General features: G+C 50.1%; 5 non-coding genes across 5 annotated transcripts; 3 read left to right on the top strand and 2 right to left on the bottom strand.

The window, feature by feature from the left end:
* Positions 1–13,475: 13,475 nt before the first annotated feature.
* TRNAM-CAU (transfer RNA methionine (anticodon CAU)) lies at positions 13,476–13,547 on the bottom strand. The gene has a single exon. It is a non-coding gene; the product is annotated as a tRNA-Met (tRNA).
* A 3,280-nt stretch (positions 13,548–16,827) lies between these two features.
* On the bottom strand, positions 16,828–16,909 carry TRNAS-AGA (transfer RNA serine (anticodon AGA)). Its single transcript has one exon. It is a non-coding gene; the product is annotated as a tRNA-Ser (tRNA).
* Positions 16,910–44,219: 27,310 nt separating this feature from the next.
* On the top strand, positions 44,220–44,301 carry TRNAS-AGA (transfer RNA serine (anticodon AGA)). Its single transcript has one exon. It is a non-coding gene; the product is annotated as a tRNA-Ser (tRNA).
* Positions 44,302–46,998: 2,697 nt separating this feature from the next.
* TRNAM-CAU (transfer RNA methionine (anticodon CAU)) lies at positions 46,999–47,070 on the top strand. Its single transcript has one exon. It is a non-coding gene; the product is annotated as a tRNA-Met (tRNA).
* Positions 47,071–50,492: 3,422 nt separating this feature from the next.
* TRNAG-UCC (transfer RNA glycine (anticodon UCC)) lies at positions 50,493–50,564 on the top strand. Its single transcript has one exon. It is a non-coding gene; the product is annotated as a tRNA-Gly (tRNA).
* The last annotated feature ends 20,860 nt before the right edge of the window (positions 50,565–71,424 follow it).

Genomic DNA, 71,424 nt, shown 5'->3' with positions numbered 1-71,424 from the left:
GATGCCTTTTGGGCCTGTCCAGTGGCAGAAGAATGCCGTGATTATTTTGCCTTTGAATGGGAAGATATAGAGACAGGCCGCAGACAGCAATAAAGATGGACCGTGCTCCCCCAGGGGTTCACTGAGTCCCCTAATTTATTTGGACAGGCCCTGGAAGAAGTCTTAAAAGAATACCAGGTACAAGAGGGAAATGTACTTTTACCATACGTGGATGATCTGCTTATAGCAGGAAATAATCAGGAGAATTTAAGAAAAGAAACCATTCGACTTCTAAATTTTCTTGCCCAAAAAGGACTATGGGTATCACAAGAAAAGTTATAAGAAAAAGTGAAATACTTGGGACGTAATTTGTTTAACGGCAAGAAGATATTAGATCCAGAGCGCATTAAAGCAATTCAGGAATTACCTATGCCTGTCACTAAAAAACAAATTCGGCAGGTATTAGGGCTATTTGGGTATTGTAGGCAATGGATAGAAAACTATAGTTTTAAAGTTAAATTTTTATATGAACAACTGTCTAAAGACAAAATACCCAAATGGACCTCGCAAGATCGAGAGCAATTTGTCAGTCTCAAAAAAAAAAAAAAAAAAAGAGCTAAGCCAAGCACCGGTATTAAGTCTACCAGATTTAAAGCGACCATTCCAGATATTTGTTAATATACATGAAGGAACGGCATTCGGAGTATTAACTCAGGAATGGGCCGGACAAAAGAAACCGGTAGCATATTTATCAAAGCTGTTGGACCCTGTAAGCAGAGGTTGGCCAAGTTGTTTACAAATAATCGTTGCTGCAGCCTTATTACTCGAGGAAACAAATCGCATTATTTTTAATGGAGATGTTGTCTTATATGCACCTCATAATATCAGGGGAGTGTTACAACAAAAAGCAGAAAAATGGCTTTTTATAGAATCCCCTAAATTATCTTTAAAAACTATTGGAGCAATTAACACAGCTGAATTTTTGTACCCAGGAGAAGGTACTGAACTATTCACACATACAAGTGGATTTTACTGACCTACCCAGGGTAGGGCGTCACAAATATTGATTAGTGATGGTGGATCATTTAACACATTATGTTGAGGCTTTTCCTACCTCCAAGGCGACGGCTGACCAAGTTACTAAAGTGTTGCTTGAAATCATTATACCTCGAGATGGAGTACCTGAAGTAATTGACTCGGACAGAGGAAAACACTTTGTGTCAAAATTGTTAAAGATCTAACAGGATACTTAGGTATTAAGTGGGAATACCATACACCATGGCATCCACAGAGTTCGGGAAACTAAACCCCGAACGGATGTGGGAATTTCAGCATTCGAAATGGTGTATAGAATGCCCTATCGGATTGAAAGCCCACAAACAAACATTTTAATTCGGGACCGTGCGATTAATGACTATGTTTTACAATTAGCAGAACATCGTAACAAGCTTTGGTAACGTGGACTGATTGTACAACGACCGCCGTTGGACTTAAAAATTCATAATCTTAAACCTGGGGATTGGGTATTAATTAAAACGTGGAAAGAAGAAACCCTAAAACCCAACTGGGAGGGACCCTATCTTGTTTTACTTACAACAAAAACAGCTGTCCGGACTGCTGAGCGTGGATGGACTCATGCCAGTCGCATTAAAGGCCCAGTAACAGGACCCCACTGGAAGGTGGTCAGTGCACCCGGTGACATCAAGATTATATTAATGATACACGCTTGGTTTGATTATTTTGAAGCCTTGCCCTTTGGTGTAAAGTGTGTGATTTGTTTTGTAATTGCATTCATAGGATCTCTAGTGGTGTATTATAGAATATAGGGATCCTACGGAAATAAGGAACAATTATATACAAAACCTACGATTAAGGTGTAGCAACCCACCGTGTGATTGTTATCCATTTGTATGTTTTAAATGTAAGGTATGCCAGGACAAATGGTGGGTGCACTGTTATGAGGGGTACCCTCCGAACGGAGTCTGTGAACAGTGCTATAAATCTGAAAGATCATTAACTGATTGGAGATTAAAACAATTTGAACAAAGATCCCCCCAATGGTGGGATATTTTTGTTAAGGGAATACACCCCCAATATTCAACCAGTCCCCTTTGTGACTGAGATCATAACTGTCCGGTGTCGGAGGGAAGTACTAACCGTGCCTTGCCTGACCCCATTAGTTAAAGCTGCGAAGTGGGAGGCCTATGTACACAGGCAGAAAACCCGAAACAGCTATTCTCCTGAAGAATTCCCTTGCTGCCGAGAAGATGGTACACCCCGTGGCTCGAAGCAACCGAGTCGACGGGCGAGGCAGAAGAGAAACCAACTGTGGAGAAACGAATCAGAAAAATGGGATGCAAAGGCAATCATGGCTAAACTTCCCCAGGACTGGTAAGAATTTACTAAAATTAATTAAAAGATTAACGAACACCCTTTTTCCTGGTATACCGTTAATTGTGCTATTGATAATAACCCAAGCAGAAGGAGGAAAAAGGACCTCCATTTTATATATGCCCGGCCTCTGGACAGCCTTACTGTAATTATCCCGGGCACTATTATTGTGGTTATTGAGGATGTGAGACAATAGCCTCGGGCTGGACAGTAAAGACTCCTGATAAATATATAAAAGCAGCCTGGACCCCTAATGGATGTGTACCCGAAAATACAGGTATAGATCTTACAGGTCTGCGTGAAAAAAAAAAAAAAAAAAAAAAAAAAAAAAAAAAAAAAAAAAAAATTGTTAACAACTAATAACACGGTGCAGGAGTGTCAACAAAACAGGAGAGGACTAGACTTGTTGTTATTAGAAAAAGGAGGGTTGTGTGTAGCCCTCAACGAAGAATGCTGCTCCTTTGCTGATCATACAGGAGTAGTCCTGGACGCAATGGCTGAACTTCGGAAAAAAAAAAAAATTAGAACAACGCAGAAAGAATTTTGAAACAGGTAGACCATGGTATGAAAACTGGTTTAATGCTTTACCTTGGCTAACCACTTTGTTGTCTATTTTAGCAGGACCGCTTATTATGTTAATCCTAGGACTTATATTTGGGCCTTGTATATTACGCTATGTTTTACATTTTATTAAGAAACGACTTGATATGACCAAACTACTTATCTTAACCACGAAGTTGGAGAAAGAAAATAAGAAGATATCGACTAATGAAGATGAAGATTATTGTGAGTGTACCATGCCACGAGAATGCTATGAATGTAACTGTGAGATATTACCTTGTGAATGTTATGATAAATGTTGGGGTTGTGGAAAAAGGTTGGCTTATAGTGTTGAGAATGAAAGTAGTGTCTAATAAACAATAATAGGATAAAAAGAAAAAGGGGGGATTGTGAGAAACTAGAGACTAAAGTATTGTTTATTAAGATTTATGCTAAGCCAATATAAAGATTAAATAAGCCATTGCTTACATAAGCCTAGTCAGATACCGCTTGTATAAGTTGAAACTATTTTGTGAGATTACTAAGATAAGGACTGCTTAAAGAAACCGCAAGGCGGGAAATAGTTATTGCTTTGCTTGGAAGTGTTTGTTACAGTTCTGAGAATTACCACACAGCAAGTTGAAAACCATATATGGAAAAGGTTGTCTGAAGGTAACCGAGGAAGACTTCAGCCTTCAGCCTCAACGACCACCAGGAGGCAGAAAAAGACCCCCTAACAACAACCGAGACATGCGCAGATTACTCCACGAATGCGGAACTGAAGGACTGATAAAAAGAGGGTGTTTCAAATGAGAGGCGCGGCAGTTGGCGGAACATAGACTCCCCTGCCGCCCAGCGCTGTCTTTGCTCATATTCTACTTGCTACAATTAATAAATTTTTTATTGGATTATGATCCAGTGTGGTCTCAATTTATAACAAAGGCAACATACTTCACTCGCCCTTGCTGTAGATGGGAGAGGATTCTCACCGGCTGCAGCTGCAACAGGGAGGAAGGAGCGCCTTGCAGGCGCTTTCTATCCCGCCGCAAAGGGTGATGTCCTCTTGCCCTGTGGAGCCCTGGACTTCTCATGCTCAGCGCTCTTCCCCCTCCCCTCAGAAGGCACACACGCTTTCTGTTCTCATTAAAGAAATGCCACATCCCAGCCCGAGTCTCCTCGTGGTCCTTTCTCCTGAAATTGCACCTTTCTCCTGGGCAACGCGTGCTGTGGGGCTGGTGGTTTTCTCTACAGGCCGATGCACAGACTCCTGCTCAGCCGTTCCACGCGGCTCTTGCCTCATCCCTGGCCACGGGCAGGCCGGTCGCTTTGAAATGGACTTTGGCTTGGTCTCCCACCACGCGTCCGTGCTGCGCGGAAGAGGACAGAAGTGACGAGGCCCGGTGGGGAAAGGCAGAGAGGTGCGTTTGGAGGCATGCTGATGGAGAGGGGGCACCTCTTCCTCCTGCCACCCGCCCTGTGCCCAGCTCTGTGTTCACCAGGCACAGAACCGGTGCAGGCAGTTTTGGTTGAGCCAGCAAAGGGACAGCTGGGGCTGTGAAAGAGCCCGTCTAAGTGGTGCCACTGTGACCGTTTGAGGAAGGTGATGCTCACTCACAGGTGTCACTGTCAGTGATCTGTCACAAGAGTATCATGCGGGCTATGGGGAAGAGGTGAGCTGAATGACAAGTGGCGGTTTTGTGCACCGAGAAGTCCTGCCACAGCAAAGCATGACCTGAAGAGATTATCGGGGCAGTTTCCTATGCAGGCTGATCTTGTTTTTAACAGAGTGAAAGGGTTGGGGGAACCCCCAGGGCAAGCCCCTGCTTTGCCCAGGCATGGCCATGCAGTCGCCAGCCTGGAAGACTGTTGCACGTGGAGTCAGTGATCACACCATGGCCAATCCGTACCACGAACACTGTGTGACCACTACTTGCTCCTCATAGATGTAGATTTAGTCAGTGTCATGTATGTACTGTTTTCTTCTGCCCGCTTGAAATATTATGGGGCTGTTCTGTACCAGGTGGGTGGGGGAGGGACGTGAAGAGAAAGAAATGGTGCAGGCTCCTTTTCTGGATCTCGGGAAGAAAGGCCCAACAACAAGTGGCTTAATAAAAAGCTGGTTTAATAAGATAGGGTAGGAAGAGGAATATAGATAGCAAGTAAATCCTGCGTCCCTTCGGATGCTGGGCACCCTGCTGCCATGCAGCACTGGACAGAACCCCGGAGGATTTTCCCACAGTATGCTGTGTGGATGCCACCTGCGGAGAGGTTCCTCCTGCCTACCATGCCGTGGGGCCTTTTATTTTGTGTAACAAACAGAATCATGTGTCTTCTCCTGACAGGTTGGAATGTTATCTCTGTCATAACATCCACCAGCGCACAGCACGGGCCGGCACGGGGCGCTCCAGCTGGTTCCCTTACAGCAGCTGCTTATGCTAAGACATTGGGCTTTAAGTACAAGGCCTGATCGAGCAGACGTGGCCTGTTCAAGGTCACAAACGCCACGAATACAATGTCTACTGCAAGACTCCCCGTACAAAGTCTTCTTGCACCAACTGTGCGCGCTGTTCCCAGGAACACTCTAGCTTTGTTAATATGTTAAGAATATTAGGATCTGTCACCCAAGGGAGCCTTCAAGGCTAAGTCCACATTCCAGGCCTGACTGCTATCAGTGACGGATAACATACGGAAGGTGTATTGTAATCAAGGCTCTGCAAGAGTGCAAGTGAACGCAGAGCTGGTGAACATCACCACGGGCGGCACCTGCGCAGCGTGCCATGCCCTGACCAATGGCTGCACCACCTTAGGGTTCCCAGCATCAGACGGGATGAAGGATTCTACGATTTGCTCTCACCATTGCTATGTCAGTAATAAAATAATTATCTCCCTTGAAAGTGTTCGTGCCTTTCTCACTGGGTTCCCGAAAGAGCCAGCACTCTGTGCTTCAATACAGGCCCACCCACCTGTCTCCTGTGGGACACCCTACAGCCACAGAGCAAAGGGTTCTGCAGTCTGTCGGGGTCCAGCTGAACGGCAGCGCAACAAGCATCTGGTCTATCAGCCCCTCCTCCCAGTTTTGTATCATCTGCAAACTTGCTGAGGGTGCACTCTGCTCCACGGTCGAGGTCGCTCCTGCAGTTGTTAAACAGCACTGGACCCGGTATCAATCCCTGCGCCGCATGGCTACCTCCACCACAGTCAAGGTTGTGATCCTGTAAGAGACTTGAGAGAGGACTGTGGCCTGCTCAGTATTCTCCAAAGTCACAGAATCATGGAATCATAAAATAGTTTGGGTTGGAAGGGACCTTTAAAGGTCACCTAGTCCAACCCCTCCTGCAATGAGCAGGGACATCTTCAACTAGATCAGGTTGCTCAGAGCCACGTCCAGCCTGACCTTGAATGTTTCCAGGGGTGGGGCATCTACCACCTCTCTGGGCAACCTGTTCCAGTGTTTCACCACCCTCATTGCAAAAAATTTCTTCTTTATTTCTAGCCTGAATCTACCTTCTTTTAGCTTAAAACCGTTACCCCTCGTCCTATTGCCACAGGCCCTACTAAAAAGTTTGTCCCCATCTTTCTTATAGGGGGCGCTTCTTATAAGCCCCCTTGAAGTATTGAAAGGCCACAATAAGGTCTCCCCGGAGCCTTCCCTTCTCCAGGCCGAACAACCTCAACTCTTTCACTGTCCTCATGGGAGAGGGGTTCCATCCCTCTGATCATTTTCGTGGCCCTCCTCTTGGCCCGCTCCAACAGGTCCGCGTCTTTGCCGTGCTGAGGACTCCAGATCTGGACGCATACTCCAGGCGGGGTCTCCCGACTGTGGAGTAGAGGGGCAGAATCACCTCCCTCGACCTGCTGGCCATGCTTCTTTTGATGCAGCCCAGCATACCGTTGGCTTTCTGGGCTGCGAGTGAACATTGCCAGCTCATGTCCAAGCCTTTCATCCACCAGTACCCCCAAGCCCTTCTCTGCAGGGCTGCACTCAACCCCTTCATCCCCCAGCCTGTATTGATACCGGGGGTCGCCCCGACCCAGGTGCAGGACCTTGCATTTGGCCTTGTTGAACTTCACGAGGTTCGCACGGGCCCACTTCTCAAGCTTGGCCAGGTCCCTCTGGATGGCATCCTGTCCCTCCGGCATGTCAGCCACACCACTCAGCTTGGTGTCGTCTGCAAACTTGCTGAGGGTGCACTCGATCCCACTGTCTATGCTGCTGATGAAGATATTAAACAGTACTGCTCCCAATATGGACCCCTGAGGGGCACCACTTGTCACCGATCTCCATCTGGACATTGAGCCGTTGACCACTACCCTCTGGGTGTGACCATCCAAACAATTTCTTTTCCAGCATGCCAGCCAGCATGCCCAGCTCTTGCCCACTCCTCTCCTTCCAGGAGACCTGCTGTCTATCAGCCTGTCCCTCCCACACACACAGCCCAATGGTGTCAGGGTCCCGGAAATCCCCTCAGACATGCCCCAGCTACCTCACAAGCCTCATGTTCATCCCAGCATGATGCAACTGGTGCTGCAGCTGCTAGCATCATCTATCTGTAGTTTGACCTGTGTGATCCCCTCCTCTAAGATTTGTATCATTTCTAAACTTATGAGGCTTCACTCTGCCCCACTGTCCAGGCCATTAATGGAAAATGTTAAACAGTATAGAATCCAGTATCAATCACCATTAGTGTACAGCTTGAGTGCCTGGCCTCCAACTGAAGTTTGTGCCACTGATCAGAACCCCCTGGGCCTGGCACTTCAGCCAGTTTTCAATCATCTCTCTGTCCACTTATCTGGTTCACATTTCATTAACTCTTCTGTGAGTCTGTCATGGGAGTGAGCTGTGAAAGTCTTGTTCAAGTGAAGAAAATCAATATCGCTTGCTCTCCTCTTGTCCCCAAGGTAGTCATCTCTTCATTGAAGGCTTAGGTATACATATCAGAGATTATTTCCCCATCATAAATCCATGATGACTACTCCAAATCACTTTTCTATGCTTCATATGATGGAAATGGTTTTCAGTATCATATGCTCCATCACCTTCCGAGTGACTATGTGAAGCTACCTCAAGTTCCCTGAGTCCTCCTTCTAGCCCTTCTTCAAGACAGGAGTAATGTCTGCTCTCCTCCAGCACTCAGGAACCTCTCCTGATTACTATCATTGTTCAAAGACTGTTGAGAGTGGCCTGGCATTGACACTGGCGAGCTCCCTCAGCATTCACGGATGCACCCCACCAGAGTTGGGTATATCCAGTATTTTATATGTTCCCTAACCTGATTGTCTTCTACCAAGGGTAAGTCTTCATTGCTCCACACTTTCCCACTGTGCTTAGGAGCTTGTATTTCCCTAAAGCAAAACTTACCAGTGAAGACTGAAGTGAAGCAGGCATCGAGTTCCTTGGTTTTTCCTATGTCCTCTGTTACCAGCCCCGCCCCCCTGCCCCTCACATTCAGCACTGGGCCCACACCTTCTTTAGGCTTCCTTTTGCAGCAGATGTACTTGTAGAAACCTTTCTTATTGCCCCTCATGGTCCTTGCCAGATTCAGCTCAAGGTGGGAGGTCAAGTTGAGAAATGGGCCCTGAAGTTGAAGGCCACTGGCGACATGCATGGGGAGCACGAACCTTGCGGTGAGCAATGACAGAAATGAGGTAGTTTCTGATTGTCACATGAACAGCTCTTTCATGTGTGTTTCAGCATGGTGAGAGTTCAGGGGTTTCAGGACCTCTGGATCGATCAGCCCCTGGTGACTCAAAGCATTCCTGCTTCTGCCAATTGCTCTAGCCTGTCCCAGAACCACTGTGTCCACTCAGGAGAGTGGATTACCATGTGTCCCATCTGTCCCAAGTGCTTCATCCTCACCTCCTATGGTGAAACGAATACCAGGTTCACCAGCCCCTTCACGTACTACCTCCCCAGGCCACAGTCCACTACACAGGGTTGCAGAGCCCAAATGCTCAGCCAGGGCTCATTCTGGGACACCAATGCCTTGATCACAGATATCCACTGGGCACTGAGGAAGGAGAGAGCAGCAGCCAAAATTTCATCTGTTCCCAGGGAAGGTAAAACTTACCCTGTGCATGCACTAGTCACCAGAAAGCAGACAGGAAGTGTCAGGGGTGCAGGAACTTTGAATGAGGAGAGCCAGGGTGTGAGAAAAAACTCTGCCAGAACCTAGAATACAGCAACTCCCAGGGAAGGAGGAGATCAGCACAGGCCCCAGGCATCATCCTGCCTGGAGAGCAATAGGAGATTCCCTATGTAGCAGCCATGGGCAGCTCAGACTCTTGCAACTTTATTGCTGACTGTCAGGACTCTAAGACTGTTTCTATGGGCACAGGTGGCAAACAGACCGAAGCCCACTCTCCAAGGATGTTTGTTTGCATTGGGGTTTCTTGGCATGGCACAAAGCCCCTCCAGGCTCCAGCAGGAGCACAAACAGTACTGGACATGCACACTCTCACAGCACATCCTGCCCACTGGGAGATTCAGAATGGCCAGTGGGCAGACACAAACATGTCATTAATCTGGCATACTTTGGAAATGCACTTGAGTCAATCCTCCTTTCCCTACCCATTCTCTTCCTCCCCCCCTCCTCCCTCTTCCCTCTTCCCTCCCCTTCCCTGCAATCCACTGCAGCGCCTTCCTTTAGTGAACATGAAATGGTACTTCATGAGAGACACAGGCATTCCCTGCAACCTTCTGGGATGTGATGCAGCAAGGAGCCAGCAGAATTACTTGGCTTGGGCTTTCTTGTTCAGTTGTTGCAGGCTGAAATGAGAGTACCCAAAATGTCCATGGGATGGCAGCAAGAGAACACCCAGAGAGTTTTCAGTTTATTCTAGGTCAGATGTTCACTTTCCAGATGCTCTTCCACTCACTGCTCAGCCTGACAAATGGAACCCTCCTCTCCAAAAGAGAAAGCAACCTTAATCCATGCCTTCCGAGGCTTGCTAAACCTGCACAGGAAAAGGGGGAAAATACAGAAGAAATAGAAGGTGTAGGTGGTCAGAATGGAAAAAGATTTTGCATGGGTGGAACTGTGCTGTATAGGGCATTTTCTCATCACTGGCAAAGGAGCTCTAATTCCTGAGTGGGTAGAAAAAAAACCCGACCCTGCAAACAAAGGATTTGTAGCACTGTATGAAAACTCCCCTCAATTCCCTTTTGAGTATGAAACAACTAAAACACCTTCATTTCTCTTGCAGGTTGGCCTGTGGGCCAAGGGAAACACAAGGAGCCTCTCACTAACTAGATTCATTAACTCAAGGGGATGAAACTTCTCCAGTGTCTGATTCCAGGGTTGCATAAAGAAAATTGTTCTTCACTGTGCTGACAGACAAAACACCAATCTGGGCAGTGGGGTCATATACAGGGTTTGAGTTAGTGCAGAATTTACAGGCTTCCTCTCTGTCATTGGCTATGCTACAAGTGGAGGTACAAAGAGGGGGATCACGATTGCGCATGCTCTTTTCCTTACCGAAATGCCCAGCCTAACCCCACCTTGCAGTTACACTGCCCATGTCCAGACCTGAAAACAAGCGCTTTCCTCCTTTCCACTCCATACCCATCCCCTGGACTTTATTCCCATAACTTCTCTGAAAGAGAGAAGTGCCATGACTGTTTTTCATATGAAGTTTGCGAATAACAGTTAAGAGACTACGTTAACTCAAAAGGTCTATATTAACATTCACATCCGAACAGCTGCTATCATCCTCAGTGCCTTTCCACCCCATCCACCACTTGTAAAGCATAAAAGGCCCATGGCTCCACACTTAACCACAGAACACCTTCTTCTGAATGGTGTCATGCAACACTATGGGAAGCGGCAGTCTTTTTAGGGCTCCTCGGTAAAATGTTGTTAGAATCAAACATGTGTCATCCCAACTCTCCTGGGTGCACGGGAACCCTTCAAAGGAGAAGGGGGTACATGACTGTCATGGCTTAAGCCCAGCTGGTAACAAAGCACCACGAAGCCGCTCGCTCACTCCTCCCCCTCTGCGCCAGTGGGATGAGGAGAAAATATAAAAAAAAGCTTGTGCGTTGAGACAAGGACAGGGAGGGATCACTCACCACTTATGGTCATGGGCAAAAGACAAACGCAATTTGGGGAAAAAGCAAAATCAATTTAATTTACTACAAATCTAATCAAAACAAGGATAATGAGAAGTAAAACCAAACCTTAAAACATCTTTCCCCCACACCTCCCTCCTTCCCGGCTCAAATCCACTCCCAGTTTTCTCTGCCTCCTCCCCGCAGTGGCTCAGGGGGATGGGGAATGGGGGTTGGGGTCAGTTTGCCACACATTGTCTCTGCCACTCCTTCCTCCTCAGGGGGAGAACTCCTCACTCTTCCCCTGCTCCAGCATGGTGTCCCTCCCACAGGAGACATTCCTTCACAAACTTCTCCAATGTGAGTCCTTCCCACGGGCTGCAGCCCTTCATGAACTTCCCTGGCATGGGTCTTTTCCGCAGGCCGAACTTCAGTGATGACTTCACCAACATGGGCTTTCCCGTGGAGTTACAGCTATCTTCGGGGGCGTCCAACTGCTCCAGCGTGGGGTCCTTCACATGCTGCAAGTGGGCATCTCCTCCACTGTTCACATCCATGGGCTGCGGGGGGACAGCCTGCCATCTCACCATGGGCTGCAGGGGTATCACCTCCTCTGGCGCACCTCCTCTCCCTCCTTCTTCACTGGCCTTGGTATCTGCATAGCGGTTTCTCTCACATTCCAATCTCCTCACCCACTGTCATTCCCGCATGTTCTCAGATCTCCCTCTCAGGGACTGTCTGCTTCCTTTGGACCAAGAAGTGTGTGGATATAAAAAGATATACCATGCAGTGGTATCCACTCTGGAATGAAGACGAGCACTTAGCACAAGCGATATTCCTGTGGATGGCCCATTGCCTGCAGAGCCAGAGGCGACCTCACAGTCAACATGCAAGCGATCTTCTGGCTTCTGGCCAGTCAGGTACTCAGGTAGCAGGGAGCTCACCTGCAGATCCCCGTGCTATCTTTCTGCTGCCAGCTCGTGAAGCACTTCCAGGAAGAAAGACCCATAGAAGAGGCCACTCTCCATTATCTTTGAAAGGTTGTGACAACTGGGAGAGGTTCCTGAGTCCTGGAAGAAAGTCATTGTCACTCCTATCTTCCCAAAAGGCACAAAGGAGAATGGGGGCAACAGCAGGCTGGTCCGCCTCACCTCGATCCCTGGGAAGGGGAAGGAGCAACTCATCCTGGAAACCTTTTGCACACCCATGAAGAACAAGAATGCGATTGGTCTTGTTTTCATTTCGTTCTACTCCTAGCTCATTTCTGTCAGACTGTGCTTTTCTGGTTTTGGGGGGGCTTGGGGGGGTGTTTGTGTGTGTGTGTGTGTGTGTGTGCGCGCGAGAGGGGTATTTGCTAGGAGATCTCAAGCTGCACTAGCCAGTGAGGAGAGTGGATTGGCATCAGGGACTGCCCAGGGTTGGAGCAGGACACTGGACAAACCAGGCCTGGGCTCCAGGCATGGATTCTGCACAGACCTGTGGTACAGTCTAGGGTTCAGAGCACCTGCTGACGTGCACATGGGAGTGAGGGGGTGGGTGTCCAGCACTGAATTCCAGTCCTGAGCAGCCAGAAGAGAGGGAAAGACTCGGGCTATGTGTGAGTTTTGTCTTGTAGTGAGCAAGAGAAGACAAAGAAAACACCGCCATGCCTCCCAATTTTTCCAGGCTCAGCTGCACTCCTTCACTGCAGACTACTCCAGCATGGGTTCTCCCCATGCTGCGCTTCTGAACAGGAAAATCTCTTTCAGCGTGGGCTCTTCCACAGGCTTCAGGCCCGTCAGGGAAGTCTTCACTGGCGTGCCTTCTCCGCAGGTTGCAGTTCCTTCAGGAGTATCCACCTGCTCCAGCCAGCATGGGTGCCCTGGGTGCCACAAGCTTTGCAGATGGCTCAGTGTGGTGGAGGCCCCTGGAACCAGCTGTGTGTGTGTGTGTGGTGCAGGGCAGCCCCTTAGCTCTTCCCCACAGAGGCCACCCTGCAGCAGCCCCTCTCCCCACCACTGCCAACACCTAGCCACGTATGGCCAATACAGTGCCCACGGGGAATACCTACTCAGCCCTGCTCCTGGCTGGAGCTGCGAGTGAGCACGGCAGCAAACAGACTAGGATGGAGAACCCCCCCAGATGGTCAAGCTGATTGCATTGGTGTTTGCCAAAGTAGCAGCAGCCTTGTCCTCCTCCTCCCCACCTGCAGATTCCTGGAGGTCCCTGCTTGCGGCTGGGAAGTTGGGATTGAGCTGCCGGATGGGAAGGGAGAAACGCCTGTGTCCCCAGGCCCCCCACTTCCTTGTGGGGGGAGCTCTGCCTGCTGCTCCACAGCCACCCGTCTGCCTTGGCGAGGGGCACTATGGGAGTGCTGGCTCCTAAGAAGGCAAAGGAGAAAGAAGGTGGCAGTGGCAGAGAGAAGGGCTGAGGGAACAGGAGGGCCGTGGCCATGGGTGCCCAGAGAGCTAGAGCAGTGCAGGTTAAAAGTTGCTGGGAGAGGCAGCAGCTGTCAGGAGGAGGGAAAAAAAGGGCCAGTTAGCAGAGGATGGTTTCGATCCATCGACCTCTGGGTTATGGGCCCAGCACGCTTCCGCTGCGCCACTCTGCTCCCCCCAGCACCTCTGCCAGCACCTCCCACGGCCCTGTCTGATGCTCCCTGGCACTGCCAGCCCTCATGCCTCCTTCCCTTCCTCTGTCCTGTGCCCTCACGCGGGCCAGGAAATGGGCTCTCTGGAAAGTTCACCTCCTTTGGGCCTGGGGTGGCAGCTCAAGGGCCTTGCCTTGCCCTTCTCCCCACATCTCCTGCCCATAACCCTGCATGGGGACTTTCTTCTTGGCCACCCAAGCTGGCTCTGCAGGCACTGGAGGAAACCCCGGAGCGAGGGGGCAGCCTTGTTGCTTTGCAGGGCAGAGGGGAGCTGCTCTCCAGCGAGCTCAGGACGGCTGCCACCCTGCCCAGGAATCCAGCTCCCAGGGGGCTGTGGGACTGTGCCCAGCGTCAACGTCCGTTCTTTTTCCGGCCGAGGAGGGAGACAAGGACGCTTAGCATTACCAAGCATAGAATTACCAAGGGAATTAATCCTCCTAATTTGGCTGGACACGTAGTGGAGCCCCAGCCTAATGCATGGAGGACCCCGAGATAGAGGAAAGCAGGTTTGGTATATGTTTACAATACAGTTGTGTTGACCAATCAAATTACTCATGTTAAGGGGTGGGCTAATCAGTTACTATTGCTCCCAAGATCAGTATACTGAGCCCTGGTGAACACCACCTGTGACCTGCCACCAGCTGGATTTCACCCCATTCACCACAACCCTCTGGGATCGGCCATCCAGCCAGTTTTTCACCCAGTGAAGAGTACACCCATCCAGGCCACGAGATGCCAGTTTCTCAAGGAGTATGCCATGAGAGACAGTGTCAAAGGCCTTGGTGAAGTCAAGGAAGATAACATCCACAGCCTTTCCCTCATCCACTAGGCAGGTCACCCGGTCATAGAAGGAGATCAGGTTGATCCCAAGATCACCTGCTTCTCCCGGGCAGGTGGTGTGGACAGATGCTCAGTGGGGTGTTAATCTTCATTGTTCTAAACCAATGTCCCTTGCAGGTGGAGGGGCTTTATACTCGATTTAGGCTGGTTGCTGTTCTGGCCCTGGCTGTATACCTGGGTTTTTTTTGAAAGACCAATCTCCCATTGGTTTATCATCTGCATGGGGTGTTCTCAGCCAGTGAGAGCCAGTCTAGGTTGGGTCTTCAGGTGACGTTGATGCTGAGGTAAAAGCCCTTAGTCCTAAGCAGTGTTCGTTCTTCTAAGCAAGTTGTCTAGCAGTTAGCACCTTGCCTTTCACATCAGCGGTGAGGGCCTTACCCTGCCAGTGCTGTGCTGTGCTGTGCTCCCCCATTCTGTAGCTCATAGTTGACGCTGGCCCCTTCTCTTCCCCCCACCCCCACCCTTTGCCTGCTCTCCACACCAGTCTGCCTTTGTGAGACCTAAAGTGAGGGGCACTTTGTGAGTGCTGGCAAGATCTCAGATCCAGGAGGTGCCTCCCCTTCATTTTAGCAATGAGGGTCATGCTGTGCAGGCTGTCTTTGGAGGTGAGCTGTTTTAGGTTCAGGCCTAGGGAGGACAGACAGCTGGTAGGGTTGTTCTGCATGGGGTGTGATGTGAGATCAGGCTCTTAAGTTCTGCTCAAGAGCCAACAACGTTGGCCCTCTTGTCATGGCTGGTACTCAGCACTGGTCCATTCTCCCATTTACAAGAAGGTTCAGATGGAGGATCTGGGGAACTACAGGCCTGTCAGCCTGACCTCGGTACCGGGGAAGATTATAGAATGGTTTGTCTTGAGAGCACTCACATGGCAAGTCCAGGAGAAGAAGGGGATCAAGCCCAGTCAGCATGGGTTTATGAAAGGCAGGTCCTGCTTGACCAACCTGATCTCCTTCTATGACCGGGTGACCCGCCTAGTGGATGAGGGAAAGGCTGTGGATGTTATCTTCCTTGACTTCACCAAGGCCTTTGACACTGTCTCTCATGGCATACTCCTTGAGAAACTGGCATCTCGTGGCCTGGATGGGTGTACTCTTCACTGGGTGAAAAACTGGCTGGATGGCTGATCCCAGAGGGTTGTGGTGAATGGGGTGAAATCCAGCTGGTGGCAGGTCACAGGTGGTGTTCCCCAGGGCTCAGTATTGGGCCCTGTTCTGTTTAATATCTTTATCGATGATTTGGATGAGGGGATTGAGTGCACCCTCAGCAAGTTTGCAGATGACACCAAGTTGGGAGGCAGGGTCGATCTGCTTGAGGGTAGGGAGGCTCTACAAAGAGATCTGGACAGGCTGGATTGATGGGCTGAGGCCAATCGTATGAAATTCAACAAGGCCAAGTGCCGGGTCCTGCACTTTGGTCACAGCAACGCCATGCAGCGCTACAGGCTTGCGGAAGAGTGGCTAGAAAGCTGCCCGGCAGAGAAAGATGTGGGTGTGCTGATTGACAGCCGGCTGAATATGAGCCAGCAGTGTGCCCAGGTGGCCAAGGTGGCCAACGGCATCCTAGCCTGTATCAGAAATAGTGTGGCCAGCAGGAGCAGGGAGGTGGTTTTTCCCCTGTACTCAGCACTGGTGAGGCTGCACCTTGAGTACTGTGTTCAGTTTTAGGCCCCTCACTACAAGAAAGACATTGAGTTGCTGGAGCATGTTCAGAGAAGGGCAACCAAGTTGGTGAGGGGCCTGGAGCACAAGTCTTATGAGGAGCAGCTGAGGGAACTGAGGCTGTTTAGCCTAGAAAAGAGGAGGCTGAGGGGAGACCTTATTGCTCTCTACAACTACCTGAAGGGGGGTTGTAGTGAGGTGGGTGCTGCTCTCTTCTGTCAGGTGGCTGGAGATAGGACGAGAGGAAACGGCCTCAAGTTGTGGCAAGGGAGATTAAGGTTAGATAAGGGAGATTAAGGTTAGATATTAGGAAAAATTCATTAGTAAGAGGGTTGTCAAACATTGGAACAGGCTGGCCAGGGAACTGGTTGAGTCACCATCCCTGGAGGTATTCAAAAAGCGAGTGGACGGGGTACTTCAGGACATGGTTTAGTGGGCATGGTTGATGGTTGGACCCAATGATCTTGAAGGTCTTTTCCAACCTAAATGATTCTATGATTCTAACATTGGACCTTTCATCTCAGCACTGGTCCATTCTCTTCCCCCAACATGCCTACCTTGTCAATGGGAGCAGGGTTTCCCTTTCATCCAGGAATTTCGGGGGCAATGGGGATTAGCGAGGACAAGTGCTGTAGGCAAGGGGCTTTCACTGTCTCCCTGGGCACCAGGCACAGTGTGCAGCTGAGTCCCACTGCTGGCTGCAGCGTGGTCAATTGCAGGGAGCCCAAAAGGGGACTGCGCCCCGTAGTTGGCAGGATTCGAACCTGCGCGGGGAAACCCCAATGGATTTCTAGTCCATCGCCTTCACCACTCGACCACAACTACCTGCTCCAGCCCTCTCTGCCCTGCTGATCACGTGCCCTGTGCAATGACACCCGGCTCCCTGGGAGTTTCAGGGCTAGGCTCCACTCGAAGATTTGCAGTTGGGACCTGCACTGAGCATGACGGGCACCTGCTGCCAGCCTTGCAGAGGCCTTGAGAGGCGTAACCCCAGGGGCTACAGCTGAAGCTCCCAGCGCCTTGTCCTCAGCCGGGCACCTGGGATATCCTGCCACGGGAGGGGGGATGGTTTCACCCTCAGCTGGTGTCTCTGCTGCTTCCAGGGAAGAAGAGAAGGCAGCTGTGTGGAGACAACCAGTGTGAGGTGAGATATTAGACCCCACTTTGCTTCTCAGATTTATCTGAGGGGGCCTCCAAGCCTGCTGTGAGCACTACGGTGGGGACACTGCTGCAGGGCAGGTGGTGATCTGCCGGCAGCACTTCCAGCCTCTTGGGGACGTAGGGCAGCGTCAGCCCTTCAACAAAGACCATGACCGCCGTGCAGGTTGTTGGCGTCTAGGGGCAATGGTTTGCGAGAGTGGGAGAGATCCATGGAAAAGGCGAGGTAGAGACTGGCTGAGCTAAAGCGTGGGCGGGCAAAGGGAGAATAAACGGGGGGTGTGGGTGACTTAGAGGGAGACTGGGGAGAGCTTGATTTGGTGGAATAGGTATGTGCAGAGCTTTTTTCCACCACTGCAAGCATTGTCCAGTTCCTGAGCAAGGACCAAAATATCAAACGATCCACAAAAGCGGTAATTTACACCACCAGATGAAAGTGGCTCCCCTTCTGTCTTGGCTCTGGAGCAGGAAAATGGCGTTAAGGAGGCAGTGTGGAGGGGGTGCACCTGGCAGTGTCTGACTGCATGCAGAACAAGGGTGGGAGGTGGTTGCAGTCGAGAGGCTGAGCATGAGGAGTGGCTTGAGGAAGTGTGTGTGCGGGGGGCTGGAGGGAGGAGGCCGGCCAGGCTCTGAGCTGGAGGCGCAGGAGGCAGCACTGCCCACAGGTGCATTGCTGGAATATTAGCGAGCACAGCTGCTTTCCAAGCCGTTGACCCAGCTTTGATTCCTGGCCAAGGCAGAGAGACGTCTCTTCAGGCTGGCTCCAGGGTGGGTGCCTTACATCTTCTGCAGGCAGGCTCTTCTGCTCAGAAAATGCCCAGCTTTCCCCTGGGGTTTCAAGCCAGTCCCTTTGCCTCCTTGCAGCCTTGAGACCGACTGAGGCCAGCGCTTTCTGCCTGTTGGGAGGGCTCCAGGCTGGGCTCCTCACTGTAGTGCTGGTACAGGAGCCAGGAGGGAGGCTTTTTTTGGCCTGGCACAGAACTGCACCTGCTGCTGCTGCTGCTGCTGCTGCTGCTGGTGGTTGCACCTGGCAAGAAAAGCATGCTGCCATGGCAGGGTACAGATGAAGATCAATAATGCTGTCCTGGTTTCAGCTGGGATAGAGTTAACTCTCTTCCTAGTAGCTGGTACGGTGCTATGTTCTGAGTTCAGTATGCAAAGAATGTTGATAACGCTGATGTTTTCAGTTGTTGCTAAGTAGTGTTTAGACCAAAGCCAAGGATTTTTCAGCTTCTCAAGCCCAGCCAGCGAGAAAGCTGGAGGGGCACAAGAAGCTGGCCCAGGACACTGCCAGGGCAGCTGGCCCAAACTGGCCAACGGGGTATTCCATACCATGTGACGTCCCATCTAGTATAGGAACTGGGGGGTGGGGGCAGGGAATGGCCGCTCAGGGACTAGCTGGGTGTCGGTCGGCGGGTGGTGAGCAATTGCACTGCGCATCATTTGTACATTCCAATCCTTTTATTATTGCTGTTTTCATTTTATTAGTGTTATCATTATCATTATTAGTTTCTTCTTTCCTGTTCTATTAAACCGTTCTTCTCTCAACCCACGAGTTTTACTTCTTTTCCCAATTCTCTCTCCCATCCCACTGGGTGGGGGGGAGTGAGTGAGTGAGCGGCTGCGTGGTGCTTAGTTGCTGGCTGGGGTTAAACCATGACAATTGCCTAGGTGGTGGTCAAGGGACAGGCTGTGCTTCATGAGGCCAGCAATGCAATTGGGCTGTGTGGTGGCAGGAGGCCTGCTCCTTATGTAGTGGCTCAGAGGCCTGTCTGTCAGATCTGAAGTCACCCTGGAGAGGCTGACCTAACCTGTCCAGGCTCCGGCATTGCAGAGGCATCCTGAAGTTTACTGGAACTGGATGTAACGATGTTCCTGGTAAGTAAGAACTGAGACACTCTCATTTCTCTTGCAGCTTGCAGCTTACAGCCTGTGGGCCAAGGGAACCACAAGGAGCCCCTCACAGCTAGACTCTCTACCTAAAGGGGACAAAGCTTCTCAAGTCTCTGATTCCAGGGCTTGCTTAGAGCAAAAAGCATGGTTTTGCTGTGCTGACAGTCAAAACCCAGTCTGGACAGTGGGGTTGTATGTGGGGTGTGTGTTAGCACAGTATTTGCAGACTCCCGCTCTGCCAATAGCAGTTCTACAAGTAGGTGGAGTTACGAAGAGCGGGATCATGATTGTGCATGCTCAGTTCCCTAGTGAAATGCCCAGCCTAACCCCATCTTGCAGTCACACAGCCTACGTCCAGCCATGAAAAGAAGGGCATTTCTCCTTTCCACTCCATACCTATCCCCTGGAGTTTCTTTCCACAACACCAATGAAAGAGAGAAGTGCCATGACTGTTTTTCATATGATTTTGTGAACAACAATTGAGAGGACTGAAAAGTTAATTCAAAAGGTCTCTATTAACTTTCAAAATGAACAATTTGGCAACTGGCCCCACAGGGCCGTGATCACCAGGTGACAGACTCATGCTCAAAGACTCTGAGGCTTTTTGGTGCTCTGCTGTAAGTTCAGGGAGCTCCACCCACAACTGCTGGTAAGATCGGGACAGAAGCCAGTGCTCCTCCTTGCAGAGCGTGTAGCCAACGGAGGGAGGAGGAGAACAAACCACCACGAGACTCCAGCTGTGCTGCACAAAGTCTTTAATGAGAAGGAGGAATTGCAGTGGCACGGAACAGAGACCGAGAAACACGTCTGCTGGGTTCAGGGAGGCACAGAGAATGGCCCATAGCCCAAGGACAAGCTCCAGGCAAAGCGCTTGCCTTTCCCCATTTCGATCCAGCCGGTGGCAATGCCAGCCCACCAAGAGCAGGCCCTAACTCCGGCACGCTCCCTCCGTCAGCAGGAGGTTCAGCAAAGCAGAAGAGAATGAGCCCTTTCCCGAGGAGCTCAGAGCAAAGCAGAGCCAGAGGAGACACGGCGAGGCCTGCAGTGCAGCGAGGAGCAGCAGGCACAGGTCCCTTCTGCGCGGCGGGATGAGGACACTCAGCCCACCTGCAAGCCGTGGCTACGCTCCTGCTGCTGCAGGATCCCTGTCTTCCTTGGTGCTCCAAAGGGGATGATCTGCTGGCTTCAGCAGTTCAGACCGCAGCGGGTGGGAGGCAGACACAGCCCTGACCCCCCCAGACCGAGGGAGCCCCCAGAAGAGATGGGAACCCCCCCGGCGCTGAGGGAGCTCCCAACAGCAGCTGACAGCGAGGATCCCACGGCTGTGCTCTGAGGGAAAGAGGTGAGGATGGGGCCCGGCAGGGTCACCACCACCGGGGAGGCCTGGATGGCCACCGTCGAGTCAGCGCAGCGGGCGACACAGGGCTCACTGCAGCTGCTTGCAAGTGGGGTTGGGCCGGAGGCGCCGCAGGGCGTTGGGAGACAGGGTCTGAAGCAAGACATCTCTCGGCGAGGGAGGCAAAGCTGAAACACAGAGCAGGCAGGGAGCACAAACCTCAATATCAGTCTGTCTGTCTTTTCCTCAGCTCTCTCCGTGGAGACTCTTTGTTTTCAAAACACCCAGTGTGCCGACATTTGCCATGGCCCTCCGAGTTGCACGGCACAGGAAGGCTGACCCACTTTTGGAATAGGCCCCAGCGCAGTGGCTTTAAAGCGCCTGTGGAAAGACTGATCATACCCCATCTCCATTGTTGCTTTGAAGATGGCACTGGACGCCCTTGGCCATTTGGTTAGAGACGGCCTCCTGCAGGTGCACATTCTGGTCGGCAGACCCCCCTGCACCTGAGCCCCATGGATCCCCTTCTGCTTGAAAGAGCCCTCCTCTTCCCAGCTCTCCCCAGCCACCTCCCCCAAAAGGCAAAGAGATTGCAGCCCTTCAACAGTTGTATGGCAGGGCAAAGCTGAGGCAGCCCAAGTATCAGCCTCAGTAGCCACCAAGACAGCAGTTCAGCTCACAGAGAGAGATGGAGCGGACTCAGGCTTACCTTGCTCCTCGAGGAAAGGGAGGCAAGAGAGGAGGATGCAGAGCCTGGAGCAGCGCAGGCTTTTATGCTGTGTCCCAGAGCCCTGGGGGGGCCACAAACATTCCTTGCTCATGAAGCATCTCAACACCTAGTAGTTGCAGCTTGCTGAGGCCTCTCTGGTGATTAAGCCCTTGCCTCTTTCACCTGAAATGTTTTGCTCCCACTTCATACCACCTAGAGTCATAGAATGAATCATAGAGTCGTTTTATGTGGAATGGAACTTAAAGATCATGTTGTTGGAACTCCACCTGCCATGGGCAGGGATACCTTGCACTAGATTATGTTCCACTAGATCAGGCACTCCAACCTGGCCTTGAACACTTCAGGGATGGGGCATCCACAACTTCTCTGGATGACCTGTTCCAGTGTCTCACCAGCCTCACAGGAAATAATTTCTTCCTAATACCTAATCTAAATCTACCCTCTTCCACTTTAAACCATCACACCTCGTCCTATCACTGCACTCCCTGACCAAGAGTCCCTCCCACTTTTCCTGAAGGTCTCTCAGGAGCCTTCTCTTCTCTAGGCTAATCAACCCCAATGCTCTCAGACTCTCCTCATAGGAGACGTGCTCCAGCCCCCCGATCACCTTTGTGGCCTTCCTCTGGAACCGCTCGAGCAGGTCCATGTCTTTCTAATGCTTTGGGCCGTAGAGCTGAACACAGTGCTCCAGGTACTGTGGAGTAGGGGGGGAAAATCACCTCCCTCGACCTGCTAGCCACATTGCTTTTGATGCAGCCCAGGATACAAATGCTTTTCTGGGCTGCAAGTGTGCATTGCTGGCTCATATTCATCCACCAATAGCCCCAAGTCCTTCTCCACAGGGCTGCCCTCAATCCACTCATTGCCCAGCCTGTATCCATGTTTGGGATTGCCCCAGCCCAGCTGCAGGACCTTGCACTTGGCCCTTTTGAACTTCTTGAGGTTTGCATGGGCCCATGTCTCTAGCCTGTCAAGGTCCCTCTGAATGTCATTCCTTCTCTCTAGAGTATCGACCACATCACCCAGCTTGGTGTCATCCACAATCTTGCTGAGCGTGTGCTCAGTCCAACTGTCCATGTCCTGGGCACAGATGTTAAATAATACTGGTCCCAGTACAGACCTGTGAGGGACACCACTCGTCACTGGTCTCCACCAGGACATCCATCTGTTGACCGCAGCTCTTTGAGTGCGACCATCCAGCCAATCCTTATCCACCAAGTGGTCCACCTGCCAAATCCATGTCTCTCCATTTTAGAGACAAGGATGTTGTGCAGGACAGTACCAAACGCTTTGCACAAGGAGATGACGTCAGTCGCTCTTCCCTTATCTACCAATGTTGTAACCTCATCGTAGAGGGACACTAAGTTTGTCAGGCACGATTTACCCTTAGTGAAGCCATGTTGGCTGCCGTCAATCACCTCTCTCTTTTCCATGTGCCTTAGCGTAGTTTCCAGGAGGAGCTGCTCCATGGTCTTGCTGGGCACAGGGGTGAGACTGACTCGCCTGCCAATCCATAGGTCTTCCTTTTTTCCCCTTTTAAAAATGTTTCCCCTTTTCCAGTCACTGGGGACTTCACCAGTCTGCCGCGACTTTTCAAATTTGATGGAGAGTGGCTTAGCAACTTCATCTGCTAGTTGCTTCAGGACCCTCGGATGCATCTCACCGGGTCCTGTGGACTTGTGCACATCCTTAGGTGGTCTCAAACCTGATCTTCTCGTACGATGGGTGGTACTTCATTCTCCCAGTCCCTGCCTTTGGATCTGTGAATTGGGTGGCATGGCTAGAACACTTGCTGGTGAAGACCGAGGCAAAAAAGTTGTTGAGTACCTCAGCCTTCTCCATGTCGGTTGTAGCCAGGTCTCCCATTCTGCTCATCATGGGAGGTGTACAGTTTCTTTCATCTTCCTTTGTTGTCTTATGTACCTGAAGAAACCCTTCTTGTTATTTTTCATGTCCCTAGCCAAGTTCAGCTCCAGCTGTACCTTGCACTCCACAAGTGGGCCACCAGGAGAGTGTAGTGAGGGGGCCTGCACTGGTGAGCAGATCCTAGGGTTATGGGGTGAGGTCTGGAGATGGACTTGAAGTCGATACCAGGATTAGGAGTGAAGGCTCCCTCTGGGATTTACAGTGAAAGCTGTGCTGGGACAGACTTTCCCTCCTCTTTCCAGCCCTTCTGCCTGGAAGGGGTTTCCAGTAACTGCCATGAAAGGGAAACTGATTTTTCAGTTGTTACTGATATCTGTTACTAAAACAGTATTACTAAAAGAGTAATACTGTTACGCATATCCTGCGTAACGGATTCCATTTTTGATGAAGCCGCTGCCAGCTGGGTACAATTCCCAGCCCAGATTGTCTATAGGTACATCTTTCAAATCCTCTCGACTGGAGTATACGTATTCAATGGTAGTCAGGCAATCATGTTCCAGTTGTCCTCCTTCCTGTACACAACTCAGAAAAACTGCAGGATTAATTAAGTTAGTGGTTTTCAAAATCACATCATCTTGTTCCATTAAAATTACCTGGTACTTCATCATTCTGCTCGGGGATAGCCAATGGCCCCCCTTTTGCTCCAACACTGATATCACCATATGTGGCACATATACCACCATCATTCTTCCCAAAGTCAATTTTCGAGCCTCCTGTATTATCATCACAGTGGCTGCAACAGCTCTCAGACAAGCAGGCCAGCCCTTACTTACAAAGTCCAGTCGTTTGCAGAAATATCCAACCGGTCGTTTCCAGCTCCCCATCTTCTGGGTCAGCACTCCCAGTGCAATATGTTGTTTCTCGCTGTCGCACGCCGGTCAGAGACCGGGGCGAGGTTTTGCTCGTATTCTCGGGAACAGAATTAAGACTCAAAACAGGGTCAAGCACCAAGTAACTTTATTTGCCTAACGACAGGTTTGCAAACGCAAAGGAAAGAGAGAGAGAGAAAGAAAGAAAAGAAAGAAAGAGTTAGTTGCAATAGCTACCACCACGGATCTGCGGTGTCCCGACAGCCCGATTGGTCTTCAAGTCCGGTGGGAGAATGTTCCGTCCAATGTCGGTCGTTTCTGCTCTTTTCTTGGGTTGCCTCGTTGTATATTCATTTTTCTTCTAAGAATCGCTTAGCATATTCCAAGAGCTGTTCTGCTTAACCACACCTACCACCCGGTGGTGGTGTGCATGCCCAATACCGTCACTGGGGGGTCTCAAGGATTCTTAGGTGGTCTTTCTTCCAGACCCCGGGTCTGGGCGCATGTGCATGGGTTAGGTTAAAGTTTCTTAGAATTAGTTCCACTTCAGGCTCCTAAGAAGACAGGAAACCTCTGGTCTTGCGGTCCCGACTGTCACTCTGTTGCTATGGCAGTGGTGTCAGTTGGTGGTTTGATGTTCCAGCAACGTTGAGACAAACAACCGACACAGTCTCTTACACTTGTGTACAAATAACTGGAAGTGTTTGGTCAAATCCGGAAGTCCCAAAGCTGGTGCTGTCATCAGAGCCAATTTTAAATTCTGGAAAGCTCTCCGCTGATCTGGACCCCATTCAAATGGTGGACCTTTAAGAGCTTCATATAATGGTTTAGCTAACAGACCATAGTTCATTATCCATAGCTGACACCACCCAGCCATTCCCCAAAAGGTTCTCAATTCATGGGTATTTCTCAGCTCTGGGATACTGCAAATTGCTTCTTTGTGTCTGTTCCCAACTGTCTTTGCCCTTGTGAGATTTCAAAACCCAGGTATATCACAGTCTGTTTTCCTATCTGGGCCTTAGTCCTAGAGACTTTGTATCCGCTCAGCCCCCAAAAGTTTAAAAGATCAGTTGTTACCTTTATACATGCTGGTCTTTCTTCTGTCGCTATCGGTATGTCTTCTACGTACTGTAGGAGTAAATGTCCAGGTTTGGGACCATCGTGTTTCCACATCTCAAGTTCTTTTGCTAATTGGCTTCCAAAAATTGTTGGACTATTCTTGAATCCTTGCGGCAACCTCGTCCATGTCAATTGTGGTTTTCATCCTGTTTGTGGATTTTCCCACTCGAAAGCAAACAATTTTCGACTTTCTTCTTCCAGGGGTATACAAAAGAAAGCATCTTTCAAATCAAGCACTGTAAACCACTGATTACTCTCTCTTAAGGCTGTTAAGAGCGTATGTGGATTGGCCACCACAGGATGTATGTCTTTCATTATCTGATTTATAGCCTTTAAACCTTGAACTAGTCTATATTCTCCTGACGGTTTTTTCACCGGTAAGATTGGAGTATTATATTCAGATTCACGCTCCTCCAAAATTCCCTAGTCCACAAATTTATCAATTAATTTCTTGATTCCCAATCTAGCCTCAGGCTTAACTGGATATTGTTTTAGTCTTACTGGCTTCACATTTTCCTTCAATTCCACCTTTACAGGATGTGCCTGCCGTCTTAGATTTTCCAGGTATCTCTGTGTTCCAAACTATAGGTATCACAGCAGCATCAACTTCCTGTGGCATCTCCTGAATTTTGACCTTCTCCTGTATCATCAATATTTCTCCTGGCTTTGATTCTGGTATTTTTAAAAGAATGTCTCCTCCCTCAAAAACTCCCCGTGCATTTAATTTGGATAACAGATCTCAACCCAACAAGGGTGTCGGACATTCTGGCACATACAAAAATTCAGGTGTAATTGCCTTATTTCCAAATTTTAAATCTCGGGGTTGAAGGAATGGTCTATTTTCCTGTTTCCCAGTGGCTCCAATTATGTTAGCTGCTTTATTTCCCAATTGCCCTTTATAAGTGTTCAAAACAGAAGATACTGCTCCTGTATCTACTGAAAATTCAACTTTACCATTTCCCAGCTTAATTGTAAGCAGAGGCGCAGCTGGGTTCCCCTCCAGTCCCCTTCATTCATCCAGAGACATCATTTTTGCAGCTTCTTGCTGACTTGTTTTCAGTTTAGGGCAATCCTTTTTCCAATGTCCATCCTCCCTGCAGTATGCACACTGATTCATCCCTAGAGGTGCATTTGGTTGCCAGTCACCACAATTTCTAAAACCTCTTCCTCTAGCTTGTCCTCTTCCTCTTCTGCATTCCCTGTTAAAACAGCTATTAATCTACTGTCTCTAATCTTTCCTTTCCTTTCCTTTCCTTTCCTTTCCTTTCCTTTCCTTTCCTTTCCTTTCCTTTCCTTTCCTTTCCTTTCCTTTCCTTTCCTTTCCTTTCCTTTCCTTTCCTTTCCTTTCCTTTCCTTTCCTTTCCTTTCCTTTCCTTTCCTTTCCTTTCCTTTCCTTTCCTTTCCTTTCCTTTCCTTTCCTTTCCTTTCCTTTCCTTTTTTTCCTTCTCTTGATTATTATAAACTTTCCATGCCATTTCTAACATTTTATTTAAATTTCTTGAGTCCTCTCCCTCCAATTTTTGGATCTTTCACCTTCTAACAGGCACTGACTGTCCCATAAAAATCAAAGCCAACCGTTGTTGTTCTGCCTCTGTTTCCAATTTTAAATCAGTGTATTTTCTAGCAGTTTCCTTCAGTTGTTCCAAAGACACAGAGGGAGATTCAGTTTTGTCTTGCTTTATCTCATATAACTTAGACCAATTCAAAGCTTTTGGCATTGCATGCTTTACTCCATACAATACCCATTTTTGGTATCGAGTTAACCTTCTCCTGTGTACAGGGTCATTCAGATGCCGTTGGGGATCTCCTGAAGGAAAACTCTCTTCCAAAGTTCCAGAGAGCGTTTCATTCATATATGCTGCCTCTGCTTGTGCTTTTCCAGTTTTTAATACCATCTGTTTTTCAGTACTCTCCAATAAACTATCGAATATTACCTGTAAATCATTCCAGTTGGGGTCCTGAGTTCTAATAAGTGTTTCTACGACTCTTCCCACCCTCTCTGGATCTTCTCCATACACCCCTGCTGCCTGTTTCCATGCCATCAAATCCGTGATAGAGAATGGGACTTTTACAGACACTGGCCCATGTTGTCCCACTCCCTGTCTCAAGGGGGCTAACAATTGAGATTGCTGTCTAGTTCTCCGAGACACTGGGGTATGAATTACTTCTTCTGGTGTTTCATCCCCCCCTCCCCCATTCTACTGCTATCCAGCTCCATTATTCTTCCTGATTCAATACTCCTTTCCCGTGCATGTGAAGGAGAGGAATCTTGTTCCTCCCTCGGCGGGGCTATCTCCAGTTCTAACTCCGTTCCATCCTCTCTCGGTACCGTACATCTAAAGCACCTCTTTCCAATATCACAAGCCGAACAACAACTCTTAGTTTTCTTATTTTCTGAAGTCAGTGCCATCACCAGATTATCTCGACTAATTAACTTTACATTCTTTTTGCCAATCCGCTCTCTGCCTCAGATAAAAGAACAAATCGACATATGGCGCTTCACTCCATTTACCCTCTCTCCTACAAAACAACAGTAACTGCAATAAAGTATTATAACTCAAAGTTCCGTTCGTTGGCCATTTTTCCTCATCTGCCAAAACTTACAAAGGCCACCAATGATTACAGTATTCAATTATCTGACTTTTACGTAAATCATCATGGAATTCACCCCAATGTGCCAATAAACATTCCAATGGTGATGTTTTTGGTATCTTTTCAGCAGCACTTCTATTTCCTGCACTCTTACTCTTAAACAATTTTGCTAATGCCATTATACTTACATCAAATATCAGATATTAAATACCAAATGTCAAATACCAGACATCAGCTATCAAATACCAAATGTCAGATATTAAATACCAAATGTCAAATACCAGACATCAGCTATCAAATACCAAATGTCAGATTTTAAATACCAAATGTCAAATACCAAACAAATACCAAATGACAATTGTCCCAAATACACAAAGTCCAACCCAGCAATAGCTTTTGCTTATGACTTTCGGGCAGACGCCTAGGCTTCCAGTGCAAACGGGTACCCTCCGAGCCCCAACCCTGCAAAGCTTTTGCTGTGCCTTACAGGCAGGCATTCCAAACGAATTCCAAAGAAGTGCCTTACCCTTTTTCCAGGGAACGTTGCGAGGAGCTTTGTGAGTCGAGGGCGATGGTTCTCCCCAAGAATTCCTCGGTGCCAGCCGGATTTCGATCAACACTTGACCTTGTCCAGTCTCACTCACAAGCTCCCATCTGGGTCACCAAAAACTGTTACCGAAATCTGGAATAAAACTCCTTAACACCAATGTGATGTTAAGAAGCAGGCACTTTGTTTATTGCCGCGCTGGATGCACGGGGGATAATTCCACCTAGTGTGCATGCCACAGCTTCAGCACAAATGGGTTATATGGAGTAACTAATTACATATTAATCAGATTAATATACATACGCATAAAAATTATTATTAGTGATTATCATAGTACTGCCTACATCCGATCACGCGCAATGATGAGTTCATTTGAATCGAAGGGCTGCTTTCACGACCACCGACCCATTTGAGATTCTGTTGGCTCTCCTTGAAGTCCTTGTTCTGGTCCTTGTTCTTTGATCTTGAAGCGTAACGCAATTTCAGTCACATGTGGTCAATGTCAGCATTGTTCTCATCTAGCGTACAGGAACATCTAGTCATAAGAGCAAAGAACTGCAAAACTTATGAGAAAATACTAGTTAATCACTTGACTACACTTTCGTAATTACCTCTATTAGCTAGTCCCCTGGCTACACTTCTGCCTATTGTTTCAATCACAATGTTAGTTCTTAAACACAAAATTCGATAGAAAATATACGAGGTTTCTGTGGTTATACCTATCATGATTCATTGTACCTAACGCAATTCCCTATAGTTACAATTTTCACTTGTAAGTCCAAAACTGATTTTTTCTATTGTAACTCTCTGGGATTTACAGTGAAAGCTGTGCTGGGACAGACTTTTCCCTCCTCCTTCCAGCCCTTCTGCCTGGAAGGGGTTTCCAGTAACTGCCATGAAAGGGGAATGCAGAGCAGGTGGCATTGCATGCACACATCCAGCTCAGGCTCTGTGGCATTTCTCTCCAACACCCCTGCCAGGACAGAGAAACCCCATGCCATCCCACTGCAGGCTGCACAAGCACTGGTGGCATTTTTCAGGAGGACCACGGTCAGGCAGTATGAGCCACAGAAGAGGTCTTCCTGTGCACACATCTGTCAGGAAGAGGGGACATGTGCAGAGTGGGATCAGAGGGTGCCAAAGCGCGTGGTGATTGAGGGAGATGCTGAGGGAGCTTGGTTTGTTCAGCCCGGAGAAGAGAAGGTGAGGGGGCAACCGATTGCAGGCTTCCACTGTGTGGAGCATGGTTTGTAGAGAAGGCAAAGGCAGTCCCTCCCTGGACAAAAGTCAGCTGGACAAGGCGGCAAGGATCCTCCACTGTCTTTGCAGTTAGCCCTGCACTGAGCAGCAGGATAGTCTACACACCTGCAAGTGGCCTGCCAACCGTTTTCCTAGGACTGCACCATTCTTTGCAGCGGTTGCTGTTTTAAATAAAACCCTTTGATTCACATAAACCCCATGCAAATCATAATTAGAGCCTGAGACCTGATGTTCTCTTTGTGTGTGGTTCTTGGTGGGTGGGGGTTATCCATAGGAGGCAGGGCTAGTGGGGGTAGGTTTCCTGCTCATGCAACAATCTCAAGTCATCGTCCTGGGGAAAAGACTGTGTGCAGTAAAGGGCCTTTTCAGCAAAGCCTCTGTGCTTGGCATCCTTGTTAAGTGGGTTGAATAAAAGTTTTCGTGTGGTCCGTATAATGACACCTCAAGGATGCCCACTTCTCTCTCTCATTCTCAGGCTGGTTGTTTCACCCCGCTTTTAAAACCCACCTAGTTCTAGGTTTGATCTGCATGAGCCAAGAGGTCTGAGTGTGCTCCATGGCTCCTAGGAGAGCACAAGGGCTGGGTTTGTGCAGGCAGGGCACAGCAACTGCTCTGCATTTCCCTTTCAGTGACTATAGACCTCTCTGGGCTGGAAGGAGGAGGGGAAGTCTGTCCAAGCACAGATCTCGCTGCAAATCCTGGAGGGAGCCTTCAATCCTAATCCTGGTATTTACTTCCTGTCCATCTCCAGACCTCACCCCATGCCCCTGGGGCCTGCTCACCAGTGCTGGCACCCTCACTGTCATCTCCTGGTGGCCTACTTGTGGGCCTGGGAGGCTCAGTTGTGAGAACCCCTGGCTGCTAGGGTGGGCGCCAGGCCTCAAGCCCCTTCTCAGGTGAAAGCCTACCTGGATACGTTGGATATGTGGTTGGAGTGGGTCATCTCAAATCTTCCTTTCCAGCACAAGCTCATTGATGAAAGCTGAGGGGAAGGATTGTTGCCCTTCCCTTGGCACTGCAGAGGCTACATCTGGATTGGTGTGCCCATTTTGTTTTGATGCAGGCTGAAGCTTCCTGGCCAACACCTCTCACACACTCACACACACACACACACACACACACACGTGCGCGCGCGCACACACACAAGCATACACACCCACAAAAAGAGGAGAGCAGAGTCAGACAGAAATGGGCTAGGAATAGTGTAATGAAAACAACAATCACCTTCTTCTTCTTCATTTGTCTGGAAAGGGTTTCCAGGATGAGTTGCTCCTTCCCCTTTCCAGGGATTGAGGAGAGACTGGACAGCCTGCAGTTCCCCAGGTCCTCCTTTGTGCCCTTCTGGAAGACAGGAGTGACTTTGACTTTCTTCCAGGCCTCAGGGAACTATCCCAGTTGCCATCACCGTTCAAAGGCAATCCGGAGTTTCCTCTTCCAGAAGTTCTCCTTGTCTGAGTGCTTCCGTGAGCTGGCAGCAGGAAGACGGCACGGGTATCTGTAAGTGAGCTCCCTGCTACCTGGGTACCTGACTGGCCAGAAGCCAGATTATGGCTTGGATGTTGACTGTCAGGTCGCGTCTGGCTCCGCAGGCCGTCTGCAGGAACATGACTTGTGCTAGGTGCTTGCGTTCTTGATAAGCAGCAGCATGCACATTTTGGGCTGTGTGCTTGTGAGTTCCCTTCCACCTCATTGCCTGCTAGGCCAGCAGCAGGCATGTGGTTTGCATTTTGATCTTAAGGTCACTTCTGTCTCTGCAGCTGATGGGCCGGAGTAGGCTCACGGCAGCTCTAGGGGCTTGTGAGGTCACTTGTGCCTGAATACCTGATAGGAAAGAAGGAGGCACATGGCTTGGATGCTGATTGCAAGGTCACTGGTACCTGAGTAGCAGACGGGCCAGTGAGAGGAATATTCCAGGCAAGTGAAGAACTGCAGTCTCCCAACAGCTACAGGAAGTTGTGTAAGGAAGGAGCCACACTCTCCGGAGAGGGGTGCTGCAAAAGGGCAAGATTAACACTAACAAGTTGCAACAAGGGAAATGCCAGCTGTCTCTGTGGGAAAATAAGTGACAAGGGGCACGGTGCAGCCCTGGAAGAGCTGCCCAAGAGACAGTGACCTCTCTGACAGTGGCAGTGTGGAGAAGTTGATGGGGCAAGGCCCAGAGCTTCCTGAGGTAACTGGGAAGTTTGATCTGCTCAGAGCAGGCAGTCGTCCCATAGGACCTCCAGAGGCCCCTTCTAACCTTCATTATTCTGGGGTGCACTGAGTCTCATGGGCCCTTGAGCAGCCACTGAAAGGCAATGCCTTGGAAGGCTGCAGCAGCACGAGATTGCACAGAAGTACCAGTTGTTTCACGAATGGTGCTACAGTGTGTAGAAATGTCCTTGAAGAAGGCAGCACTTTGGGAGGAATGAGGCTATAAGCTCTGCTATCCCTGGCACGCCTGAGGCCAGGGCTCTGTGTCCACTGAAGTCCACCGCAGGGTGACTCACGTTTGCCTGGAGTTCAGGGTTTTCCCCAACTCTTCCACATCACGATGACTCCCAGGTGCTCTGGGAGACTGATCCATTGTCTCTTTGTAGTTTGAAATGCGTGGAATGGGCCACTCCATCCCTCACCCAGGAAAAGGAGCTGTGAGCTTTTGGCTCCCTGCCCTGAGCCTCTCCTCAAAAGCAGGCCATCCAGGCCTCTGGGATGATCTTGCTGAGCAAAACAGGTCAAGTTGGGCGTGGGTCTCTCTCAGGGAAGGATGCGGGCATCTCTTTGATCACAAAACCATGCTGTGGTAGAGCCTGATGAGTGTAAGCAAGGTCCTTGTGGCCGTCACGCCTGCGGGCAGGGGACTTCCCTGCAGCACACCATGGTTTTTCCTTGCCATTGAGCTTTGCCACATCCCTGGAAAGGGCGTCTCTTCTGCCATTTGGGATTGTGCAGTCTTGACCTGCTGCCTGAACCTACCCACAGTCTTCTGTGCACCTACGATGACCCACAGGGCGAAATGTCTCTGCAGTTCAGCCTGAGTGCCTGAAGTGAAAGTACTTGAGAGCTGGCTTGAGGTGCCCTTCCTGGTTGAATTTCACCATGATTCGTGGACACATGCAAAATGCGGGCGGTTGCATAGAAGCACCAGTTGATTCAGGAAGGGTGCTAAAATGTGTGGAAAAGCCCTTGACGAAAGCAGCACTTTGGGACTATAAGCTCTGGTATCCCTGGTACGCCTCAGGCCAGGGCAACGTGTCCACTGAAGTCCACCGCAGGATGACTCATGTTTGCCTGGAGTTCAGGGTTTTTCCCAACTCCTCCACATCATGATGACTCCCAGGTGCTCTGGGAGACTGATCCATTGTCTCTTTGTAGTTTGAAATGCGTGGAATGGGCCACCCCATCCCTCACCCAGGAAAAAGGGCTGTGAGCTTTTGGCTCCCTGCCCTGAGCCTCTCCTCAAAAGCAGGTCATCCAGGCTTCTGGCCTCTGGGATGACCTTGCTGAGCAAAACAGGTCAATTTGGGCGTGGGTCTCTTTCAGAGAAGGACGCCGGCATCTCGTTGATCACAAAACCATGCTGTGGTAGAGCCTGATGAGCGTAAGCTAGGTCCTGCGGGCTGTCGCTCCGGCCCACAGGGGTCTTCCTTCCAGCCCACAAAGGACTTCCTTTGATGTTGAGCTTTGCCACATCCCTGGTGAGATGAGGCTCTTCTCCCATATGGGATTGTGCAGTCTTGATGTTCTGCTTAAAATTACTCACAGTCTCCTGTGTGTCTACTAGGTGTTGAGATGCTTCATGAGCAAGGAATGTTTGTGGCCCCACCAGGGCTCTGGGACACAGCATAAAAGCCTGCGCTGCTCCAGGCTCTGCATCCTCCTCTCTTGCCTCCCTTTCCTCAAGGAGCAAGGTAAGCCTGAGTCCGCTCCATCTCTCTCTCTGAGCTGAACTGCTGTCTTGGTGGCTACTGAGGCTGATACTTGGGCTGCCTCAGCTTTGCCCTGCCATACAACTGTTGAAGGGCTGCAATCTCTTTGCCTTTTGGGGGAGGTGGCTGGGGAGAGCTGGGAAGAGGAGGGCTCTTTCAAGCAGAAGGGGATCCATGGGGCTCAGCTGCAGGGGGGTCTGCCCACCAGAACGTGCACCTGCAGGAGGCCGTCTCTAACCAAATGGCCAAGGGCGTCCAGTGCCATCTTCAAAGCAACAATGGAGATGGGGTATGATCAGTCTTTCCACAGGCGCTTTAAAGCCACTGCGCTGGGGCCTATTCCAAAAGTGGGTCAGCCTTCCTGTGCCGTGCAACTCGGAGGGCACAATGAGGGCCATGGCAAATGTCGGCACACTGGGTGTTTTGAAAACAAAGAGTCTCCACGGAGAGAGCTGAGGAAAAGACAGACAGACTGATATTGAGGTTTGTGCTCCCTGCCTGCTCTGTGTTTCAGCTTTGCCTCCCTCGCCGAGAGATGTCTTGCTTCAGACCCTGTCTCCCAACGCCCTGCGGCGCCTCCGGCCCAACCCCACTTGCAAGCAGCTGCAGTGAGCCCTCTGTCGCCCACTGCGCTGACTCAACGGTGGCCATCCAGGCCTCCCCGGTGGTGGTGACCCTGCCGGGCCCCATCCTCACCTCTTTCCCTCAGAGCACAGCCGTGGGATCCTCGCTGTCAGCTGCTGTTGGGAGCTCCCTCAGCGCCGGGGGGGTTCCCATCTCTTCTGGGGGCTCCCTTGGTCTGGGGGGGTCAGGGCTGTGTCTGCCTCCCACCCGCTGCGGTCTGAACTGCTGAAGCCAGCAGATCATCCCCTTTGGAGCACCAAGGAAGACAGGGATCCTGCAGCAGCAGGAGCGTAGCCACGGCTTGCAGGTGGGCTGAGTGTCCTCATCCCACCGCGCAGAAGGGACCTGTGCCTGCTGCTCCTCGCTGCACTGCAGGCCTCGCCGTGTCTCCTCTGGCTCTGCTTTGCTCTGAGCTCCTCGGGAAAGGGCTCATTCTCTTCTGCTTTGCTGAACCTCCTGCTGACGGAGGGAGCGTGCCGGAGTTAGGGCCTGCTCTTGGTGGGCTGGCATTGCCACCGGCTGGATCGAAATGGGGAAAGGCAAGCGCTTTGCCTGGAGCTTGTCCTTGGGCTATGGGCCATTCTCTGTGCCTCCCTGAACCCAGCAGACGTGTTTCTCGGTCTCTGTTCCGTGCCACTGCAATTCCTCCTTCTCATTAAAGACTTTGTGCAGCACAGCTGGAGTCTCGTGGTGGTTTGTTCTCCTCCTCCCTCCGTTGGCTACACGCTCTGCAAGGAGGAGCACTGGCTTCTGTCCCGATCTTACCAGCAGTTGTGGGTGGAGCTCCCTGAACTTACAGAAGAGCACCAAAAAGCCTCAGAGTCTTTGAGCATGAGTCTGTCACCTGGTGATCACGGCCCTGTGGGGCCAGTTGCCAAATTGTTCATTTTGAAAGTTAATAGAGACCTTTTGAATTAACTTTTCAGTCCTCTCAATTGTTGTTCACAAAATCATATGAAAAACAGTCATGGCACTTCTCTCTTTCATTGGTGTTGTGGAAAGAAACTCCAGGGGATAGGTATGGAGTGGAAAGGAGAAATGCCCTTCTTTTCATGGCTGGACGTAGGCTGTGTGACTGCAAGATGGGGTTAGGCTGGGCATTTCACTAGGGAACTGAGCATGCACAATCATGATCCCGCTCTTCGTAACTCCACCTACTTGTAGAACTGCTTTTGGCAGAGCGGGAGTCTGCAAATACTGTGCTAACACACACCCCACATACAACCCCACTGTCCAGACTGGGTTTTGACTGTCAGCACAGCAAAACCATGCTTTTTGCTCTAAGCAAGCCCTGGAATCAGAGACTTGAGAAGCTTTGTCCCCTTTAGGTAGAGAGTCTAGCTGTGAGGGGCTCCTTGTGGTTCCCTTGGCCCACAGGCTGTAAGCTGCAAGCTGCAAGAGAAATGAGAGTGTCTCAGTTCTTACTTACCAGGAACATCGTTACATCCAGTTCCAGTAAACTTCAGGATGCCTCTGCAATGCCGGAGCCTGGACAGGTTAGGTCAGCCTCTCCAGGGTGACTTCAGATCTGACAGACAGGCCTCTGAGCCACTACATAAGGAGCAGGCCTCCTGCCACCACACAGCCCAACTGCATTGCTGGCCTCATGAAGCACAGCCTGTCCCTTGACCACCACCTAGGCAATTGTCATGGTTTAACCCCAGCCAGCAACTAAGCACCACGCAGCCGCTCACTCACTCACTCCCCCCCAGCCAGTGGGATGGGAGAGAGAATTGGGAAAAGAAGTAAAACTCGTGGGTTGAGAGAAGAACGGTTTAATAGAACAGGAAAGAAGAAACTAATAATGATAATGATAACACCAATAAAATGAAAACAGCAATAATAAAAGGATTGGAATGTACAAATGATGCGCAGTGCAATTGCTCACCACCCGCCGACCGACACCCAGCTAGTCCCTGAGCGGCCATTCCCTGCCCCCACCCCCCAGTTCCTATACTAGATGGGACGTCACATGGTATGGAATACCCCGTTGGCCAGTTTGGGCCAGCTGCCCTGGCAGTGTCCTGGGCCAGCTTCTTGTGCCCCTCCAGCTTTCTCGCTGGCTGGGCTTGAGAAGCTGAAAAATCCTTGGCTTTGGTCTAAACACTACTTAGCAACAACTGAAAACATCAGCGTTATCAACATTCTTTGCATACTGAACTCAAAACATAGCACCGTACCAGCTACTAGGAAGAGAGTTAACTCTATCCCAGCTGAAACCAGGACAGTATCCACCCCTTATTCTATACCATTGATGTCATGCTCAGTTCCCATACCTTTGGTTACATCCTTGTCAATCATCATCACCTTTTCCATCCCTTTGAGACATACGAACAATGATATGTATATGTATATATGTATACACACACAGAGATGGCATTCCTGTAGTTTATGGGTCATGTTCATAAAGTGTTCATTGAGTTAATTTAGTTCCTGACTCAGGGTGCCATCTGTCCTACCAGTCTTTCTGGGCAGGAGGGATGGTGCAAAGTCCTCTCAGTCGGTAGAGCAGAATTGGGCTTCAGCCCGGTGCAACGAGCAGGTGACATTGGACGCAGCAGGAGGATGGTGTGCACCGTTGGGTTGTTGCATGCTGGAGTCAATTCTGGTTCCATCACTGCTGTGCTTCGCTCAGTTTTATCATAGTTCATTCTTGCTTCATCTAAGTGATTCTTACTATAGTACTATGGATATAGCATATAACAATTATAGTAATGATAACATACAGTAGCAGGGTTATATAGCAACTAATATCATACAGTTTACTTCTGGCTATTCTCACCTAAAATCAAATCCCCTTGAGGCACACCTTGGACTTCTCCATCTTTTCGCATCACCCACCAAGTGCACCCAGGCCATTGAGCAAAAGCAATCCCACGAATGGGTTTACCTTTTCCTGAGGCAGGAGTAACCCAGACTGTCTTCCCTAACATATTTTTTTATGTGCACTACAGGGACTTTATCCCCTTCCACAGTATGTAAAAATTCTGACTGGGCAGGGCCACCCCGACTGGCAGATCCTCTGGTGTTGACTAACCAGATGGCTTTTGCTAAATGTGTATCCCAATGTTTGAAAGTTCCCCCTGCCCCATTGCTTTCAATGTAGTCTTTAAAGTCCATTGTATCGCTCAATTTTCCCAGAGGCTGGTGCATGATAGGGGATATGATACACCCACTCAATGCCATGCTCTTTGGCCCAGGTGTCTATGAGGTTGTTTCGGAAATGAGTCCCGTTGTCTGACTCAGTTCTTTCTGGGGTGCCATGTTGCCACAAGACCTGCTTTTCAAGGCCCAGGATAGTGTTCTGGGCGGTGGCATGGGGTACAGAATATGTTTCCAGCCATCTGGTGGTTGCTTCCACCATTGTAAGCACATAGTACTTGCCTTGGTGAGTTTGTGGGAGTGTGATATAGTCAATCTGCCAGGCTTCCCCATATTTATATTTCAGCCATCGCCCCTCCAAACCACAGGGGCTTTAACCGCTTGGCTTGCTTAATTGCAGCACATGTTTCACATTCATGGATAACCTGTGTGATAGTGTCCATGGTCAAGTCCACCCCTTGATCACGAGCCCATCTATATGTTGCATCTCTTCCCTGATGGCCTGAAGTATCATGGGCCCACTGAGCCATAAATAGCTCACCCTTATGTTGCCAGTCCAGGTCCACCTGAGACACTTCAATCTTATTGGCCTGATCTGCCTGTTGGTTGTTTTGATGTTCTTCAGTGGCCCGACCCTTGGGTACGTGAGCATCTACATGACGTACTTTTACAACCAGATTCTCTAGCCAGGACGCAATATCTTGCCACAGTGCGGCAGCCCAAATGGGTTTACCTCTGCTCTGCCAGTTGCTCTGCTTCCATTGCTGTAACCACCCCCACAGGGCATTTGCCACCATCCATGAGTCAGTATAGAGATAGAGCACGGGCCACTTTTCTCTTTCAGCAATGTCTAATGCTTGCTGGATGGCTTTCACCTCTGCAAACTGACTCGATTCACCTTCTCCTTCAGCAGTTTCTGCAACTTGTCGTGTAGGACTCCATACAGCAGCCTTCCACCTCTGATGCTTTCCCACAATGTGACAGGATCCATCAGTGAACAGGGCATATTGCCTCTCATTTTCTGGCAGTTTATTATACAGCAGGGCTTCTTCAGCACGTGTCACCTCCTCCTCTGGCGACATTCCAAAATCTTTGCCTTCTGGCCCGTCCATGATCACTTCTAAAATTCCTGGGTGACTGGGGTTTCCTATGCGAGCCTGTTGTGTGATCAGTGCAATCCACTTACTCCATGTGGCATCAGTCACGTGATGTGTAGAGGAGACCCTCCCTTTGAACATCCAGCCCAGCACTGGCAGTCGGGGTGCTAAGAGGAGCTGTGTTTCAGCACCAACCGCTTCTGAGGCAGCTTGAACTCCTTCATACGCTGTCAATATCTCTTTTTCAGTTGGAGTATAGCGAGCCTCAGATCCTCGATATCCTCGACTTCAAAACCCCAGGGGTCGGCCTCAGGTGTTCCCAGGTGCTTTCTGCCAGAGGCTCCAGGTAGGGCCGTTCTCCCCGGCTGCAGTGTAGAGCACATTTTTAACATCTTGTCCTGCCCAGACTGGTCCAAGGGCTACTGCATGAACAATCTCCCGCTTAATTTGTTCAAAGGCTTGTTGTTGCTCAGGGCCCCATTCAAAATCATTCTTCTTCCGGGTCACTTGATAGAGAGGGCTTACAATCAGACTGTAATTTGGCATATGCATTCTCCAAAAACCCACGACGCCTAAGAAAGCCTGTGTTTCCTTTTTACTAGTCGGTGGAGACAGAGCTGCTATTTTGTTACTTACGTCCATTGGGATCTGACGTCGTCCATCTTGCCATTTTATTCCTAAAAACTGGATCTCCTGTGCAGGTCCCTTGACCTTACTTTCTTTTATGGTAAAACCGGCTTTCAGAAGGATTTGGATTATTTTCTTCCCTTTCTCAAAGACTTCTTCTGCCGTGTTGCCCCATACAATGATGTCATCAATGTATTGCAGGTGTTCCGGAGCTTCACCTTTTTCCAGTGCAGTCTGGATTAGTCCATGGCAAATGGTGGGGCTGTGTTTCCACCCCTGGGGCAATCGATTCCAAGTGTACTGGACACCCCTCCAAGTAAAGGCAAATTGTGGACGACACTCTGCTGCCAGAGGGATTGAGAAAAATGCATTAGCAATGTCAATTGTGGCATACCACTTGGCTGCCTTTGACTCTAGTTTGTATTGAAGTTCTAGCATATCTGGAACGGCAGCACTCAGCGGTGGTGTAACTTCATTCAGGCCGCGATAGTCAACTGTTAGTCTCCACTCCCCATTAGACTTTCTCACTGGCCATATGGGACTACTACAGGGTGAGCGAGTCTTGCTGATCACTCCTTGGCTCTCCAGTTGGCGAATCAACTTGTGGATGGGAATCAGAGAGTCTCGGCTGGTGCGATATTGCTGCCGCTGCACCGTCGTGGTAGCAGTTGGCACTTGTTCTTCAACCTTCAGCAACCCCACAATCGAAGGGTCTTGAGAGAGACCAGGCAGGGTAGACAGCTGTTCAGTGCCCTCCATCTCCAAGGCAGCTATACCAAAAGCCCATTGACACCCCTCCAGGTCCTTAAAATACCCTCTCCTGAGATAGTCTATGCCAAGGATACACAGAGCCTCTGGACCAGTCACGATGGGGTGTTTCTGCCGTTCATTTCCAGTTAGGCTTACTTCAGCTTCCAATACAGTTAACTCTTGGATCCCCCTGTCACACCAGAAATACAAATGGGTTCTGCCCCTTTATAACTTGATGGCATTAGAGTGCACTGTGCGCCGGTGTCTACTAGAGCCTTATACTCCTGTGGGTCTGACGTGCCAGGCCATCGAATCCACACAGTCCAATAGACCCAGTTATCCCTTTCCTCCACCTGGCTGGAGGCAGGGCCCCTCTAATTCTGGTCAGAGTATCCAGTATTCACTTCTCGTAAAATTGGCTCAGAATTCCCTTCAAGAGGATCAGAAATCAGATCAGCCCTTCTACTCTGTTTGGAAACTGGACTGGCATTTTTCCTGGTAGAATCCCCTTTTGTGGTGGTTTTTCCTCGCAGTTCACGTACCCGTGCATTTAGGACCGAGGTAGGTTTTCCATCCCATTTCCTCATGCCCTCTCCATGATCACATAGGTAAAACCACAGGGCACCTCGCGGTGTGTACCTTCTATATTCTGTCTCTTGGGCAGAGGAGCGCTCACTCCTAATAGCTGAGACATTGGTCCTTACAGGTGGGCAATAGGACATATCCTCCTTGAATTGCTGGAAAACCTCGGACAGCTCCACAGCCGAAATGCAGGCTTGTAGGGAGGAGGAGAGATTTTCTTCGTATTGACGGAGTTGGCAAGCCACTTCATCCACTGTCGGTGCCTCTGCGTCTTTCCAGGTCATTATTGCCAGTGAGTTGGCATAGGACGATGGCGCGCTCTGTACAAACTTCCGCCACATGGGTCGTGTGCATTGGACTTTGCCTGGATCTTTGAGTAATTGTGGGTTGTCCGGGTCATGATGAATCGTCTCTAGCACAGCTAATTCCCTCAGATATTGGATACCTTTTTCCATGGTGGTCCACTTGCTTGATTGACATATAACATCTTCCTTAAAGGGGTACCTTTCCTTCACACTTGACAGGAGTCGCCTCCAGAGGCTGATGGCTTGTGTCCCTTTTCCAATTGCCTTGTCAATGCCACCTTCCCTGGCAAGCGATCCCAACTGCTTGGCTTCCCTACCTTCTAATTCCAAGCTATTAGCCCCATTGTCCCAGCATCGGAGGAGCCAGGTGATAATATGCTCACCTATACGGTGACCGAAATCTTTTCGCAAATCCCGCAGCTCACTCAAGGATAGGGACCGGGTTATTACCTCTGGTTCTGCCTCTTCCTCCGGTTCCCGTGATGACCCTGGTTCACCTTCATCCTTCGCTAAGCAAGCTGACTTTTTTGTATATTTCTTTTTCTGTACGGGGGCAACTGATACTGGTGCAGGTTGGTCCGCTGGTTCAGTTGCAGTATCGCTCGCCGGGTTTTGGATAACCGCAGTGTCTGTTGCCGAGGTTTGGGTAGCAGCAGTGCTCATCGCTGGGGCTGGAGGGACCGCAGTGCCCGTTGCTGAGGTTTGGGTAGCTGCCGTGCTCGTTGCCGGGGCTGGAGGGGTCGCGGTGCCTGTCGCCAAGGTCTGGGTGGCCTCAATGCTTGTCACCGGGGCTGGAGGGGCCACAGCACCCGTTGCCGAGGTTTGGGTGACCGCAGAGCTCATTGTTTCGTTGTTAGGTCCAGAGACCTTCTCCTCCCCTTGAGGGTACTGAGTGGTGTTGAACAGGGCTCGATAAGCACGGGCCAGGCCCGAGCACATTGCAGTGATTTGTATCTCTCTGGAGCTGCCAGGGTGACAGCATACCTTTTCCAAAGATTTTACTAGTTCTTCTGGATTCTGCACTTGTTCAGGGGTGAATTTCCAAAACACTGGATGTGCCCACTTCTCTAGGTACTTGCCCATACTACCCCACACACCCTGCCACTCATAATTATCCAGCCTCGGGGCAGATCTCTGGGTGATCTTCTTAAATAGTTGTTTAACCTTAAACAAGAGCTGAACCACATTCAGGAGCATGCTAATTCCTAGCAGAAGAGCTAGGACCATGCTGGTCTCAACATCCCAAGGGTATTCAAATTTTTCAAACTTCTCAAACACCATTGTAACTGGACTGAAGGAGAAAGGAGAGGGGAAGAGAGGTATCCCACCCATAGACTGGTTTCCCAAGGAGGAAAGGTAAATGGTGTAATTATTAATAGTTTCCCACAGATGGCTCCCGGAGTATAAAGGTGACAATGCTGAGCGCAAACACCAGATTAATCCCACAACCGATGACTTCATCATACCATAAACCAGTGTTATACAATACATCAAAGCGAAAACCTTAATCCGCCTCCCACAGATGATAAGCAGCAGAAGAGGGACTACAGACAGCAAAGGAGGTGATACATAACAGAACTTCAAAAACCAGAGCAACAACTCTAAGAACACATAAATCGACATAATGACCAGTGACTATTAGACCAATATAATGAATGCTTATAACAAATTTGTTTTAACGAGCTCTGGTCAGGTTTGTCGTTATCTCAACCCTTCGGGCCCCACGTTGGGCGCCAAAAAAGGACTGTCGTGGTTTAACCCCAGCCAGCAACTTAGCACCACGCAGCCGCTCACTCACTCACTCCCCCCCAGCCAGTGGGATGGGAGAGAGAATTGGGAAAAGAAGTAAAACTCGTGGGTTGAGAGAAGAACGGTTTAATAGAACAGGAAAGAAGAAACTAATAATGATAATGATAACACTAATAAAATGAAAACAGCAATAATAAAAGGATTGGAATGTACAAATGATGCGCAGTGCAATTGCTCACCACCCGCCGACCGACACCCAGCTAGTCCCTGAGCGGCCATTCCCTGCCCCCACCCCCCAGTTCCTATACTAGATGGGACGTCACATGGTATGGAATACCCCGTTGGCCAGTTTGGGCCAGCTGCCCTGGCAGTGTCCTGGGCCAGCTTCTTGTGCCCCTCCAGCTTTCTCGCTGGCTGGGCTTGAGAAGCTGAAAAATCCTTGGCTTTGGTCTAAACACTACTTAGCAACAACTGAAAACATCAGCGTTATCAACATTCTTTGCATACTGAACTCAGAACATAGCACCGTACCAGCTACTAGGAAGAGAGTTAACTCTATCCCAGCTGAAACCAGGACAGCATTATTGATCTTCATCTGTACCCTGCCATGGCAGCATGCTTTTCTTGCCAGGTGCAACCACCAGCAGCAGCAGGAGGAGCAGCAGCAGGTGCAGTTCTGTGCCAGGCCAAAAAAAGCCTCCCTCCTGGCTCCTGTATCAGCACTACAGTGAGGAGCCCAGCCTGGAGCCCTCCCAACAGGCAGAAAGCACTGGCCTCAGTCGGTCTCAAGGCCGCAAGGAGGCAAAGGGACTGGCTTGAAACCCCAGGGGAAAGCTGGGCATTTTCTGAGCAGAAGAGCCTGCCTGCAGAAGATGTAAGGCACCCACCCTGGAGCCAGCCTGAAGAGACGTCTCTCTGCCTTGGCCAGGAATCAAAGCTGGGTCAACGGCTTGGAAAGCAGCTCTGCTCACTAATATTCCAGCAATGCACCTGTGGGCAGTGCTGCCTCCTGCTCCTCCAGATCAGAGCCTGGCCAGCCTCCTGCTCCTCCACTCCACAGACTGGCTGGCCTCCTCCCTCCAGCCCCCCGCACACACACTTCCTCAAGCCACTCCTCATGCTCAGCCTCTCGACTGCAACCACCTCCCACCCTTGTTCTGCATGCAGTCAGACACTGCCAGGTGCACCCCCTCCACACTGCCTCCTTAACGCCATTTTCCTGCTCCAGAGCCAAGACAGAAGGGGAGCCACTTTCATCTGGTGGTGTAAATTACCGCTTTTGTGGATCGTTTGATATTTTGGTCCTTGCTCAGGAACTGGACAATGCTTGCAGTGGTGGAAAAAAGCTCTGCACATACCTATTCCACCAAATCAAGCTCTCCCCAGTCTCCCTCTAAGTCACCCACACCCCCCGTTTATTCTCCCTTTGCCCGTCCACGCTTTAGCTCAGCCAGTCTCTACCTCGCCATTTCCATGGATCTCTCCCACTCTCGCAAACCATTGCCCCTAGACGCCAACAACCTGCACGGCGGTTATGGTCTTTGTTGAAGGGCTGACGCCGCCCTACGTCCCCAAGAGGCTGGAAGTGCTGCCGGCAGATCACCACCTGCCCTGCAGCAGTGTCCCCACCGTAGTGCTCACAGCAGGCTTGGAGGCCCCCTCAGATAAATCTGAGAAGCAAAGTGGGGTCTAATATCTCACCTCACACTGGTTGTCTCCACACAGCTGCCTTCTCTTCTTCCCTGGAAGCAGCAGAGACACCAGCTGGAGGGTGAAACCATCCCCCCTCCCGTGGCAGGATATCCCAGGTGCCCGGCTGAGGACAAGGCACTGGGAGCTTCAGCTGTAGCCCCTGGGGTTACGCCTCTCAAGGCCTCTGCAAGGCTGGCAGCAGGTGCCCGTCATGCTCAGTGCAGGTCCCAACTGCAAATCTTCGAGTGGAGCCTAGCCCTGAAACTCCCAGGGAGCCGGGTGTCATTGCACAGGGCACGTGATCAGCAGGGCAGAGAGGGCTGGAGCAGGTAGTTGTGGCCGAGTGGTGAAGGCGATGGACTAGAAATCCATTGGGGTTTCCCCGCGCAGGTTCGAATCCTGCCAACTACGGGGCGCAGTCCCCTTTTGGGCTCCCTGCAATTGACCACGCTGCAGCCAGCAGTGGGACTCAGCTGCACACTGTGCCTGGTGCCCAGGGAGACAGTGAAAGCCCCTTGCCTAAGGCACTTGTCCTCGCTCCCTCCCCCACCCCCCCACCCCCCCCCAAATTCCTGGATGAAAGGGAAATCCTGCTCCCCTTGACAAGGTAGGCATGTTGGGGAAGAGAATGGACCAGTGCCGAGTACCAGCCATGACAAGAGGGCCAACGTTGTTGGCTCTTGAGCAGAACTTAAGAGCCTGATCTCACCTCAGACCTCATGCAGAACAACCCTACCAGCTGTCTGTCCTCCCTAGGCCTGAACCTACAGCAGCTCACCTCCAAAGACAGCCTGCACAGCATGGCCCTCATTGCTAAAGATGAAGGGGAGGCACCTCCTGGATCTGAGGTCTTGCCAGCACTCACAAAGTGCCCCTCACTTTAGGTCTCACAAAGGCAGACTGGTGTGGAGCAGCAGGCAAGGGGTGGGGGTGGGGGGAAGAGAAGGGGCCAGCACCAACTATGAGCTACAGAAGAGGTCCTTCTTTTGACCTCATTGCTAACAATGAATTGAAGACACATCATAGACCTAAGACCTTGCCTGGGGTCCTGGGGATATTCTGCCTGACCCGTCCCCAGTCCTTGCACACATGGCCAACCTTTCTCAGGGGCCTTTCCCAAATTTGGCTTAAGGATGAGGTGATGAGGGGTGGGGCTCTCCTGTCTCCTCCTCTTATGGGAAAGACATGGAAGTGCAGAAGAGGCCATGGTGGTGCCTGTGCCTTCAGGAGACCATGCCCTGCCATCACCGACCCTGATGGGCAGGATAGAAAAGAGCCAGAGGCTTCCCAGAGGGCTTCTTTCAGTCGCATACCCAGCTGCTCCCAACAGAGCAGCAGCGGAGGAGGACCTGTTGGTAGCCTGCCTGGGTGGTTCAGCATCTTAAGGAAAAGGGAAACCCTGAGGGACACGTGCAGTGAGCGACCAGCCAAAGAGAAGGAGAGACAAGCCCATTGCTGGTGCATGGTCCTTTCCCTGCAGCCATGCCACTGAGGGTGGGGGAAGCATTGCAAGGGAAAAAGAAGCTCAGAGAGAGAGTCAGTATGAACGGAGAAGGAAAGGGGCAATGGAGAGGGCACCTGGAGCAGAGCCAGGGACCTCTTGATCTGCAGCGAAATACTTTCCCCCGAGCAATAGCAGATAGGCTGGGGCCATGATCCCCATGCTCACATCAGCACCCACATCCCAGCGCTCTCCATCCTGCTTTTGTCTCCGCTGCATGCTCTGGCCTGTGGATGGGACGGGGCACCAGCAAACACAAGCCCAAAAATGCAGGCCTCAGCACTGCCACCTCATCCCTCACCCTCACCAAGAGGCTTTACCAGCTCAGCCTGCCCAGAGCCTTCCCTGGGACACCTGGCAGCATTTAAGCCTGGCCACCACCCAGTGCGGGTGGGTCAGCCCTGTCCTGTGGTGACTGGGAACCACCTCCACTCCCAGCAGTGCTGGGCAGGACAGGAATGGCACCAGGCACGGAGAGGAGGGGTTTCTCTGGCTCTTCGGCACCCTGCACGGTGGCGGGGGCAGCCCTCGGCTGTCAGGGAGCAGCCAGGGCAGGCCTGTGCCAGGAGGGAGGACAAGCCAGGAGCTGTGGGGGAGCACAGCACAGCACTGGCAGGGCAAGGCCCTCACCGCTGGTGTGAAAGGCAAGGTGCCAACTGCTAGACAACTTGCTTAGAAGAACAAACACTGCCTAGGACTAAGGGCTTTTACCTCAGCATCAACGTCACCTGACGACCCAACCTAGACTGGCTCTCACTGGCTGAGAACACCCCATGCAGATGATAAACCAATGGGAGATTGGGAGATTTGTCTTTCAAAAAAACCCGGGTATACAGCCACGGCCAGAACAGCAATCAACCTAAATCGAGTATAAAGCCCCTCCACCTGCAAGGGACATTGGTTTAGAACAATGAAGATTAACACCCCACTGAGCATCTGTCCACACCACCTGCCCGGGAGAAGCACATACTGATCTTGGGAGCAATAGTAACTGATTAGCCCACCCCTTAACATGAGTAATTTGATTGGTCGACACAACTGTATTGTAAACGTATGCCAACCCTGCTTTCCTCTATCTCGGGGTCCTCCATGCATTAGGTTGGGCCACCACTACCTGCCCAGCCTAAATAGGAGGATTAATTCCCTTGGTAATTCTACGCTTGGTAATGCTAAGCGTCCTTGTCTCCCTCCTCGGCCGGAAAAAGAACGGACGTTGACGCTGGGCACAGTCCCACAGCCCCCTGGGAGCTGGATTCCTGGGCAGGGTGGCAGCCGTCCTGAGCTCGCTGGAGAGCAGCTCCCCTCTGCCCTGCAAAGCAACAAGGCTGCCCCCTCGCTCCGGGGTTTCCTCCAGTGCCTGCAGAGCCAGCTTGGGTGGCCAAGAAGAAAGTCCCCATGCAGGGTTATGGGCAGGAGATGTGGGGAGAAGGGCAAGGCAAGGCCCTTGAGCTGCCACCCCAGGCCCAAAGGAGGTGAACTTTCCAGAGAGCCCATTTCCTGGCCCGCGTGAGGGCACAGGACAGAGGAAGGGAAGGAGGCATGAGGGCTGGCAGTGCCAGGGAGCATCAGGCAGGGCCGTGGGAGGTGCCGGCAGAGGTGCTGGGGGGAGCAGAGTGGCGCAGCGGAAGCGTGCTGGGCCCATAACCCAGAGGTCGATGGATCGAAACCATCCTCTGCTAACTGGCCCTTTTTTTCCCTCCTCCTGACAGCTGCTGCCTCTCCCAGCAACTTTTAACCTGCACTGCTCTAGCTCTCTGGGCACCCATGGCCACGGCCCTCCTGTTCCCTCAGCCCCTCCTCTCTGCCACTGCCACCTTCTTTCTCCTTTGCCTTCTTAGGAGCCAGCACTCCCATAGTGCCCCTCGCCAAGGCAGACGGGTGGCTGTGGAGCAGCAGGCAGAGCTCCCCCCACAAGGAAGTGGGGGGCCTGGGGACACAGGCGTTTCTCCCTTCCCATCCGGCAGCTCAATCCCAACTTCCCAGCCGCAAGCAGGGACCTCCAGGAATCTGCAGGTGGGGAGGAGGAGGACAAGGCTGCTGCTACTTTGGCAAACACCAATGCAATCAGCTTGACCATCTGGGGGGGTTCTCCATCCTAGTCTGTTTGCTGCCGTGCTCACTAGCAGCTCCAGCCAGGAGCAGGGCTGAGTAGGTATTCCCCGTGGGCACTGTATTGGCCATATGTGGCTAGGTGTTGGCAGTGGTGGGGAGAGGGGCTGCTGCAGGGTGGCCTCTGTGGGGAAGAGCTAAGGGGCTGCCCTGCACCACACACACAGCTGGTTCCAGGGGCCTCCACCACACTGAGCCATCTGCAAAGCTTGTGGCACCCAGGGCACCCATGCTGGCTGGAGCAGGTGGATACTCTTGAAGGAACTGCAACCTGCGGAGAAGGCACACCAGTGAAGACTTCCCTGACGGACCTGAAGCCTGTGGAAGAGCCCACGCTGAAAGAGATTTTCCTGTTCAGAAGCGCAGCATGGGGAGAACCCATGCTGGAGTAGTCTGCAGTGAAGGAGTGCAGCTGAGCCTGGAAAAATTGGGAGGCATGGCGGTGTTTTCTTTGTCTTCTCTTGCTCACTACAAGACAAAACTCACACATAGCCCGAGTCTTTCCCTCTCTTCTGGCTGCTCAGGACTGGAATTCAGTGCTGGACACCCACCCCCTCACTCCCATGTGCACGTCAGCAGGTGCTCTGAACCCTAGACTGTACCACAGGTCTGTGCAGAATCCATGCCTGGAGCCCAGGCCTGGTTTGTCCAGTGTCCTGCTCCAACCCTGGGCAGTCCCTGATGCCAATCCACTCTCCTCACTGGCTAGTGCAGCTTGAGATCTCCTAGCAAATACCCCTCTCGCGCGCACACACACACACACACACACACAAACACCCCCCCAAGCCCCCCCAAAACCAGAAAAGCACAGGCTGACAGAAATGAGCTAGGAGTAGAATGAAATGAAAACAAGACCAATCGCATTCTTGTTCTTCATGGGTGTGCAAAGGGTTTCCAGGATGAGTTGCTCCTTCCCCTTCCCAGGGATCGAGGTGAGGCGGACCAGCCTGCTATTGCCCCCATTCTCCTTTGTGCCTTTTGGGAAGATAGGAGTGACAATGACTTTCTTCCAGGACTCAGGAACCTCTCCCAGTTGTCGCGACCTTTCAAAGATAATGGAGAGTGGCCTCTTCTATGGGTCTTTCTTCCTGGAAGTGCTTCACGAGCTGGCAGCAGAAAGATAGCACGGGGATCTGCAGGTGAGCTCCCTGCTACCTGAGTACCTGACTGGCCAGAAGCCAGAAGATCGCTTGCATGTCGACTGTGAGGTCGCCTCTGGCTCTGCAGGCAATGGGCCATCCACAGGAATATCGCTTGTGCTAAGTGCTCGTCTTCATTCCAGAGTGGATACCACTGCATGGTATATCTTTTTATATCCACACACTTCTTGGTCCAAAGGAAGCAGACAGTCCCTGAGAGGGAGATCTGAGAACATGTGGGCATGACAGTGTCAAAAATGGCCGTCCGGCAATCACAAAGCGGTAGGAGAGGCCACAGGGAATGACGCTGTCAGAAGATGCCTCTTCCCTTTGTTTAGCAAGTGGGGGCTTCCTTGCCTGACATGCTTCTGGGTACACAGGTAGGGTTGGCTGGTCCTGGCAGCCAATCACAGGTCTGCCTGAGAGCAGGTGGGTACAACGGGGTCCAGAAATGGCTGTCAGCCAATCACAGAGCAGTAGGAAAACATGGTGGTTATGGTGCTTAATAAGAAAATGGCAGCTGAAAGAAAACGGTGCCCCCCATGTATGTCGGGGAAGGTACGTCCTGGTCACGTGTACTTCATCGTTCATCAGTGCCAGCATGGGCATTCACAAAAGCAATCATCCATCACCAAAACCAGTGGCAGCACAAGGCGGGTTTTAGCCCAGGAACAGGTAATGCGCAGAGTCCTGCAACACAAATTGCTCACTGATTGCTGAGCTGCTATTACACACGTCTACAAGCTACGGACATATCCAGTGCCTAGGAAGAAACCCAGGCTGGTTGCTGTGCCTTTTTAATTCAACCAAAGGGTACATCATGCAACCACACGTTAGCCCAGGACAGCCTGACTGTGACTCCGACTGGGGCAGACTCTGACCGGGGCAGCCTCCGACCGCGCTACCTCAGCGTTATGCCCTCTGGTATGCCCCATGGGCACTGTATTGGCTAGCCATGGCAAGGTTTTGGTAGTGGAGGGGTCAGGGGGTGCTGCAGAATGGCCTCTGTGGGAAGAGATAACGGGCTGCCCTGTGTCAGACACAGCCAGTTCCAGCTCCGCAGTGGACCCACCGCACAAGACAGCTGAGCCGTCGTCAACATTGGTGGCCCCTCTGTGAAAACAAATTCCCGAAAGGGCAGAAAACGCCGGGCGGAGAGAGGTGGGAGGAAAAAAACAGAGTGTGTAAGAGCAGAGACACATCCTGCTTGGACAGGTAAAGGAGTCTGGTGTGAAGCACTGAAGTTGTCCCGGCACAGGGGAGAGGAAAGGCGGTGTTTTCTGTTTGTCTTTGTGTTTCTCACTACTTGCATCTGGTTTAAGTGTCCAAGAATTGATTTTGCCCAAGTCAAGCCTGATTTTCCCACAAGAGTTTTTGCTAAGCCATATCCGTGTGTTTATCTTGAGCCATGAGATTTCTCATTGTGTTTTCAGTGCTCTGCATTGCCCTGCGGGTGGGGAAAGTAATGAGCAGCTGGGTGGGCGTTTGTCTGTGCTTAAAGCACCACAGGTACGTGCACGCAAACGCACAGGCACCTGCATAGTACGTGCGCAGCTGGCCCACATATGAACGCAGATGGGGAGCGTGACCATTACCAGCAGCCAGCAGCTGGAGTTTCCGTAGCCAACAGCTCACAGGCAGAGAAGCACACCCACGTGCCAGCCGGTTGAGGTCGTGTGTATGTGTGCAGGGGGCTGGAAGGAGGAGGTGGGATAGTCTGTGAAGCGGAGGAGCAGGCAAGAGGGCAGTTGGTGACCTGGCAGAGCAGGAGGCAGTCAGGAATGGGACGTGGAGGAGCAGGAGGGAGGCCAGGCTCTGGGCTGGAGGAGCAGGAGGCAGTAGTGTGTGCAGGAGCGTTGGTGGTATAGTGGTGAGCATAGCTGCCTTCCAAGCAGTTGACCCGGGTTCGATTCCTGGCCAACGCAGACCAACTTTTCTTCTGCCTGGCTCCACAGTGCCTTCCCCATTTAGCAACAGCAGGCTGCAGCGGCTGCTTTGCACCATTCTGAGATTCTCAGGCAGTGTTGAAGCACTGCAGCAGGTGCCCGGAGAACCTTGGCATTCTCCATGCCTGGGTGTCACACTCAAGTTTCAGTGGGGCTCAGGCACTGTGCCACCTGCTCTAGCTTTGGGGCTAGCCCTGCTTTAGGCAGGCATTTGGACTAGTGACCCCCTGAGATGCCTTACAGTCTACCTCCTTCCATGAAGCAACAAGTCCTAGAGAACCATGCCCTCCTTCCTCTACGTCACGGGCAGTAAGTCAGCCTCTTCCCCGCAGGAATGGGGGCCCACTCATTGCTCGGCACTTGATGCATCTCCTGTCCTTTTGCCTTGACTCTCCAGACCCTTTCCTACACGCTGAGTCCTTGAGACCGACACAGCGTTCCCCCAGGTTTTGGTGAAGCACAGCCCTCCTTGCCCAGCATTCCCAGCCCCGAGCAGGGAAGAAGGAAGCACCCTTGTTCCCCCAGGAACTCTCCATCAGGCAGCGCTGCAGTCCGAGTGCTTGTCTTGCCATCCCCTGAGGCTCTGGAGGGAATGGAGGAAGTCACGGGAAAGGTAGACGTGTGCCTGGAAACCTTGACAGGACATTGGCGTGCGTAGAGCCGTAATTCACCGGCGGTTCCTTTGGTTGCTCCCCTGAAGGAGTGCCTTGGGCTTTGGGAGATGTGTCAGAAGTGTGCTGCCCCTGTGCTGGGTGCTCCGGTTCTATGTGGTATGAAGCGCGTGTAGGAGCTGCAGTCGCCTGTCAGCCGCCCTTGGTGGGAGCAAGGCAAGGGTGCTCCCGGGATACAGCTCCCCCTGCAGCAGTGCCAGGAGGAGGCTGGCTGTGGTGGGCTGGCTCTGGCAGCTGCAGGGCGTGGACCAGCAGCAGCAGCAGCAGCGGGTCAGGATGGCCAAGTGGTCTAAGGCGTTGCGTTCAGGTTGCAGCCTCCCTGGGAGGCATGGCTTTGAGTCCCACTCCTGACAGGCTCTTCTCTCTGGCTGCCCCCTTTCATGGCTTCTCTCTCTTGGCCTCTCTCTTCAGTGGAGACTTCTTGCCCCTCTGGGGGCTCTGCTCAGCCTGCTGACGAGGTCTTGCTGCAGTCCCAGCTCCTGTAGAAGGAGAAACGGGCATACCCATGTGCAGCGGAGGATCCACAGGGGACATCACACACAGACCAATGTGATCAAGTGAAGCCCATTTACGACAACTTTCCTAACAGTTATATACCCTATGCGCTTATGGACGCGCCTTATACAATGCTCTGATTGGTACAATATCCCGTTTCATGCACCACTATCTTATGCTTTATTGGCTGCTCAAGCCTCTTCACGACGCATCTTGCGGTTGCTTACCTCATTCTTTGGCATCCAGGAGTTGTTTGTGAGGCTCTTCTTATCTTCCTTTTCCCAGCGTACAAGGACACAGTGTTCTTGTCCGCTTCAGCACTTTGTATGGTTATGCTTCGTTCCCAGCTAAAGGCTGGATTGCTCACATGTCCTCGCTCAGCCAAGAAACCCTCAACAATTCCCCCTTTTTGTTTTTGAGCAATCCAGGCTTGATTAATAACTTGGGCTGCCATTTTTCTCAACAAGCTAAACAGGGTCAAATTATTACAATAGCTAAAACCACAATAACTACAACAATGCCCATGCAACATAACTCTTTATGCCAACCCGTTATCCCTAATGACCCAAACCATGAGGACTGTGAGGAAGATGGACTATCTGTACATTCTCATGCCGTCTTGCTCTGCAAACTCAGCCCAGCAATTGGTAGGTCCCAGCTTTCCGTGGCCGTCCCCACAGAGGCAATGGTGGCCTTGCCGTACACCAGCCTGATGCTCTTCGGAAAATCCCGGTATTTATACATTTGCAGAGGAACGGGTTTCAGCACACGTGGCCAGCGGGTGCCAAAACCCACCTCATTTGCAACCTATGACGCATGCGCTCGCTGGCCAGGCGCGCTGCACGAGTCATAGCCATCCTGTCTATTGGTTCATGGGCTTTGTGATGTGGTTGTGATGCACAGAGAATCTTGACCTGTTATGTTAGCCAAGGTGACCTCTACGTTAGTTTTTGGCTGAGGTGGTATTCAGATTGCCGCACCATCTAGGATGTTCCAGATGATGATGGTCGTACAAATCGAGCGGGAGTCTGTTGTGGGCCTGTATCTGTGGAAACACAATCATAACCTCGTTCCCAGGTTATTAATGGAAATGGACCTTCCCATTGCCCTGTTTCTAGATTCTTAACTAAAACCATGACCTTACCCCTAATTTTGGCTTTAGCTAACTTTTACGTTTACCCCACACTGACTTCCCGTAATCACACAATGTTTAATCCAATTATGCTTAACACGCTTCTTACCTAATGCAAGTTCTATATACAATAAAGCACGCTGTCCTAAGTCTTCTACAAGCGATAAATCATATACTTCCTTATAATGCATTAACCAAAAACCTCTCTTAAGGACTCAATGTCTGCTAGTCCTCTAAAGTGTAATACTCTGTTAGCCAGAATCTGTCGGATCAGTGGCTCCAGCACCCGCCGGTACCATGCCAGTTGCCGTTGGGATGATTCCGGACCCAGCATCAGTGCGAAGCATGGCTTGACCCACTTGGCTGGGATCCAACGAATGCCTCGATCTGTAAGCAAACACATATACCCTCTCCCAGTAAGTTTTACTTCTGCGGGTCTGCACCATTGCCCGGACTCTGGGTCCTTATACATTACCATGATTCCTGTACTTTGTTGCGTCCTTTCTGCCTGTAAAAGAGCATGATGCACTACCATTGGTGAGTCTTTGTGATCACCTGTCAATCTAAGATAATTTAGCACAAATAAGGCTTTGGCCAATCGCTCCTCTGGAAGTAAGCCCTAGGTTCCCCCCTTTTGTCTTTGCAGCATGCTCTTTAGGGTCTGGTTGGCCCGTTTGACAATAGCCTGTCCTGTGGGAAGATGTGGAATACCCGTACCATGGTGAATTCCCCACAAATTACAAAATCGAGCAAATCATGTAGAACCATAAGCCGGCCTGTTGTCCCTCTTAATTTCTTTAGGTACACCCAGCACTGCAAAAGAAGCATGAAGATGTTGTTCAACTTGTAAGGACTTCTCTCCAGTTTGTGCCATGGCCCACATGGCAGTAGAATAGGTATCAATACTCACATGCACATAACGCTTTGCACCAAACCACATGACATGGGTGACATCCATTTCCCACAACTGCAATGGCAAAAGACCTCGTGGGTTAACCCCACAGCCCAGGCCCAGCCCCTCCTTTTGACAATCGGGGCATGCTTTAACGATGCCTTGGGCATCAGTGAGTGGTAAGTCAAATTGTTTTGCTAACATCCTAGCGGGTTGGTGCAAGAACACATATGATTGCCGTGCTTGTTGAAAACAGTTCCCTGGAGGAGGCTCCCATGCCGCTGCAACCAACTGGTCAGCTCTTTCATTTCCCTCTGACAAACCTGGTAGTTTTTGATGACTTCTTATATGTGTTATAAAATACTCTACACTCCGAGAATGCAAGCAGCGTAGTAATGACAAAAACAACATTCACAATCTTTTGTTTGTGACCTCCATTACCATTGTTCTTTCCATCCTTTGTACCACCCAGACTACGTAAAGAGAATTGGATACAATATTCAGCGGCTCCTTAGCCCAATGCTGCAGTGCTCAAATCACCACTTTCAGTTCTAACATCTGTAAAGAATCCCCAGGCTCTCCCTTTTCAACATGCTCACACCACTGATCGTTAGCATCTTTCCACGTACAGGCGGCCGTACCTGTCTTTTTCCCAGCATCAGTAAACACTGTTATCCCGTGTACAGGTGTTTCCGACCTCCATGGTTTTTGCTCAAAGGTTTGCTGTTCCAATAGTGACCACAACTTATGCTTTGGATATTGATTACTTATCGTACCTCCAACCCCGCTAATGACACTTGTAACGCTACAGAATGCCGAATTCCCCATTCCAAATGCCATTTTACCAGAGGTATTAGTAACATTTCTGGTTCCGTCCTGCAATCTCTACAATCCTCGTTCTTCCCCTAATGATCAGTTGTGCAAATAATTCCAATCGGGTTACAATAGATTCGTCCGGTTGCATGGCCAAGAAGACCCATTCCAGAATTCTCAAGGGATCTGCGCGCTTTGTGTCCCACTGACAAATTACCGCATAAGGGTGTTGTCTCTGAGAGTCCCCTGTATTAACGATCATCAATATTATCGGTAAATCCTCATTGCATCTGGATGCAAAGCTAGATGCAATTTTCTTTGATATATATTCGAAGGCTCTTTTCTGTTCTCCTGTCATTTCCCATTTCTCGTCTGCGCGTGCGCTCGTACCCAGGAGTTCTACCAAAGCAGCCATATCGTCATTAGTGATACCGCAAAGATTCTGCACCCACTGGATAGCTCCCACAAGCTTCTGGACATCATGCACCGTTAAAATTTCTGAATGTTATTTGAACCTTCTGAGGTTTAACATTGCTAGCATCTATGTGCCACCCCAAATAATTCCAAGGTGCTGACATTTGCACCTTTTCAGGAGCAATTATTAATCCGCAATGGCTTAAGGTGTCCTGTAATTGATTTAAAATTTCATCATGTGGCAAGTTCCTTCCCGCTATCAAAATGTCATCCATATAATGGTAAATAATTAACTGCGGAAACTGCTTTCTCACAGGCTCTAATGCCCAGGCCACATACACCTGACACATCGTGGGGGAATTGCGCATTCCTTGCGGTAACACGACCAATGGTATCTCTTATAGGGCTCTGCCTTGTTAATCGATGGTACCGAAAAGGCGAACCGTTCAGCGTCATCTGGGTGCAAGGGAATGGTGAAAAAACAATCCTCTAGATCTATAATTAACAAATCCCATTCTTCCAGAAGCATAACTGGAGGCGGCAAACCTGGCTGCAGGGCTCCCATAGCATGCATCACCACATTCACAGCTCTAAGGTCATGTAACAGTCTCCATTTCCCACTTTTCTTGGGTATGGTAAATATTGGTGTATTCCATGGACTAGTAGAAGGAGCAACATGTCCCGCTCTCAATTGCTCCTCAACTAACTCTTGTATTTTTAGCAGCCTTTCAGAATTTAGTGGCCACTGATCAATCCAAACAGGCTCATCTGTTTTCCAGCTAATTTTTAGGATTGGATGCCCCTCACTGACCGCTCCTAAAAAGGATGGGTCACTAACATTGCCTTCATTTGGCTCAATAAATCACGGCCTATGAGGCCAAACAATTCAGTTGGGGTAGTCATGACATACGGACGCGTCGTAACGTGTTCACTGTCGGGGAACACAAATGTAATCGGTAGCTGACTTACTAAGGAGGCTTGTGTGCCCCCTGTCCCTGCAATGCCAAAATTTGGATTGATCAATGGCCATGATGGAGGCCAAATATATTGTGAAATAATCATAACATCAGCTCCTGTATCGATTGTCATCGGTTTCTTGACGATAACGCCGTCAGGCCCTTCCAATTGCACTACCGTTTCTGGTTTACCTTTTGGTATGTCCATGGCAAAATATACCTGTGGTTTCCCTGTGGAGCCGAATCCACCATCTCCATGTTGTACTTCACCTGGGTTCGGAACACATGACCTGTGCTATAATATAGCACATAATTGTGGTATTCTGGTACCTTTAGGAATAGAAACAGGAGGGATTAAAACATGAATCATAATTTTCACAGTCCCACAAAAATCTGCATCAATAAGCCCTGGGAATACCAGAATTCCTTTTAGAGCTGTTGAAGATCGCTCCATTAAAAATGCACTAAGCCCAACCCCAGTGGTCCCTTTATGTTGCTACCCAGCAAGTGGACTCCTGCATCCACCAACGTAATGTCTACTGCAGTTTCCACGTCCACTCCGGAGCTTCCTGCAGTGGCAGATCTGGTGGTTGCGAGGCCGCCTGAGGGCTGGCAGCCCAAGCCCCTTGCATTTGTGTCGTCGCACGAGGGGCCTTTGCGCTCGGTGTAAAGTTTCCCTTCTTCCTGCATTGTTGGGCGGTACGTCTATCTTTCTTACAATTGTTGCAGCACTTTTTGTTAGTAGAAACTCTACATTGGCTCTTAATGTGTCCAAGTTTACCACAATTAAAACACTTGACTGAGGGTTTCTTACTGGCTTTATCAATAAGCGGATTCCGTACTGACTCACAGCAGTCCTTAATTTCTCAAGGACTTTCCAGTCACATGCCTCCCATCTTTTTTGTCCATTATTTTGTATAACAATTGGGAATGCTTGGATCATAGTCCCTTCCACAAGGGCATTTTTTATTACTCCCCTCCAATGCCTCTCCCTCTCGTCTGCAGCGGCTATTACAGGCAGCTCCACGTCTATCGCGGGCACAGATGGCTTCAGCTTTGAGAGGTGGGATGGATTAAAGGGTGGGGGGGGGGGCACGGATGGTTCCACCGTCTCCGGTGTCGAGAGGCTGGATGGTTAAAGGGCGGTGGCGGGGGCATGGATGGTGCTGCCTGGGGACCGCCGGTGGCAGCAGCTGGTGGCAGCCGGCGGCAGCCGCTCCATGGCCGGCTGACACACATCGTGGTGGGTGGGCGGAGGGGAGGCGGGGTACAGGGCAGGGGGAGGGGGGGGAGCGGGGCTGGTATACGGCCAAAATCTTCGTTCTCTTGCCTTCTTGGCTCACCCTTTTGGGAGGATGAATATCTCCCCCTCACTTCTGGTTCTTCTGACCGTACTGTCAGTTTTTGTAACTGGTTCACCATCTCTTTAGGAGCTCTTCCACCGTACTACCTGATGGAGGCGGTTCCTTCTCCTCTACAATCTCTCTATCCTCATTAGTCACCCCCGAGTCTGTCGGCTCCGGACCTGCCGGGCGACAATCGGCCCCCCCTAATTCCCCTGCTTCTCGCGGAGTAACAGGCAGGGGGATATCTTCGGTGCCAGCGACCTGGCTGGGTATAGGCAAAGGCTGTGTTTGTGCAGACGTCTCAGCATTAGCAGAAATGGATGCTCGGGGGGGTAGAGATAGCTGTGTAGAGAATGTCCCCCTAACTGCAGCAGGATAGGCTGATGCAGCAGACATGGAGGCAGCAGAAGGGGTCACTGCCGTGCAGACAGTGGCAACTGCCTGCTGTTCCACCCTCATTGCCTGCAGCACATCTCAAATTACCTTCCAGTGCACTGCGTATTTGTTTGCCTCCTTTGCCTTATCTCCCCCGCTTCTAATAGCGTCCCACAGCGCCTTGCCTATATTATCCCAGGTCGCTACTTCAAATGCGACATTTATACTCGGAATAAGTTCTCTCTTCCAAGCCCATAAAAGCAACCCCTTTATCACGGAGTTATTGCATTTCAGTCCTCTCTTAGAGAGAATATGTTGAAGGAGTTTCAGGACCACTTCTTGCTCTTTGTCCAACCCCATCTCCTTCTCCGAGCGCTCACCTGATCAGGGTGAGATTCAACCTACTATTCACTTACACACGCCTCCTCGTCTTCCCAGCTTAGCTGAGACTCAAGCCATACTGCCAGGACAGCAGGGATCATTTCGGTCGGCTTCTCCGCTCCCTCGCTGGTTCAGCTGCACGAGACATTCTCGTATAGACAGTAAAGAGTCGATCTGAGGGTCCCTGTTTGGGCACCAAATGCGGCGGAGGATCCACAGGGGACATCACACACAGACCAATGTGATCAAGTGAAGCCCATTTACGACAACTTTCAGAACAGTTATATACCCTATGCGCTTATGGACGCGCCTTATACAATGCTCTGATTGGTACAATATCCCGTTTCATGCACCACTATCTTATGCTTTATTGGCTGCTCAAGCCTCTTCACGACGCATCTTGCGGTTGCTTACCTCATTCTTTGGCATCCAGGAGTTGTTTGTGAGGCTCTTCTTATCTTCCTTTTCCCAGCGTACAAGGACACAGTGTTCTTGTCCGCTTCAGCACTTTGTATGGTTATGCTTCGTTCCCAGCTAAAGGCTGGATTGCTCACATGTCCTCGCTCAGCCAAGAAACCCTCAACAATTCCCCCTTTTTGTTTTTGAGCAATCCAGGCTTGATTAATAACTTGGGCTGCCATTTTTCTCAACAAGCTAAACAGGGTCAAATTATTACAATAGCTAAAACCACAATAACTACAACAATGCCCATGCAACATAACTCTTTATGCCAACCCGTTATCCCTAATGACCCAAACCATGAGGACTGTGAGGAAGATGGACTATCTGTACATTCTCATGCCGTCTTGCTCTGCAAACTCAGCCCAGCAATCGGTAGGTCCCAGCTTTCCGTGGCCGTCCCCACAGAGGCAATGGTGGCCTTGCCGTACACCAGCCTGATGCTCTTCGGAAAATCCCGGTATTTATACATTTGCAGAGGAACGGGTTTCAGCACACGTGGCCAGCGGGTGCCAAAACCCACCTCATTTGCAACCTATGACGCATGCGCTCGCTGGCCAGGCGCGCTGCACGAGTCATAGCCATCCTGTCTATTGGTTCATGGGCTTTGTGATGTGGTTGTGATGCACAGAGAATCTTGACCTGTTATGTTAGCCAAGGTGACCTCTACGTTAGTTTTTGGCTGAGGTGGTATTCAGATTGCCGCACCATCTAGGATGTTCCAGATGATGATGGTCGTACAAATCGAGCGGGAGTCTGTTGTGGGCCTGTATCTGTGGAAACACAATCATAACCTCGTTCCCAGGTTATTAATGGAAATGGACCTTCCCATTGCCCTGTTTCTAGATTCTTAACTAAAACCATGACCTTACCCCTAATTTTGGCTTTAGCTAACTTTTACGTTTACCCCACACTGACTTCCCGTAATCACACAATGTTTAATCCAATTATGCTTAACACGCTTCTTACCTAATGCAAGTTCTATATACAATAAAGCACGCTGTCCTAAGTCTTCTACAAGCGATAAATCATATACTTCCTTATAATGCATTAACCAAAAACCTCTCTTAAGGACTCAATGTCTGCTAGTCCTCTAAAGTGTAATACTCTGTTAGCCAGAATCTGTCGGATCAGTGGCTCCAGCACCCGCCGGTACCATGCCAGTTGCCGTTGGGATGATTCCGGACCCAGCATCAGTGCGAAGCATGGCTTGACCCACTTGGCTGGGATCCAACGAATGCCTCGATCTGTAAGCAAACACATATACCCTCTCCCAGTAAGTTTTACTTCTGCGGGTCTGCACCATTGCCCGGACTCTGGGTCCTTATACATTACCATGATTCCTGTACTTTGTTGCGTCCTTTCTGCCTGTAAAAGAGCATGATGCACTACCATTGGTGAGTCTTTGTGATCACCTGTCAATCTAAGATAATTTAGCACAAATAAGGCTTTGGCCAATCGCTCCTCTGGAAGTAAGCCCTAGGTTCCCCCCTTTTGTCTTTGCAGCATGCTCTTTAGGGTCTGGTTGGCCCGTTTGACAATAGCCTGTCCTGTGGGAAGATGTGGAATACCCGTACCATGGTGAATTCCCCACAAATTACAAAATCGAGCAAATCATGTAGAACCATAAGCCGGCCTGTTGTCCCTCTTAATTTCTTTAGGTACACCCAGCACTGCAAAAGAAGCATGAAGATGTTGTTCAACTTGTAAGGACTTCTCTCCAGTTTGTGCCATGGCCCACATGGCAGTAGAATAGGTATCAATACTCACATGCACATAACGCTTTGCACCAAACCACATGACATGGGTGACATCCATTTCCCACAACTGCAATGGCAAAAGACCTCGTGGGTTAACCCCACAGCCCAGGCCCAGCCCCTCCTTTTGACAATCGGGGCATGCTTTAACGATGCCTTGGGCATCAGTGAGTGGTAAGTCAAATTGTTTTGCTAACATCCTAGCGGGTTGGTGCAAGAACACATATGATTGCCGTGCTTGTTGAAAACAGTTCCCTGGAGGAGGCTCCCATGCCGCTGCAACCAACTGGTCAGCTCTTTCATTTCCCTCTGACAAACCTGGTAGTTTTTGATGACTTCTTATATGTGTTATAAAATACTCTACACTCCGAGAATGCAAGCAGCGTAGTAATGACAAAAACAACATTCACAATCTTTTGTTTGTGACCTCCATTACCATTGTTCTTTCCATCCTTTGTACCACCCAGACTACGTAAAGAGAATTGGATACAATATTCAGCGGCTCCTTAGCCCAATGCTGCAGTGCTCAAATCACCACTTTCAGTTCTAACATCTGTAAAGAATCCCCAGGCTCTCCCTTTTCAACATGCTCACACCACTGATCGTTAGCATCTTTCCACGTACAGGCGGCCGTACCTGTCTTTTTCCCAGCATCAGTAAACACTGTTATCCCGTGTACAGGTGTTTCCGACCTCCATGGTTTTTGCTCAAAGGTTTGCTGTTCCAATAGTGACCACAACTTATGCTTTGGATATTGATTACTTATCGTACCTCCAACCCCGCTAATGACACTTGTAACGCTACAGAATGCCGAATTCCCCATTCCAAATGCCATTTTACCAGAGGTATTAGTAACATTTCTGGTTCCGTCCTGCAATCTCTACAATCCTCGTTCTTCCCCTAATGATCAGTTGTGCAAATAATTCCAATCGGGTTACAATAGATTCGTCCGGTTGCATGGCCAAGAAGACCCATTCCAGAATTCTCAAGGGATCTGCGCGCTTTGTGTCCCACTGACAAATTACCGCATAAGGGTGTTGTCTCTGAGAGTCCCCTGTATTAACGATCATCAATATTATCGGTAAATCCTCATTGCATCTGGATGCAAAGCTAGATGCAATTTTCTTTGATATATATTCGAAGGCTCTTTTCTGTTCTCCTGTCATTTCCCATTTCTCGTCTGCGCGTGCGCTCGTACCCAGGAGTTCTACCAAAGCAGCCATATCGTCATTAGTGATACCGCAAAGATTCTGCACCCACTGGATAGCTCCCACAAGCTTCTGGACATCATGCACCGTTAAAATTTCTGAATGTTATTTGAACCTTCTGAGGTTTAACATTGCTAGCATCTATGTGCCACCCCAAATAATTCCAAGGTGCTGACATTTGCACCTTTTCAGGAGCAATTATTAATCCGCAATGGCTTAAGGTGTCCTGTAATTGATTTAAAATTTCATCATGTGGCAAGTTCCTTCCCGCTATCAAAATGTCATCCATATAATGGTAAATAATTAACTGCGGAAACTGCTTTCTCACAGGCTCTAATGCCCAGGCCACATACACCTGACACATCGTGGGGGAATTGCGCATTCCTTGCGGTAACACGACCAATGGTATCTCTTATAGGGCTCTGCCTTGTTAATCGATGGTACCGAAAAGGCGAACCGTTCAGCGTCATCTGGGTGCAAGGGAATGGTGAAAAAACAATCCTCTAGATCTATAATTAACAAATCCCATTCTTCCAGAAGCATAACTGGAGGCGGCAAACCTGGCTGCAGGGCTCCCATAGCATGCATCACCACATTCACAGCTCTAAGGTCATGTAACAGTCTCCATTTCCCACTTTTCTTGGGTATGGTAAATATTGGTGTATTCCATGGACTAGTAGAAGGAGCAACATGTCCCGCTCTCAATTGCTCCTCAACTAACTCTTGTATTTTTAGCAGCCTTTCAGAATTTAGTGGCCACTGATCAATCCAAACAGGCTCATCTGTTTTCCAGCTAATTTTTAGGATTGGATGCCCCTCACTGACCGCTCCTAAAAAGGATGGGTCACTAACATTGCCTTCATTTGGCTCAATAAATCACGGCCTATGAGGCCAAACAATTCAGTTGGGGTAGTCATGACATACGGACGCGTCGTAACGTGTTCACTGTCGGGGAACACAAATGTAATCGGTAGCTGACTTACTAAGGAGGCTTGTGTGCCCCCTGTCCCTGCAATGCCAAAATTTGGATTGATCAATGGCCATGATGGAGGCCAAATATATTGTGAAATAATCATAACATCAGCTCCTGTATCGATTGTCATCGGTTTCTTGACGATAACGCCGTCAGGCCCTTCCAATTGCACTACCGTTTCTGGTTTACCTTTTGGTATGTCCATGGCAAAATATACCTGTGGTTTCCCTGTGGAGCCGAATCCACCATCTCCATGTTGTACTTCACCTGGGTTCGGAACACATGACCTGTGCTATAATATAGCACATAATTGTGGTATTCTGGTACCTTTAGGAATAGAAACAGGAGGGATTAAAACATGAATCATAATTTTCACAGTCCCACAAAAATCTGCATCAATAAGCCCTGGGAATACCAGAATTCCTTTTAGAGCTGTTGAAGATCGCTCCATTAAAAATGCACTAAGCCCAACCCCAGTGGTCCCTTTATGTTGCTACCCAGCAAGTGGACTCCTGCATCCACCAACGTAATGTCTACTGCAGTTTCCACGTCCACTCCGGAGCTTCCTGCAGTGGCAGATCTGGTGGTTGCGAGGCCGCCTGAGGGCTGGCAGCCCAAGCCCCTTGCATTTGTGTCGTCGCACGAGGGGCCTTTGCGCTCGGTGTAAAGTTTCCCTTCTTCCTGCATTGTTGGGCGGTACGTCTATCTTTCTTACAATTGTTGCAGCACTTTTTGTTAGTAGAAACTCTACATTGGCTCTTAATGTGTCCAAGTTTACCACAATTAAAACACTTGACTGAGGGTTTCTTACTGGCTTTATCAATAAGCGGATTCCGTACTGACTCACAGCAGTCCTTAATTTCTCAAGGACTTTCCAGTCACATGCCTCCCATCTTTTTTGTCCATTATTTTGTATAACAATTGGGAATGCTTGGATCATAGTCCCTTCCACAAGGGCATTTTTTATTACTCCCCTCCAATGCCTCTCCCTCTCGTCTGCAGCGGCTATTACAGGCAGCTCCACGTCTATCGCGGGCACAGATGGCTTCAGCTTTGAGAGGTGGGATGGATTAAAGGGTGGGGGGGGGGGCACGGATGGTTCCACCGTCTCCGGTGTCGAGAGGCTGGATGGTTAAAGGGCGGTGGCGGGGGCATGGATGGTGCTGCCTGGGGACCGCCGGTGGCAGCAGCTGGTGGCAGCCGGCGGCAGCCGCTCCATGGCCGGCTGACACACATCGTGGTGGGTGGGCGGAGGGGAGGCGGGGTACAGGGCAGGGGGAGGGGGGGGAGCGGGGCTGGTATACGGCCAAAATCTTCGTTCTCTTGCCTTCTTGGCTCACCCTTTTGGGAGGATGAATATCTCCCCCTCACTTCTGGTTCTTCTGACCGTACTGTCAGTTTTTGTAACTGGTTCACCATCTCTTTAGGAGCTCTTCCACCGTACTACCTGATGGAGGCGGTTCCTTCTCCTCTACAATCTCTCTATCCTCATTAGTCACCCCCGAGTCTGTCGGCTCCGGACCTGCCGGGCGACAATCGGCCCCCCCTAATTCCCCTGCTTCTCGCGGAGTAACAGGCAGGGGGATATCTTCGGTGCCAGCGACCTGGCTGGGTATAGGCAAAGGCTGTGTTTGTGCAGACGTCTCAGCATTAGCAGAAATGGATGCTCGGGGGGGTAGAGATAGCTGTGTAGAGAATGTCCCCCTAACTGCAGCAGGATAGGCTGATGCAGCAGACATGGAGGCAGCAGAAGGGGTCACTGCCGTGCAGACAGTGGCAACTGCCTGCTGTTCCACCCTCATTGCCTGCAGCACATCTCAAATTACCTTCCAGTGCACTGCGTATTTGTTTGCCTCCTTTGCCTTATCTCCCCCGCTTCTAATAGCGTCCCACAGCGCCTTGCCTATATTATCCCAGGTCGCTACTTCAAATGCGACATTTATACTCGGAATAAGTTCTCTCTTCCAAGCCCATAAAAGCAACCCCTTTATCACGGAGTTATTGCATTTCAGTCCTCTCTTAGAGAGAATATGTTGAAGGAGTTTCAGGACCACTTCTTGCTCTTTGTCCAACCCCATCTCCTTCTCCGAGCGCTCACCTGATCAGGGTGAGATTCAACCTACTATTCACTTACACACGCCTCCTCGTCTTCCCAGCTTAGCTGAGACTCAAGCCATACTGCCAGGACAGCAGGGATCATTTCGGTCGGCTTCTCCGCTCCCTCGCTGGTTCAGCTGCACGAGACATTCTCGTATAGACAGTAAAGAGTCGATCTGAGGGTCCCTGTTTGGGCACCAAATGCGGCGGAGGATCCACAGGGGACATCACACACAGACCAATGTGATCAAGTGAAGCCCATTTACGACAACTTTCAGAACAGTTATATACCCTATGCGCTTATGGACGCGCCTTATACAATGCTCTGATTGGTACAATATCCCGTTTCATGCACCACTATCTTATGCTTTATTGGCTGCTCAAGCCTCTTCACGACGCATCTTGCGGTTGCTTACCTCATTCTTTGGCATCCAGGAGTTGTTTGTGAGGCTCTTCTTATCTTCCTTTTCCCAGCGTACAAGGACACAGTGTTCTTGTCCGCTTCAGCACTTTGTATGGTTATGCTTCGTTCCCAGCTAAAGGCTGGATTGCTCACATGTCCTCGCTCAGCCAAGAAACCCTCAACAATTCCCCCTTTTTGTTTTTGAGCAATCCAGGCTTGATTAATAACTTGGGCTGCCATTTTTCTCAACAAGCTAAACAGGGTCAAATTATTACAATAGCTAAAACCACAATAACTACAACAATGCCCATGCAACATAACTCTTTATGCCAACCCGTTATCCCTAATGACCCAAACCATGAGGACTGTGAGGAAGATGGACTATCTGTACATTCTCATGCCGTCTTGCTCTGCAAACTCAGCCCAGCAATCGGTAGGTCCCAGCTTTCCGTGGCCGTCCCCACAGAGGCAATGGTGGCCTTGCCGTACACCAGCCTGATGCTCTTCGGAAAATCCCGGTATTTATACATTTGCAGAGGAACGGGTTTCAGCACACGTGGCCAGCGGGTGCCAAAACCCACCTCATTTGCAACCTATGACGCATGCGCTCGCTGGCCAGGCGCGCTGCACGAGTCATAGCCATCCTGTCTATTGGTTCATGGGCTTTGTGATGTGGTTGTGATGCACAGAGAATCTTGACCTGTTATGTTAGCCAAGGTGACCTCTACGTTAGTTTTTGGCTGAGGTGGTATTCAGATTGCCGCACCATCTAGGATGTTCCAGATGATGATGGTCGTACAAATCGAGCGGGAGTCTGTTGTGGGCCTGTATCTGTGGAAACACAATCATAACCTCGTTCCCAGGTTATTAATGGAAATGGACCTTCCCATTGCCCTGTTTCTAGATTCTTAACTAAAACCATGACCTTACCCCTAATTTTGGCTTTAGCTAACTTTTACGTTTACCCCACACTGACTTCCCGTAATCACACAATGTTTAATCCAATTATGCTTAACACGCTTCTTACCTAATGCAAGTTCTATATACAATAAAGCACGCTGTCCTAAGTCTTCTACAAGCGATAAATCATATACTTCCTTATAATGCATTAACCAAAAACCTCTCTTAAGGACTCAATGTCTGCTAGTCCTCTAAAGTGTAATACTCTGTTAGCCAGAATCTGTCGGATCAGTGGCTCCAGCACCCGCCGGTACCATGCCAGTTGCCGTTGGGATGATTCCGGACCCAGCATCAGTGCGAAGCATGGCTTGACCCACTTGGCTGGGATCCAACGAATGCCTCGATCTGTAAGCAAACACATATACCCTCTCCCAGTAAGTTTTACTTCTGCGGGTCTGCACCATTGCCCGGACTCTGGGTCCTTATACATTACCATGATTCCTGTACTTTGTTGCGTCCTTTCTGCCTGTAAAAGAGCATGATGCACTACCATTGGTGAGTCTTTGTGATCACCTGTCAATCTAAGATAATTTAGCACAAATAAGGCTTTGGCCAATCGCTCCTCTGGAAGTAAGCCCTAGGTTCCCCCCTTTTGTCTTTGCAGCATGCTCTTTAGGGTCTGGTTGGCCCGTTTGACAATAGCCTGTCCTGTGGGAAGATGTGGAATACCCGTACCATGGTGAATTCCCCACAAATTACAAAATCGAGCAAATCATGTAGAACCATAAGCCGGCCTGTTGTCCCTCTTAATTTCTTTAGGTACACCCAGCACTGCAAAAGAAGCATGAAGATGTTGTTCAACTTGTAAGGACTTCTCTCCAGTTTGTGCCATGGCCCACATGGCAGTAGAATAGGTATCAATACTCACATGCACATAACGCTTTGCACCAAACCACATGACATGGGTGACATCCATTTCCCACAACTGCAATGGCAAAAGACCTCGTGGGTTAACCCCACAGCCCAGGCCCAGCCCCTCCTTTTGACAATCGGGGCATGCTTTAACGATGCCTTGGGCATCAGTGAGTGGTAAGTCAAATTGTTTTGCTAACATCCTAGCGGGTTGGTGCAAGAACACATATGATTGCCGTGCTTGTTGAAAACAGTTCCCTGGAGGAGGCTCCCATGCCGCTGCAACCAACTGGTCAGCTCTTTCATTTCCCTCTGACAAACCTGGTAGTTTTTGATGACTTCTTATATGTGTTATAAAATACTCTACACTCCGAGAATGCAAGCAGCGTAGTAATGACAAAAACAACATTCACAATCTTTTGTTTGTGACCTCCATTACCATTGTTCTTTCCATCCTTTGTACCACCCAGACTACGTAAAGAGAATTGGATACAATATTCAGCGGCTCCTTAGCCCAATGCTGCAGTGCTCAAATCACCACTTTCAGTTCTAACATCTGTAAAGAATCCCCAGGCTCTCCCTTTTCAACATGCTCACACCACTGATCGTTAGCATCTTTCCACGTACAGGCGGCCGTACCTGTCTTTTTCCCAGCATCAGTAAACACTGTTATCCCGTGTACAGGTGTTTCCGACCTCCATGGTTTTTGCTCAAAGGTTTGCTGTTCCAATAGTGACCACAACTTATGCTTTGGATATTGATTACTTATCGTACCTCCAACCCCGCTAATGACACTTGTAACGCTACAGAATGCCGAATTCCCCATTCCAAATGCCATTTTACCAGAGGTATTAGTAACATTTCTGGTTCCGTCCTGCAATCTCTACAATCCTCGTTCTTCCCCTAATGATCAGTTGTGCAAATAATTCCAATCGGGTTACAATAGATTCGTCCGGTTGCATGGCCAAGAAGACCCATTCCAGAATTCTCAAGGGATCTGCGCGCTTTGTGTCCCACTGACAAATTACCGCATAAGGGTGTTGTCTCTGAGAGTCCCCTGTATTAACGATCATCAATATTATCGGTAAATCCTCATTGCATCTGGATGCAAAGCTAGATGCAATTTTCTTTGATATATATTCGAAGGCTCTTTTCTGTTCTCCTGTCATTTCCCATTTCTCGTCTGCGCGTGCGCTCGTACCCAGGAGTTCTACCAAAGCAGCCATATCGTCATTAGTGATACCGCAAAGATTCTGCACCCACTGGATAGCTCCCACAAGCTTCTGGACATCATGCACCGTTAAAATTTCTGAATGTTATTTGAACCTTCTGAGGTTTAACATTGCTAGCATCTATGTGCCACCCCAAATAATTCCAAGGTGCTGACATTTGCACCTTTTCAGGAGCAATTATTAATCCGCAATGGCTTAAGGTGTCCTGTAATTGATTTAAAATTTCATCATGTGGCAAGTTCCTTCCCGCTATCAAAATGTCATCCATATAATGGTAAATAATTAACTGCGGAAACTGCTTTCTCACAGGCTCTAATGCCCAGGCCACATACACCTGACACATCGTGGGGGAATTGCGCATTCCTTGCGGTAACACGACCAATGGTATCTCTTATAGGGCTCTGCCTTGTTAATCGATGGTACCGAAAAGGCGAACCGTTCAGCGTCATCTGGGTGCAAGGGAATGGTGAAAAAACAATCCTCTAGATCTATAATTAACAAATCCCATTCTTCCAGAAGCATAACTGGAGGCGGCAAACCTGGCTGCAGGGCTCCCATAGCATGCATCACCACATTCACAGCTCTAAGGTCATGTAACAGTCTCCATTTCCCACTTTTCTTGGGTATGGTAAATATTGGTGTATTCCATGGACTAGTAGAAGGAGCAACATGTCCCGCTCTCAATTGCTCCTCAACTAACTCTTGTATTTTTAGCAGCCTTTCAGAATTTAGTGGCCACTGATCAATCCAAACAGGCTCATCTGTTTTCCAGCTAATTTTTAGGATTGGATGCCCCTCACTGACCGCTCCTAAAAAGGATGGGTCACTAACATTGCCTTCATTTGGCTCAATAAATCACGGCCTATGAGGCCAAACAATTCAGTTGGGGTAGTCATGACATACGGACGCGTCGTAACGTGTTCACTGTCGGGGAACACAAATGTAATCGGTAGCTGACTTACTAAGGAGGCTTGTGTGCCCCCTGTCCCTGCAATGCCAAAATTTGGATTGATCAATGGCCATGATGGAGGCCAAATATATTGTGAAATAATCATAACATCAGCTCCTGTATCGATTGTCATCGGTTTCTTGACGATAACGCCGTCAGGCCCTTCCAATTGCACTACCGTTTCTGGTTTACCTTTTGGTATGTCCATGGCAAAATATACCTGTGGTTTCCCTGTGGAGCCGAATCCACCATCTCCATGTTGTACTTCACCTGGGTTCGGAACACATGACCTGTGCTATAATATAGCACATAATTGTGGTATTCTGGTACCTTTAGGAATAGAAACAGGAGGGATTAAAACATGAATCATAATTTTCACAGTCCCACAAAAATCTGCATCAATAAGCCCTGGGAATACCAGAATTCCTTTTAGAGCTGTTGAAGATCGCTCCATTAAAAATGCACTAAGCCCAACCCCAGTGGTCCCTTTATGTTGCTACCCAGCAAGTGGACTCCTGCATCCACCAACGTAATGTCTACTGCAGTTTCCACGTCCACTCCGGAGCTTCCTGCAGTGGCAGATCTGGTGGTTGCGAGGCCGCCTGAGGGCTGGCAGCCCAAGCCCCTTGCATTTGTGTCGTCGCACGAGGGGCCTTTGCGCTCGGTGTAAAGTTTCCCTTCTTCCTGCATTGTTGGGCGGTACGTCTATCTTTCTTACAATTGTTGCAGCACTTTTTGTTAGTAGAAACTCTACATTGGCTCTTAATGTGTCCAAGTTTACCACAATTAAAACACTTGACTGAGGGTTTCTTACTGGCTTTATCAATAAGCGGATTCCGTACTGACTCACAGCAGTCCTTAATTTCTCAAGGACTTTCCAGTCACATGCCTCCCATCTTTTTTGTCCATTATTTTGTATAACAATTGGGAATGCTTGGATCATAGTCCCTTCCACAAGGGCATTTTTTATTACTCCCCTCCAATGCCTCTCCCTCTCGTCTGCAGCGGCTATTACAGGCAGCTCCACGTCTATCGCGGGCACAGATGGCTTCAGCTTTGAGAGGTGGGATGGATTAAAGGGTGGGGGGGGGGGCACGGATGGTTCCACCGTCTCCGGTGTCGAGAGGCTGGATGGTTAAAGGGCGGTGGCGGGGGCATGGATGGTGCTGCCTGGGGACCGCCGGTGGCAGCAGCTGGTGGCAGCCGGCGGCAGCCGCTCCATGGCCGGCTGACACACATCGTGGTGGGTGGGCGGAGGGGAGGCGGGGTACAGGGCAGGGGGAGGGGGGGGAGCGGGGCTGGTATACGGCCAAAATCTTCGTTCTCTTGCCTTCTTGGCTCACCCTTTTGGGAGGATGAATATCTCCCCCTCACTTCTGGTTCTTCTGACCGTACTGTCAGTTTTTGTAACTGGTTCACCATCTCTTTAGGAGCTCTTCCACCGTACTACCTGATGGAGGCGGTTCCTTCTCCTCTACAATCTCTCTATCCTCATTAGTCACCCCCGAGTCTGTCGGCTCCGGACCTGCCGGGCGACAATCGGCCCCCCCTAATTCCCCTGCTTCTCGCGGAGTAACAGGCAGGGGGATATCTTCGGTGCCAGCGACCTGGCTGGGTATAGGCAAAGGCTGTGTTTGTGCAGACGTCTCAGCATTAGCAGAAATGGATGCTCGGGGGGGTAGAGATAGCTGTGTAGAGAATGTCCCCCTAACTGCAGCAGGATAGGCTGATGCAGCAGACATGGAGGCAGCAGAAGGGGTCACTGCCGTGCAGACAGTGGCAACTGCCTGCTGTTCCACCCTCATTGCCTGCAGCACATCTCAAATTACCTTCCAGTGCACTGCGTATTTGTTTGCCTCCTTTGCCTTATCTCCCCCGCTTCTAATAGCGTCCCACAGCGCCTTGCCTATATTATCCCAGGTCGCTACTTCAAATGCGACATTTATACTCGGAATAAGTTCTCTCTTCCAAGCCCATAAAAGCAACCCCTTTATCACGGAGTTATTGCATTTCAGTCCTCTCTTAGAGAGAATATGTTGAAGGAGTTTCAGGACCACTTCTTGCTCTTTGTCCAACCCCATCTCCTTCTCCGAGCGCTCACCTGATCAGGGTGAGATTCAACCTACTATTCACTTACACACGCCTCCTCGTCTTCCCAGCTTAGCTGAGACTCAAGCCATACTGCCAGGACAGCAGGGATCATTTCGGTCGGCTTCTCCGCTCCCTCGCTGGTTCAGCTGCACGAGACATTCTCGTATAGACAGTAAAGAGTCGATCTGAGGGTCCCTGTTTGGGCACCAAATGCGGCGGAGGATCCACAGGGGACATCACACACAGACCAATGTGATCAAGTGAAGCCCATTTACGACAACTTTCAGAACAGTTATATACCCTATGCGCTTATGGACGCGCCTTATACAATGCTCTGATTGGTACAATATCCCGTTTCATGCACCGCTATCTTATGCTTTATT

The sequence above is a fragment of the Buteo buteo genome, chromosome 13 (genome assembly GCF_964188355.1).
Source record: "Buteo buteo chromosome 13, bButBut1.hap1.1, whole genome shotgun sequence".
In the NCBI taxonomy this organism is placed as follows: Eukaryota; Metazoa; Chordata; class Aves; order Accipitriformes; family Accipitridae; genus Buteo; species Buteo buteo.
Note: the sequence above shows the minus strand (reverse complement) of the source record. Positions and strands in the feature narration are given on the sequence as shown.